The 60,948-nt window shown below is 37.8% G+C and overlaps 4 protein-coding genes across 4 annotated transcripts in view; 2 read left to right on the top strand and 2 right to left on the bottom strand.

Annotated features, from left to right (window-relative positions):
- Positions 1-1,027: 1,027 nt before the first annotated feature.
- Positions 1,028-5,041, bottom strand: LOC137707999 (uncharacterized). The gene is made up of 3 exons (XM_068446959.2): positions 4,476-5,041; positions 2,392-2,629; positions 1,028-1,672 (listed from the first exon to the last, which is right to left on the bottom strand). Exons 1-3 carry the CDS (start codon positions 4,767-4,769, stop codon positions 1,521-1,523), a joined length of 684 nt encoding a protein of 227 aa, XP_068303060.2. The 5' UTR covers positions 4,770-5,041; the 3' UTR covers positions 1,028-1,520.
- A 36,199-nt stretch (positions 5,042-41,240) lies between these two features.
- On the top strand, positions 41,241-43,038 carry LOC148689744 (transcription factor MYB114-like). The gene is made up of 3 exons (XM_088689466.1): positions 41,241-41,515; positions 41,635-41,764; positions 42,565-43,038. Exons 1-3 carry the CDS (start codon positions 41,386-41,388, stop codon positions 42,905-42,907), a joined length of 603 nt encoding a protein of 200 aa, XP_088545592.1. The 5' UTR covers positions 41,241-41,385; the 3' UTR covers positions 42,908-43,038.
- A 6,921-nt stretch (positions 43,039-49,959) lies between these two features.
- On the top strand, positions 49,960-52,563 carry LOC137708300 (transcription factor MYB114-like). Its single transcript, XM_088689696.1, has 3 exons — positions 49,960-50,200; positions 50,320-50,449; positions 51,944-52,563. Exons 1-3 carry the CDS (start codon positions 50,071-50,073, stop codon positions 52,284-52,286), a joined length of 603 nt encoding a protein of 200 aa, XP_088545822.1. The 5' UTR covers positions 49,960-50,070; the 3' UTR covers positions 52,287-52,563.
- Positions 52,564-59,902: 7,339 nt separating this feature from the next.
- Positions 59,903-60,948, bottom strand: part of LOC137709543 (protein C2-DOMAIN ABA-RELATED 4-like) — a 2,560-nt gene continuing 1,514 nt past the window's right edge. Inside the window, exons 1-2 of the mRNA XM_068448626.2 lie at positions 60,687-60,948; positions 59,903-60,424 (exon numbers count right to left, since the gene is read on the bottom strand). The exon at positions 60,687-60,948 is cut by the window's right edge and continues 1,514 nt beyond it. Coding sequence (XP_068304727.1) covers positions 60,038-60,424; positions 60,687-60,797 — 498 coding nt within the window. The 5' untranslated portion in view covers positions 60,798-60,948 and the 3' untranslated portion in view covers positions 59,903-60,037. The remainder of the gene's footprint in view (positions 60,425-60,686) is intronic.

The raw sequence follows: 60,948 nt of genomic DNA, 5'->3' as shown, positions 1-60,948 counted from the left end.
AATAATAGGTACACTTCAAATCATCTTTGTTTTCTCAAGAAAATGTACGAGAATTCAAAGAGGAATTTGAAGGTCCATTGGCAGGAGGATTTGCATTTGGCTGAGACACCATGGCCACGACAAGTCCTCCTCCTTGGCTGCTGCCACTACAGCACTACTTTCACCCATAATGGTGGCTTGGCGTTGTGCTTCACGATGGACAATATAAAACACCAGGGTTGAGTTCGCGGGATATCACTTCGAATTTCATTGAATACATCGTCAAGGCCCGCCAGGAAAGCAGACACATGGTCCAATTGAATCTCCTCCTCCAAAGTCTTCAAATGTTTTGCACATTCCATCTTGATCAGCCTTTGTTGATCCAACTCTTGCCACACAGATTTGATGTCGCATACCAACTGGACGTCCCTCCTGTCAAAGTCTAAAGGACTTAACCTTCTACTCATAAATGTGGGATGCATCAGAGCCGTCACAGTGAGTTCGAGCAACCTCCTCCCACACTTCTTTGGCAGTTCGAAGGTGAATGAAAAAACCCATGAATCACCCATGAGAGTCGGCTTTACAGAGTTAATTAAACATCATTTACAATGGCATTCCCAGTCTCCAATGTCTCGAAATCAACACTTCCTTCACTAGGTTCCTTAACACTCCCCGTCAAAACCCCTTCTTACCATGTCCTGCATATGCATCTCTAATACCTTTGGTCAAAGAGGATAATTTGATCCACTCAATTTCATTGCACTAGGCACGGCGAAGCATCACTCTGGGTCACAACTGAATTCAATACATAACTATTTGTTGAACCAATGATCCCTTCTTTCAACTTTTTCCCCGAACTTAGCTCTGAAAAGTTCACCATCTTGACAAAGGAAAGCAGCAGCAGCAGTCAAGCACAGCCGGGCACTGGTACAGCAGATACAGCATGCACGGCACAGTTTGTACTTTGAAGCAGCAGCAGGATCACAGCCGTGCAGGTAATTAGGGTCAGGGTTAGAATCGCACAAGGCTCATATGCCAAGTAGAAACATACACCAAAAAATACTTACTTTTTATTAAACTTTGGTTACAGCATATATACATATACAATGCCTAATCTCACAAGGAAAGAAATATACAATCTTTTTCTTATCAAAACAAGGGAGTTCTAGAATCTTTACAGATCACCTCAAGCCAACATAAATGACCGCAGCTGCAGATTGCTATATACATGAACAGATCACAACTCCTCGAGGGAAGAGTGGTTGTGTTTAATATATATGGCATTATGCCTATGTTCTGGCAATTTAACATCTGCAACACATATATTATACAAAAGAGGCCGATATATAGTAGTTTTATATGGACAAGAAAATAGACAAACTTGGGAAAACCTATACAATACCCCGCCTACCTTGCCTTAACAATAATCCAACAAATATGCATCAAACTGTAGATAAGAAACGACATTGTCATATATCTCAACAAGGGTCTGGAAACCTGGCATATGCTTCAATCGGACACTTTATTTTTTTTATTATTCTTCAATCTACCTTATCGATTGCTGAATGATGGCGAGCATGCCTAGTATAAGAGTAAGCTGCAAGCGCTGAACCAGTCGCATCGAATGACTTCTTAGCAAGGCCCAGAGATTTCTTTGTTGCCAGCAACACGATCCAAAAGAATCCAATCCAACCTAATTAGGGGAACAAAGAAACATGATAAGAACCTTGACTCAATGGGAAGTGGAATAATAGACAATTCAAAATATAGATTGATCAGCCATCAATGAACTGTATTATACAGGCCATGAATTTGATACAAAGCCCAGAATTTCCGGTAACAAGTGCACATATATTCAAATAATGTAGCATATAGAAAATCAAGTGGCAAAAAGTTAATTGCGGTCAGTAGCTTGGTCTTTCTTAAGTACATAGACTAATTGTTTGTCTCTTGATCAAATGTTACTGTGGTGTATATTTAATCAGAGAGAGTAGCAACTTGATTGCAAGGTCATACAATTAACCATGGGGCATGCAAACACTTCAACAGAACCAATAGAAAGGCAACAACTAGGACCCCTAAATAATCACAAAGAACAGAGACAAAGACCCCTGAAACCTTACACACTATCTTTGCCTTAGGGTCAGTTAATTTTGAATGGAAATTTCTTTTCATAAACTTATTACTTACTTTCTCATCTATATGTATTAGTAGACCTGATAAGTATAATTGTTGCAAATTTAGAAAGCTACCACCACTATAGTGGTAAATGCCTTATACGACACTTTTAGATGATATAGGTTGTTCTTCGATATTGGGGTGGGGGGGGGGGGGGGTGGTTTGTTTGTTGGTAAGTATTAAAAACTAGAGAGAATTAGCAGAAGTAATGGTTAATTTTTAATCCCGTCCTACCTGTAGTTAACAGAACAGCTCCCATTGCAGTTATTGTTGTGGCAGAAATAACAAAAACAGCCACTGATAATGCTCCAATGTATATAGCTGTTACACAGGCAAAGAAAATGGCCAAGAATCCTCCGGCAGCTGCCAAAGACAGTAGGAGAGAAATAACAATGGCATTGAAAGTTGCTGCCACGAAGAAAAGCATGAAGACAAGCAATCCTGTCAAGGCAACAGCAGTAATTGTGCCAACCTGCATCAAAAGAATCAGTTGTTAACTCAAGTGTCTCCTCGAAATGATCTATAATAATATCAATCATCAATAGTCAAACTGTAAAATTAGACTTGTTCGAATCACAGCAATTGAAAATTGGAACAATAAGACAAAAAATTTGAGCAAAAGTGCATTTTCTTTGGTGATTAGTTATTATTCATGAAGACATATTAAACATAATGTCTTAGATCCATGATATAGAAAATTGCATGGAAAAGTAGGCTTAATTAAAAGAAAAATTATCCTTACTCAACATATACCAAACAACTAAGAAGCTAATAAAAGATGAATTTATCTGATGATGGAAACAGATTTATCATTCACAAGAATAGCTGGTCTGTAGCCTATAAAAAGTAAATACAAAAGAGGTAAAAAGGCAGATGCTGCCGGCACAATAATAGACGTTTGCTCTTTACAACGGTACTAAGACTAACACAACTAGTACAATTGAGCTATCATACAGTGAACTCTGTTGTCTATCGTGCCCCCTCAAACTTGGTGTGCGAAAGAAGAAATCTAGCAGAAGCCAAACAACCGGAAAATATCTCAGTACGTTGATCCTGACTGAGCACATATTGAAAAAGGGATATTCTTACAGGTAACTTTTTCCCCAAAAAAGTATTCACTCCTTCGAATTTCCTTGAATTTTTTAACTACAATACATTCTTCTACTTCTATTCTACTTTATGTTTCTTCTTATTCTTCTAAGTCTTCTTCCTCTATTCTACGTGCTGCCCTCGTGGAGCATTTATTTCCTCTCCTTTTTTCTTCAATCATCATCCTATGCAAATGAGATCCAAATCTGGCATCTCTAAGAAAACGGTTATGGTTTCTAATGCACTGTTCATCAATGCAATCATCACCTACTACTGAATCTACCTTTTCTGTGGTTTTTAAATCCCTGAATGGACAGCTGCAGTGGCAGAGGTTTACAGCGCTTCAACAAGAAGGAACTTGATATTTGGTTCCTCTTCCACCCGATAAGGAAACACAAGAAACGGAAGTATCCCTACTGATGTGCTCCCCCATCACCATAATATACATGGTCAATGCAATGGGACAATAAAGCAGCAGATAATCGAGACATAATACATTCATAGGCATTTGTACATATCACAGACCAATGGGGAGAAAGACACTAACAAGACCAACTCCTACCCCTATCCCTAATTCCCTCGTAAGCAAAACTCCATACAATGTGAACCCAATGTAGTGCAGAATGCCCAGCGGGACTCCAAATCCATGAGCTTTTTCTTGTGTCCCATTGATGAATTGACCTGACAAATTTTGATGCAGCTGAATTCCGCCACCATAGTTATGAAACATCATTTCCCCTGTTCCCTTCAACTAACTCAAACTAATTTAATTGACCAAAATCACGAAACCTTTGACAAAGAACGTAATTTGATTCAATCACCAAAATAAACATCAACATCCATAAAACATACCAAACACATTCCAACTAACATCCCATAACTGAAACAATGGATTTTCTAGTATGCACGGGACCATACTAAACACCAAGATCCATGGCCATTGAACCCGTTTGATGCACATCCAACCCTCCACTGGTTTAGTGCATACCATACACCGGAGCATAGTAAAACTTTCGCTGAAACAAAACAAATGTTATTTCGAGAGCTAAACAATCTGTTGTCTTTATAGCACAGTACAAACCCCAGATGCAAAATGTACAACCTTCATAAGCACGCAGAGCTCTGGAAACAAAAAAATCAAACTCTATCTTCTCCTAGATTGCAACGTACAACTAGATAAAGCGCAAGGTACAAGTAGTTCAAGAGCTAAGGTCACCGACAATACTCACAGAGATGACCAGAAGTGCACGGAGAGGACTCCCCCTCCGAGTCCACAGAAGAACGTTCCGCCCACTGTTTCTAGAAGCTTCGCGAAGCAGCGGAACGTTCTTGGCTAGGGAGGTTTTGATCCGGTGAAACAGCGGAGCAGCAGCGCCGGCACTGGTGGAGCCGGGGAAGAGGATCTCAATGATCAGACGGTGGAAAACGCTGTAGAGAGTCTCCTCCCGTTTGCTGTGGACCTCGCCGTCGTTGTCGATGACGGCCACGTGGACTCCGCCGTTGGTTCCGTACGGCTCCGCCATTGGGGGACTGAACGGACAGTTCACTGAGCAAGGAATGATGTAACTCTAATTTGGCGATTAGCGATTTTGGCAGTTGGAGGAATAATGCTGTTTGTGATGATAATAATGTTGCAGGTGGTTGACTTGATGGGTGGCCGCTGGAGGCGCTACGTGCGCGTCTCAAGGCCGAACGATCGGAAATTACCGGGAAGTTTTTGCTTTCTTTTTAAAAGGACAGTTCTGCCCTTACTCGTAAGGGATGAGCCGCTATACTAACCCGAGTAATTTTTGACGTGCTTAATGTGGTCTTTCAAATTAAATGGTAACGAACAGATTTCACACACTGTATCCAATAAGCCTAAGATTCAGCTATAAAGTCATTTCCAACCGAAGGGTCCAGAGAGTCAGAGGGCTAAAAATAGCCCGAAAATCGTCTCCAACCGAAGGCTAGGCCAGAGGACTCGTGGACCCCACGAAATCTGAACGGGTCAGAGGGCCAGAGGGCTGGCCATCTTCAGCCAGCCAGCCCACTTTGATTTTTTTTTTTTCTTTTCACTTGGCCATCCGGTTCCCTTTTTGTGTTTTTGTTATTTCAGCCCACTTTAGGGCCTTCAATTTTTGGTGTCAGCCCAATTTTTTGTTTTTTTCTTAACAGCCCACTTTTTTTTTTTTTTTTTTTTTTTTTTTTTTAAATTTCTAATTTTTCCCTACACCATTTCTCACATATTTTTTTTCACTATTTCATACTGTCTTACCTCATTTTATTTCAATTCTTCACATTTCATAATATAACCCTTTGGCCCTCAGTTGGAGATGGTTTTTTGTGACAGGGCTAAAACAAGTCATCTGACCCTTCGACCCTCGGTTGGAGATGGAGGCAAATATGGTCATGTACTGTTCATTAAAATATTAATATCTTGGAGGGTCAGAGAGTTAAAACGAGCCCTCTAACCAGCCTTCGCTTGGAGATGGCCTAAGTTCAAACTACCAGGCACAGTCAATACCAATCATAGTTAGTCAAATATGAAATTAGTATAATATGTGAAAAATACCGAGGTTTATTGTTAGGCAACTTTGCTAAAAATATACTTTGAAAATTTCGGCAATTTTTTAAAATTTTAATATTTATTTATTTTTACATTAAAATACGAATCGGGGATTTTATAGGTATTATGGAAATTGGGTCAAAACAATATGTATTAAATGTGAAAAGTTTGTATCTGTTATAGGCATAATTTACTGAACAATTATGAAGGTCATAGAGAGAGGGGTGCGGCAATAGTAGAGAGAAAACAGAGATGTGTAATTGTGGGTGTATTCTATTCCACTCCATTATGTCATTATTTATAGTAGTAGGGAAGGTTAATTCCTTACACTTTTAGGATTACAACTCATAATAAGTAATCAACTCCTAATAAGAATATGAGAGATATTCCAAGATATACTAGGATTTACACAATCACATTCCTAATCTAATAGGACTGCAACACTCCCCCTTGAGTGTGTAAATACTCAAGTAAATGGCGCATCAGGTCTTCAGTGATGAAACAAGTACAGTTAATGAAGTCGTTGACATAATGAGCGAATACGAGTCTCAAATCAACGGAAGAATGCATAAAAATTAAAACTCACAAAACCTTGCTTTGGTAAAACTCAAGGTGGGAGAAAAACCCATAGACTAAGGAGAAAAGTGAGAAGTTGCATTAAGTCAAAACTATACGTCTTTTGGACGCAAGTAGAAGAGCTCATAAGGGTATGATTAGCCCAAGATGGGTGCCTCGTTAAAACCTAGTTAGGTAGCAAAAATCCAGTGGGAAAAATGCTCCTAATCGTAGGGAAAAAGAGTCTATTAAGATCAAGTGAGTGTACTTCTGGATACTCCCCCTGAGTTTGACATAGCTTCCAAATAAGAACTACAAGCATTGCATATGATAGTGAGGCATAGCAATTCCTCGGACAAGCTTCTGAAGGTTGACTTCGGTAGTGACGTCTTGTAAAGGTCGGCAAGGTTGTCTGGGATCGGCTTGCATGACTTCAATCTCCTGGTGTTTTGCTGATGTAGATGTAAATGCAATATGTCTTGGAGTTGACTTCGTTGATGTATCATGGCTTGGTCGGGTTGATACATACGACATAATCTTCATGGATCGTCGTTAGGACTCAACAATGGATGAAAACACAACAAGTACTTCGAATATGCTCAACAAGAACTCCTAACCATACCTCACTTGTGGCGTAGTGAAGTGAGGTGAGTCTTGGAATGATTTGAAGATTTCGCAACTAAGGTCATATCATGGACCTCCAAGATATTGTGATATCCTTAACGGTAAAGATATAACCATTTGGGAATTTTTCCTTGTGCAGGTTTGATAAGTAACATGCGTGGTTTGATAAGTAACATGCGTCAGCATAACAAACAAGGCAAGCATCATTTCGAGGATTAGGAGGGTTAGATCCGCTCGAGATGCGATGGGATTTGCCCTTGTAGTACCTTTAGGGTACGTCTTTAATACCAATTCAGTGGATGTGTGTAGACGTGGTGCTGCATCTTTACCAAGATCAACAGCGAATGAGATGTCCTGTCTAAATACAATGAGCTAAGTACAGCGAAGCGCAAAGTTGAACTTAGATATGGAATTTCAAATTCCATAACATCTTCAAGGGTCTCATTTGCATATAACATATGGACGATCAAGGGTATACTCAAATGTGACACCTTCAGGGGGTAGTTTGACTGGTAGACCAAAATACCATCAGAACAATGTTTCAACTTCAGGTCAAGTCATAAACGAGTTTTCCTAAGATCCTTCATCTCAAATTCCATCTTCAGGTGCAAGGCAGTTTTCTCAAGCTCTTCCAGAGTCTTAGTGAGATTTGTGTCAACGATATAAATTGTAACTTTAGCAATTCGGAATAAGACTTCATACTTTAACACACAAGGGCATAATTCATATCCTTGACTAATCAAATAATCACTTAGACAGGTATACCACATCTATCGAATTGTACGTGAAAACTTCAAACAAGTTAAGAGGGTGTTCCGTGGTTTTGGAACTATTTGAACTAGTCCATGTAATTCTTCGGGAACTTACATGTAAATCTCCATATCTATATCCCCATGAAGAAACACTAACCATATTTCATAATGCTACTATCAATCACATGATGTTTTGAGAGAAACCTTGCACCGTAAGGCATGCATCATATCGCAATATTTCATTCATCTCCTAACGCTTCTTTTCCCTCTTGTAACACAATAGGATTACCTTGCGCAGTGTAGAAATGACAGGTCCAAACACACTTTGGTAAGGAATTTGACATGGATTGTAAATTCGGTTGTCCAATCAGTTCTATGTTGTCACTTAATCAATGGAACACGGTTTGATATCGTTGCTTTTCATTTATATCGGTAACTACCATATAAATGAAAACATCATCGATGGTAATCTCATTTCAATTCCATTTAGCTCATCCAAACTAGTATACTGGATCAAGAACTTCAAGTCTCGGGAGTAATCCAGATTAATCTCATGAGATGGAAATGATTTGAGACAACGATCAAGTATGGATTCATTGTTGTGTCGTGTCTTCCTCTTCTAAGTAAGTGAATCCTACGAACTGAGTGATTTGTCATGCTTTAGGCCAAGACAGATTGATTGGCTATCCGCCGGTGTACCGGATCGTCCAACAAGGGCGTCTAAACCGTCTGATAGGGGCGACACACCCTCCAGGGATGTTGACTAGATATCTGTTAAATATGACTATCCTTGCAGGTATATTTGCAGCTGGTATACGATCTCGTCCCTTTAGCTAGATCAAAGGAATGCGTCTGAAGCAACATTCTGAAAGCTAGAATTCATCGCATTTGCTTATCACACTTATGAGGTATGGGGATTGAGATGAGACATAGTGGGCAACGTCCACGTAAATTTGCGTCATTCTCCAGGAGCATTGGCATTTCTATCTCCTCTTAACGAAGGGAAGACTATCTCATTAAAGTGACAACCTGCAAATGAGCGGTAAAGAGATTGCGTGCAAGGGTTCTAAGAGAGCGAAGGTGAAGGAGAATCATAATCGACAAAGATTCACATCTTTCTTTAAGGACCCATATTGGTACGTTGCGGTGACGTAACTTGGCACATGGAATGCACACCCAAATGCGTAAATACGAAAATCGTCAGGTTCGTACCTAGTAACCAACTATAATGTCATATAGGTTGAGTGGCAATGACCCTCAAGGCGAACCAACATAGTTGTGTACAAGATTGCATAACTCTAGGCAGAAACCGAAAACTTGGTACATTTACCAAAATCCGGGTGATCATTTAAATTGCGCTTTATGATCATTAGGCGAGGCTATTTAGGGTGAACATAGGAATTCGATGTTTAATTATAAACCCAAAATACATGCAATACTTTATCGAAAATCGTCGATATAAACTCTTCGGCATTATCCAGTCTCCCGAACCTTAAGGGTTAAGTAGGGTGGTGAAACTTTAATCGGCCAAGGGGTTTAACAGCAATGTGTGTGGACAAACATGTGACCAGTTTGTTGATTCATTAACCAAAATCATAAATATTTATATGGTCCGCATTTTGGTTGGATTAGTCTATATATATTCCCTTGAATCCACTGTGAAAAATGGTGATTTTGTATCTTTGCGAAGGATGATTTAGAAGATCAATTTCTCTAATGAGTAGGCTTAGCAAAGTGTGCTTGTGGGTATAAGATCCTTACTTCGGGCAAAGAGATGTGCCGTAGCATCATTGTTTGACCTAAGTGTCCCAAAAGGTCGTTCCAAAGCAAGTAAACTGCTCAATCACCAGGCTCCAGGCCGGCCACATGTGGTGTGTTCCCAGTTGGGAGACAACCCATTGGCCCTAAATCAAAGATGCATGCTTATTTTTGGAGGTGGTGCAAAGATATTTCACTCTTATTTCTTCAGTGGTTTCATTCATGATCATTGTCATCTCGAATATCCTTAAAAACTCAACCACAGGGAGAATTTAAGGTCCCTTAAATGATAATTCAGTACCATTCATACAACGAGGAGCATGCCAATGCTCTTAATCAGGTTGGAATAGATCCGAAGTCGTTATTAGAGATGTGATTTAGGTGTAAAATTGGTGTGGGTAGTATCACATTCATTCAGACAACTAACTTTCCCACATTCCTACCTAATCACGTGTTTATTTGAATTGGGTCACATGTATTAAGAAACATGATTCAATTAACTCATATTCGAGGACAATATCAATAAGATTATCCATAAGTAAAACAAACACCAAACGTGAATCCAATAACATAGAAAAATGTTCACAAAGTAAATGATTTACTAAGGAGATTCGGCCAACAAGACCATCCATGTCAAAATTCTGCTTTTTCCAACGATGTTTGGTGAAGTAAAATTAATCTCACATATTGACTACTAGAATGGTACTCTTTAACAACATTGGTAAAGGCACAAACATGTGCATAACCAATGATATATTCCATCAAGATGGAAGTATATTTTGTAGGGTTAAGGTTTAGGAATACTATCCCTTATTCTTGAAGTTTTAGGTCTTAGGTGCCAAGGATCACGCTTCGGGTATGATGCCACACCTTGGCAAGCCCTGATTCTACCATATGTTTGTGGTAGTAATCAGATTCGAGAATTTGGTAAACTTCAGCTTTCTACACTACTGCTTCAAGGGCGAGTTAGAAACATGGAAGGATGAGAAAAGTATTCTCCAGTCAAAACTTGATCGGATTTATAAACTTCAGAATTGTACTCATTCATGGACATAATCATGGTGTGCTTCAGGCAATGTCTTTCATGATTAAACAGTCCGCAGAAGCGAGCCAAAGAGCCATGGAATCTTCGTTCAAGAGGTACTTCCGTTTGTAATGCTTTGGGCATAAGTCTTCAAATGAAGATCATGATGAAGGCTTATTCAGCTATTCCTTGCCATTGTTGGCTTCAATGGTGTCTCAGCTTCTTGATAGTCAAGTGGAGATTCACGTCTTGTACCCCACATAAAATGGTTTCTATTAGAAATGTCCAAATAAGGGAAATCGAACTTGTGATGGTTCGACAGTCCACTGAATTTGAGGAACAAGATTGTGATTGGTGTTATGGGAATGAATCGTCTATTAACATCAAAGTTAGAACATTTGAGTTCTAAGACATGGTTTTCATGAAAAACGTTAGGTTTTCATGTGTGTATTGTTTTATGAAAACTTTGGGTTTCAAAGGCACTAAATTTGAAACTACATGTTCAGTTTAGTTTATGAACGTTTAGTTCATAAAAGAAAGGTTCCTACAAGAACACAGAATGCAATATACAACTAAGTGTAGTGGATTTGAGTTTCTTTGGGAACTCAAGTATGAGAGCTATGTTACTACAAAAGTATGTCAACGGTTCAAAGTATAAATATAAATTATTTAATCGTTAATGTCCAAAAGTGATCTTCAGGTCAATAATTTTGGATTCATTATCAGATTAATGGATTGCTGGTCACTTTTAATTAATTCAATAAATCGGGCCATATAGAGTCGATTGTAACAACAAAATAATATTAACATACGAGTTAAAATTATTTAGAATGCTAAAATAATAGCATTTGGGTCAAAAAATATTGCCCCAAAAATAAATGGGCTCGGGTTGGGTGCCTTAAGTAAAAGGCAGGGCCCTAAAGGGCCTAGGGAATGGGCTGTATGCCACGAGGATGTGGGAGAAACCCTAGCCACAACTGGGTTTCAATGTTGGGCCTAGGAGAGGGCATGGGGCAAGGCCCAACGAAAGCTGGCCTTGAGTGCGTGTGGGAAAGCAAGCCCAGCAAAGGCTGGCTTGCGGGTTTGGATCAGACGGGGCCTAGTCAAGGCTGAGGCCAGGTCCATTGGGTTGTGGCACAAACCTAGTAACTAGGAAGGTTGCGGCGTGCAGCCGAGGAAGGGAACCAACCAACATGGTTGGTTTAATGGCTGCTGGCCAAGGTGACCATAAAGCCCAACAAGCTAGCAGTCGGGCCAAGACAGCGAGATTAGGCTCAGGGCTTCAGGCCCTGTCAAGGTTGATTCCAGGCCGAGGCCTGGTTGCTGCATTCACAGTGATGGTGCGGTGGATGTGCCGCACCATGTCCAATTCCTTTTTTTTTTTTTTTCAAAATCCCCTAGGGTTTAGGAACCCTAAATTGCTTCTAATTTAATTTTATACATTGACTCACATATTCCACATAACAATTTAATTGTGCGATGCACAAAACAAATATATATATATATATATATATATATATTAACAAATATATGAACATATACAATATATATATATATATATATATATATATATATCATAAGGAAAATATAAACATAGAGGGGTTCATGCATCATGGGGAATATTTTCATGCTTCGTGTACGTTTCAAATATCTTTCTTTATTTTAAGCGTACCTGATTGGCAGAAAACAATAAGAGCAGTTCTAGCGTGGGAACCCTCCCCCCAGGCAATACACTATGCTATCCACCCAGTGAACAGTGAATACCCTTAATGAACAGTAACTGCCTTTTGCATATTCACCGTTGCACTTCAATAGCCCTGGCAATAGGTAATAAAATATTAGTATTTTTTTATTTATAATTAATATTATATTATTTAATTTGTATAAATTAATATTATATTATTAATTTATCTTTTCTTTTGGTAAGCAAAAAGTAACCAAAATTACAACAAATCAAAAGCTTCAGAGTCCTGGTTCCCCATAAATGCAGAGGGAAAGAAAGAGGATGACAACAAACCCATTTATTAAACCCCTCCTTGATTCGATCTCTCCCACTCCGATTCCTTGTGGGTTTTTTCCTACTTCCCTCATAACCCCGCTGATCGATCTGCTCCCGGAGAAGAATTAGCCATCGTCACCGCCATGTTTCTGTTCAATTGGTTCTACAGCATCCTCACCTCCCTCGGGCCAAGATTATGTTTCTGGGCCTCGACAATGCCTGCAAGACAACCCTCCTCCACATGCTGAAGGACGATGTTTGAATCTCTTCTCTCCCTCCTCGAATCGAACAGTACTCGAAAGAGTTCGAGAAATGCAGAAGAGATGATGGCAGACGTCAGCTTTACGTCACGTGGCCTTCGGGCTCTCAGGCTGGCAACTCTTGCCCGGCCTCTCCCTCGGGCCTGCTCGGGCTCGCTTGCTAGCACACACTGGGCTTCATTACTCGGGCTCTTTGGCCCTGTTCCTGCGCTTGTCCCTCGGGCTGGAGCACACAGTGGAAGTGCTCAAAAAGCCCTTGAATTTTGTAGAAAATCCTTCTCAGAAAGCCGGAATTGCATCTCGAGTGCGTTGTATCATGTTCAACAAAGAAAAATTAAATTGAATCAATAGCATGTAGATTAATTCAATAAAATAATAAATCAATCATAGAAAGAATGATTAAAATGTAATACTCATGTGATTGAAGATCAAACTCTCTTTAGCGCAGCATAAAAAACGTGCTGATAGCGTGTTGTAGGCATAATTTACTGAACAATTATGAAGGCCATAGAGAGAGAGGTGCGGCAATAATACAGAGAAAAGAAAGATGTGTAATTGTCAGTGTGTTCTATTCCACCCCATTATGCCATTATTTATTGTAATAGGGAAGGTTAATTCCTTACGCTTTTAGGATTACAACTCTTAATAGGTAATCAACTCCTAATAGGATATGAGAGATATTTCAAGATATATTGGGATTTACACAATTACATTCCTAATCTAATAGGACTGCAACAGTATCTACATTAATCATAATACATGCAATTTAAAAGTTAATTAAGAAATGTACAAAAAATAGGAGTATGTTAAAAACGTACGTATGTATGTATTTGATACATATATTATAAGTGAATTTTGACACACCCCGATCGAAATCAAGGCGTGCTCGCCGTCACATTAAATTGTCACATCCCGGCCCGGGTCCCCACCACATCCCGGGCCCGCTCCACCATCGTAGCACGATATTGTCCGCTTTGGGCCCCGACCACACCCTCACGGTTTTGTTTTTGGGAACTCACACGAGAACTTCCCGATGGTTCACCCATCCTGTGAATGCTCTCGCGCGCTACTCGCTTAACTTCGGAGTTCCGATGGAACCCGAAATCAGTGAGCTCCTAAAAGGCCTCGTGCTAGGTAAAGATGAGAATATACATATAAGGATCACTCCCCTGGGCGATGTGGGATGTCACACTTGAACTAGGAATGTTTACTTTTAAAGGTGGAAAACTTGAACTTGGAATGTTTATTTTATTGTGATTCTAGTTGGAATTGTTAAGCTTTGAATTTTTTTTAAATACTTAAAATTTGAAATGTTTACTAAAAAAAACCGAACCGAACTAAAAGGGAACAAAGAAAATAGAAAGAAAAACTGAACCGAACTAAACAGTTACTTCAATTTGGTTTTTGGTTTCATCAAAAAACAAAAATGAACCAAACGAAAGCTAACCCATTCGGATATATGATGACATATAAATTTTCTTTGAATATTTTCCATAAAAGTGGTTAGATTTTCATATTTAATATTCAAATTAATAATTTAAGTAAAGATGCATAAATTAAGAAATTTAATAAAAGTTGAAAATTAGAAAAATTGGACTAAATCCAACAACTTAAATTTGCAAGTGGCACTTTATCACAATGGTGAAAAAGTGTTGAGTCCTTGTATAACGGCGTAAGTACAAACCCTATGTGTATAATTGTATTTTCAATGTTTGATGGTGGCCACGATGAGGTACATTTAGAAGTGGGAGATTCTTATGGTGGTGACGGCGATCTGGTACATGAGGGAGTGAAAATGGAGTCATGCCGCCAAGCAAGGGAGGTGGTCGGTGGGAAAGAGTAGGTGGAGGGTTAAGGGTCGGAGGTGGAAGACAATGAAACGACTTTTGAATTGCCTATTAGTCTTGATTTTGATTTCTCATATTTTATTCAATTAATTCATTTAACGGGGATCCATATTACAGCTTGAGCAAGTAGAAATCCAAGTGTATGGCGAGTCTACCTGGTATTTCCCTTTCTTTTTTTTTTTAACCAAAAATATTATCTGCAATAATAGAATGGAAGAGTGAGCTAAACTTCATAATAGGTTAGCAATAATTTAATTCAAATTCGTCTTTGACAAGAATTGAAATTATGACATCTTACTTACATGTAAAGAGGAATAATACTAGATTGTAACACTAAGTGCCAATGTTTTCTAATTTTTAAACCTAAATTAAAGTACCCAACAATGAATGATTAACTATGACACTGGCCCTCCCTAATGATTTTGTGGTGCAGATTCTCATGCTATAAGATAGCATTTTCCACAAAGAAAAATGAGACTTTCTATGAACTCTCCGCTAGTTCATGCTTTTGACACTATGTTTTACAATGTGAGCATAGTTATTATGCCAAAAACATGTGATGGTAGAGAGTCTAGAGAGAATCTCCTTAGCATTTCTCATGCATAAAATGTATGTAGTGAACGTCATAATAGAAGCATATGAGCTGAATTGATTATGGACATCAACAAATACAATAATAAGGACGACGTGGAGTGTCCTTTAGCTAGGATAGGAAATGAGAGAGATGTTTATTTATTAATTAATACCTGTTTCCTAAAAGCTTGTGAAGCCTAATCATAAGATCTACTTCATCCTCTGTGAAGTCCCCTCTCTTGATATTTGGCTTTAGATAGTTCAACCATCTTAATCTGCACCTGTTTAAGCCTGCATATACACAATGCAAAGTTTATGACGTCTTTCTACGTACTGCGAATATGTCTGCAATGTGTTTTCTTGAGGAAGTTTCCGATGTGGGACTGTCCGTCTCCGCGTGGCCACGCATTAGCATGTTCTAAAGCGTTAAATAAGCAGAACATCCGACTCGAAACGAATTGGCAAAGGTCTTAGAATGAAATACTGTGAAATGCTTTACTAGCAATACACATATCCATGTTTCAAAGTTATATATACACGTTGACATACATACCTGCTTTGTAAGGAAGTTGGTGCTGTTATCCATATTGTTTGTATGATCAAAACACAAGATATACATTTATATAAAATTTATAGAAGCACTTACTTGTTGAAGGTGCAGCAGCCATGCAAACAATGCGTGATTGAGAGAACACCAATTCTGTTACGTTTTTCCGTGATCGAGAGAAAACATCAAATCTTCTGCGAACTCCTAGCTTGATGACAATGCTCTATGGGAAGCCTTAGTTGTCGTGTCTAGGGTTAGCAGGGACCGGTGTTTATATTAGCCAAAAAGTCTTAGATTTCGTCCATAAGGGAAAACTAAAACTCTCCTTTCTTGGCTCTCAAGTAAAATATCATAATTATATATTATCAAGGATTCAATCAAAACCTACTTATAATGTAAGACACTTAATGTAGGGTTGATATAAGGAAATCAAATTGCAACTTAACTGATCTCCAACTTATACATTCCTATTACATATAGTAGACAATTTATGGTTGATTTATGTTGAATAAATCCAACATTCTCCCACTTACTCTACTAATTGTAATGATCATGCTTCAAAACATATGTCGGAGGTCATTGTTTCTTTAATGGCCATATCACTGCGATCCAATCCCATCCTTAATTCAAATTTCTGTCAAATGGACTTCTCAATGTAGGATTAACAAGGTTGTAAATATATTTCATCTCAGAACCTTCATAATCACATACACTGAGTCAACCATTCACATGAAAACCATCAGATTATGATCTAGAGATGAACTTTAACTCAAGAACTGTCTTACTCTGTATCATCTCAGGTTTACTTTATCGTATGCTTTTAAACGGTCTACATGTTTACCAATGCAAACTTTTTACCATTCCAAAGTCACTCTTATGCTTTTAAGCAGTCCACATGTTTGCCAATGCAAACCTTTTATCATTCCAAAATGACACGTTATGCTTTTCAAGCATTCTGCATGTTTTCCAACGCAAACTTTTATTATTCCAAAATAAACTTATGTCAAAAGAATTAAATATGCATGCATTATTTGAACACAAATAATTAAAAAACAATCTTTATTCAAACCCAACCTTGGAAACAAACCACATCTCAAAAGTCAAAGCTCAGTGAGTTTAACTCACTTATTTTACTGCAGCCAAAAAACAGTTTTCTACTCCCACTAACTCAACATATCAAAGTTCGAGATCAATCCCATATTTTCTACATGCTTCTTGAAAGACATGACTGAAAGTGGCTTGTTCAAGGGATCTGTAAACATTGATGTAGTATCAATATAGCTGATCTTTATGAACCCTTGCTTAATCTTTTCCCTAATCAACTTGTATTTGATATGCATGTGTTTGGTCCCAGAAGACCTCTTGTTGTTCTTTGAATAGAAAACTGCAGCAGTATTGTCACAAAATATCTGCAACAGATTTGTGATAATATTGACAACTCTCATTCCCTCTATAAACTTTCCAATCCATACTGCCTGGGAAGTAGCTTCAAAACAGGCCATGTATTCTGCCATCATGCTAAATGTAGCTATGTCCTTTTGTTTCATACTTTTCCACGAGATTGCACCTCCCACCATCATGAAAATGTAGCTAGAGGTTGATTTCAATGAGTCTTGACATCCTGCAAAATCTAAATCACAGTAGCCGACCAACTTAAGCTTGTCACTTCTCCTGTGTACAAACTCATAGTCTTTGGTTTTCTGCAAATATCTGAGCACCTTCTTTGTTGCAATCCAATAAACATTTCTAGGATTCAACTGATATTTCCCCAGCAAACTCAATGCAAAAGCAATGTCAGGTCTAGTGCATACTTGTGCATACATTAGGCTCCCTGCGACTGAAGCATATTGTTTATCATTCATCTCAAGCTTTTCAGCTTCAGTTTTGGGACTTTGCAATTTACTCAACTTATCCCCTTTTGTTACTGGTACATCACAGCCACTGCATGTTGACATATTGAACCTTTTGAGTATTTTCTTAATATACCCTTTTTGTGATAGCCCAAGTAGTCCTCTGTTTTTGTCACAAGTGATTTCGATTCCTAAGACATAAGAGGTTTCACCCATGTCCTTCATCTCAAAGTTGTCACTGAGAATTATTTTAGTTTCATGCAACAACGTCAGGGTACTGTTTGCTATGAGAATATCATCCATGTAAAGCACCAATATGGTGAAGTGTCTCCCACTGGATTTAAAATATATACTCATCTTCAGAATTCTCAATAAAACCGTGTGATTGCATGACTTCATCAAACCTCAAGTACCATTGTCGTGAGGCCTGTTTTAGGCCATAAATCGACTTCCTGAGTTTGCAGACCAATTCCTTACCATCTGCATCAATGAATCCCTCAGGTTGTCGCATATAAATTTCTTCCTCCAAAATACCATTGAAGAATGCAGTTTTTACATCCATTTGATGTAAATGAAGGTCATAGTGAGCCACCAAAGCCATTACAAACTTGAATGAATCTTTTGTTGAGATTGGTGAAAATGTCTCAGTGTAATCAATTCCCTCTTGTTGAGTGTATCCCTTGGCTACAAGTCGAGCCTTAAATCTTTCAATTTCTCCCTTGGAGTCCTTCTTGGTCTTATATACCCACTTACTTCTGATCGGTTTTGCTCCCTTTGGTAACACTGCAAGTTCCCACACTTTATTCTTTTTCATGGATTCAAGTTCACTCTCCATGGCTTTCACCCACTCTTCTTGCTGCAATCCACTTATAGCTTCTTTATAAGTTGCAGGTTCACCAATATTAATATCTGCTTCACTTAAATACAGCACAAAATCATTTGAGATGGCTGACTTCCTCAGTCTTGTAGATTTTCGAAGCGCAGGTGCAAGGACTTCAGGAATTGGTTCTGTAACTTGTACCGGTTCATGTAGAGCATCATTAGTGACATTCGGTTCTTCCATGTTGCCTATGGTATCATCAGTGGCATCCATTAAATTATTTTGCACAACATTCTTAGTATCCTCAGTAACTTGTGGCAAGAGAAGATTGTGGCTTATGTTTGAAGTCTGCACACCAGTGTCTTCTACATTTTCTTGTAAATTAGATTCATCTTGTTCTTCAAAAACCAAGCTGTGATTTGAGACTCCCTCTGTCATCTCTTCTATGAACTTCACTTTATTTGTCTCAATGAAATGCATAGAATTTCTAGGACAATAAAATCTATATCCTTTGGTTCTCGGTGGATAACCAATGAAATAGCAACTCATAGTTTTGGGATCTAACTTCTTTTCCTGAGGATGATATGCCCTTGCTTCTGCTTTACATCCTCATATTCTCAAATGTAACAAGCTAGGCTTTCTGTTGTTCCAAAGTTTGATGGGTGTTGAAGTGACAGACTTGCTTAGTGCCCTATTGCAGATATAGTTTGCAGTTTTAATTGCATCACCCCATAGAAACATTGGCAAGTTGATAGAACTCATCATACTTCTTACCATATCCTTCAACGTACGATTCTTTCTCTCAGAGACACCATTCTATTGTGGTGTTCCAGGATTTGTATATTGAGCTACAATTCCTTCACTTTGCAGATAAAGTGCAAAAGGTCCTGGATTTCTTCCATATTCAGTGTATCTTCCATAGTATTCACCACCTCTGTCAGACCTCACAGTTTTGATTTTCTTATCCAACTGTTTTTCAACTTCAACCTTGTAAATTTGAAAAACATTCAGAGCACTGGACTTCTCAGTAAGCAAATATAAGTAACAATATCTCGAATGGTCATCTATGAATGTTATGAAGTACCTATAACCATCATACGTAGGCGTAAGGAAAGGACCACATATGTCAATGTGTATAAGCTCTAGTAATCCATTACTTCTGATTGCATCTTTCTTGTGTGAACTCACCATTTTTCCTTTAATGCATTCAATAAATGTAACTGGATTATCAAACTCAAGTGGTGGAAGTATGCCACTTTTACTTAGGTTCTTTATTCTCTCAATTGAAATATGCCCTAATCTTTTGTGCCGAAGGAAGTCTCATTTTGATTTAATCTCTTTTGTCCGACCATGTGTGCTACATGTTTTGACTCTTTGCAATTCAGTCTAAACATCCCACCAACATTCAAACCATTTCCAACAAGTTGAGAATTTTTATAGATCGAAAAGCCACTGTCATTTATTGAAAATACAAAATTCTTCATAACTAGCTGACTAACTGATACTAGATTCCTTCGAATTAAAGGTACTAGCACACATTCTCAAGGTCTAATGTAAAACCAGACTGTAACTTTATTCTAACTGTCCAATGAACTCAACAGCAGCTCTTCCTCCATTCCCAACGATCACTGTGACTTCATCCCTTTTTGGCACTCTCTTGCTTATGAATCCTTGTAATGAATGTGTCACATGTATTGAAGCACCACTGTCAATCCACCAAGAATCCCTAGCATATTCAATATTATTTGTTTCAAAACAAACTAAAACTTCACCTTTAAAAATCATAACATTACCTTTCCCCTTACCACTGTCAATCCACTTTTTGTATTTCTGGCAATGTCTTTTCATGTGGCCAGGTTTCTTGCAGAAAAAACACTTGCCTTTGACAGCTTTGTAACCCTTATTTGCACCTAGCTTGGAGTGATTCGATGCCCCCTTGTTGTAATCTTGCCTTGCAGTATTATTATGGTGGTCAGTCACTATATTCACTTTCTTTTCAAAAATTTCCTGCCTTATATGTTGCTCCTCATGCACACAGATCGCAATCAGTTCATTCAGACTCCACTTTTCCTTTTGTGCATTGTATGTGCTTTTCAGTTGTGAATATTCATTTGGCAACGAGTTAAGTGCCACATGAACTAAGAAATGATCACTCTTAGGGACCTTGAGAGAATTTAATTTTGCACCAATATCTAGCAGTTCTAATATATGCTCACTTACACAACCTATACCATTATACCTTTTGGACATGAGCTCATTCATGAGATTCCCAGTTTCTGATTCCTTGAATTTTTCATCAATAAATGCCAAGAACTCATTGGCATTCTCGGACTTAGGGATGCCACCTCTCACTATATCAGACATGGACTTCTTGATCACCAAGAGAGCAATTCGATTAACCTTTTGCCACTTTTCATATTTTTCTTTGACATCAACTGTAGCATCTGCAACAGGTTCTAGAGGAGAATCTTCCCTTGTTGCCATGTCTAAATCCATTAATCCCAGACAGATTTCCAAGTCTTGTTTCCATTTTTTTGTAGCTTGTTCCACTTAGGGTTTGAACAGTGTTCACATCATTAATATATACACAACATGCATGCATTGATTAAACCAATCCCAAAACTTTATAAAAACGAAATTGATCCAACACTTGTGAGCAAGATGAATCAATATGTTTACTGACACTGATTTATATGTTATACGAATTACTTGATAAACGAAGTCAATCTGCCGTTTCATTTACCATGCTTTGAGGAGTCAACTCCGAGATTTGAGGAGTTTGTTTAGTTTGAAAGTGTTATCTGATTACCACTCCTTGTTTGTAGGATATGGTTTTCGATATATGTAAACTGGAGCTTTTCTGTTTTGTATTTTGAATTTCAAATCTCCTTGTAATTAGGGTTTTCAAACCCTCTGATGTAATCATGAACAACTTATAAATACAAAGCATCCCATAGTTGAAGGGGTATGCAAACAAGTGGAAAACCTGTGTTCTTAAGTTTTATATGGTCTCTAGAGCCTTTTTTGTCCAACGACAAAGATCCTAGCCTGCTATTCTTTCAATCATCGCTTCCATGGCTGAAAACAATGTCCCTGCTATCAACCCCAACCCCCAAACCACCACCTTTCAACCTTTTTCCATTGTCGTAAATATCAAACTAGATAGAACCAACTACCCACTGTGATTGGCTCAAATTCTCCATATTCTAAAAAGCTGGGACCTGATGGGGTATGTTGATGGCACCTTGGTGTGTCCCCCAAAACATGTTGCTGGTTTGACAACTGTGAATCATGCGTACACAACGTGGGTGCAACAGGATTAAATGATCCTCAGTTGGATTAATGGATCTTTGACTGCATCTGTCTTGTTTGTGGTGGCAAGCAAAAGAACTGCTCGAGCTACTTGGGAAGCTCTAAAGTAAAGGCATGCATCCACGTCCAAAAAATCGTATTTTGTTTCTCAGAAATGAATTGTTGCAGACCAAAAAAGGTGATCTATCTGTGGCGGATTACCTTGATCGCATGAATGCGATTGCTGACAACTTTGCTCTTGCCGGGCAACTTGTGAGTGATGACGAACTGGTCTAAATTGTGTTGAATAATCTTAGACTAACGTACGAGATGACCGTGAGCGCTGCACAAGCTCGTGACAACCCTATCACTGACAGCAGAAATGAGACTAGCGGAACACAATGTCCTGTTGGTTGAAGGAGCCACTGTTAATGCCTTTGTGGCTTCTCGAGGACGTGGGGGTGGTCGTCCTCGTGGTGGTGGACACGGGAACTACTCAAACCGTGGTGGTGCTCAACGAGGTCCCAATCCTCGCCATAACAATGCTTCGCAGAATAACCAAGGTACTAGTGAAAGGTCTGTTTCCTGTGGTGATAGAATTGTTTGTCAAATATATGGCAAACCAGGTCATCCTGCATTGGACTGTTACCAACGCATGAACACTGCCTTTAAAGGACGAATCCCGGCCAAATGACTCTCGGCAATGACCTCTTCCCCTATTACAAACAGCAGAATGGTTCTTGGCTCCTCGACACAAGAGCCAATGCACACATTACTCTTGATATTCAAAATCTGGCCAGTCCCAAAGAGTATCACGGGAATGAAAGTGTAGGAGGTGTAGGTAATAACACGGGTATCTCAATTGCACATTATGGTTCAAGTCAACTTAATACTAAATCTTGCTCATTTGTTTTACGTGACATTCTTCATTGCCCAACTGCCTCCACTAATATCCTTTCTGCTCATCAGTTTACCCTAGATAATGATTGTTACTTACTCATCTTTCCCCATTTTTTCCTTGTTAAGGACCTCAAGACACAAAAGACGCTTTTCTGAGGGAGATGTGAGAATGGGTTGTACCCATTTCCAACTGGCAGTGGCTGTCTCAAGCATTCTGTTACTGCATGTGTGGGAGTTCGAGTGTTGGTTGTACCCATTTCCAACTGGCAGTGGCTGTCTCAAGCATTCTGTTACTGCATGTGTGAGAGTTCGAGTGTTGGTTCAAAGGTGGCATGCAAGTCTTGGCCATCCTGCACAACCAATAATAAAGTTTTTAATTTCAAATAAATTGGTACCAATTCATGGTACCTCTGATGTACGTTTTTGTGAGTCATGTCCTTTAGGTTAAAGTACTAAATTACCTTTCCAATTGTCTAAGTCTAGGTCTCAATTTCCTTTGCAACTTGTTCATTCAGATGTGTGGTGTTCTCCAATTCGTTCTAATGAAGGTTTTCGTTATTATTTGTTGTTTGTGGATGATTATTCGCGATATTCATGGATTTTTCCAATGAAACAAAAATCTGAAGTCTTTGCGACATTTGTGAAATTTAAAGCCAAAGTTGAAAATATGTTTAATCAATCCATAAAAACTCTTCAATGTGATGAAGGTGGTGAATATAAGAATCATTCTTTCCAAAGGTTTCTTGATGTTCATGGTATTTCACAACGTTTTTCTTGCCCTAAACATCCTGAACAAAATGGTTTAGCTGAATGAAAACATCAACATATTGTCGAAACTGTAATGATTATGTTTGCTCAGTCTTTCATGTCAACTACTTTTTGGTTTGATGCATGCTCAACTACCACGTATCTCATAAACCGATTACCTACTCGTGTATTATTTAATACATCTCCGTTTGAGAAATTATTTCAAAGAAAACCAAATTATGAGCTTTTGAAGGTGTTTGGTTGTCGTTGTTTTCCTTGGTTAACATCATACACGCAAAATAAATTACAACCAAAATCAAAGTCATGTGTTTTTCTTGGATATTCATTGAACCATCAAGGATACAGATGCTTGGACATGTCCACAAAATGAGTTTATTTGTCTCGCCATGTTCTATTCAACGATGACTCCTTCCCTTTTAAGGTACTTACATCTCCTTCTGAAAGTGTCGACGTACAAGGTAACAATTTTTTACCTCATTTATTATTTAACTTTCCATTCCCCACTGCCTCTCCAGAGAATCCTACATCCACTACTATTGATCCACCCCAACAAATCCCTTCTGCCCATAGCCTCACAACAGCCATAGAATCCTATCCTGATGTAACTTCTCCTCAACATACACCATCCACTGTTGAAACTGTATCCCAGTTCAATCCACCTTTAGAACCTAACCTGTCTATAGGACCCTCACTACCATCACATGAGCAAGTTTTAGTAAACGAGCATCTTATGCAAGCAATTATGCCGAGTGATACTGGACATTCTATGACTACACGCTCTAAATCAGGGGTTTTAAAACCAAATCCAAAATATGCTATGCATGTTGCACATGATAACTCTCTTGTTGAGCCTACATGTTTCAGTCAGGCAGTCAAACATCAGGCGTGGAGGGAAGCTATGGCGCAGGAGTTTAATGCCCTACAAAGGTATGGAACCTGGAGTTTAGTTCCGTACAATTCTACAATGAATGTGCTACCAAACAAATGGGTTTTTAAAATTAAACGTCGAGCCGATGACACTATTGAGCGTCATAAAGCTCGATTAGTGGCAAATGGATTTCATCAGAAGGCTGGTGTGGATTACACCGAGACTTTCAGTCCTGTGGTAAAGCATAGCACCATTCTACTTGTGTTAAGTCTTGTTGTGTCAAAGAAGTGGCATGTACGCCAACTTGACGTGCAGAATGCGTTTCTGCATAGATACTTGAATGAACATGTTTACATGAAACAACCATGGGGGTTCATTGACAACCAGTTTCCTCATCATGTCTGTAAGCTACAACGATCTCTTTACGGTCTCAAACAAGTGCCCAGGGCTTGGTTTCAACGGTTATCTGATTTCTTGTTTCAACTAGGGTTCGAGGAATCTACATGTGATTACAACCTTTTTGTGTCTGAAAACAGGGTGTATATATGATTTTGTTAATTTATGTCGACGATATTCTTATCACAGGGAACAGTCCATGACAGATGGCTCATTTGATTCAGAAACTTGGTAGTTTGTTTTTAATGAAAGATTTGGGAGTGCTCAGTTATTTCTTAGGTATTGAAGTAAAGTATAATGGTGATGCCATGCATCTTTGTCAGTCTAAATATGCATTGGACCTCCTCACTCGCACAAAATTCACAGATGCCAAACCTATTTCTACTCATGTGTCGTCTGGTCAGAAACTGAGTGCTCATATTGGCGATCCTTACGCCAATCCAGAGATGTATCACAGTGTTGTAGGGGCACTCCAATACCTCATAATTAGACGACCTGATCTGTCCTACGCTGTGAATCAAGTGTGCCAGTTTATGCATTCTCCGAAAAACACCCACTGGATGGCAGTCAAGAGAATTCTTCGGTATTTGAAGGCTACATATAATCATGGCTTACTGTACCAACCAGGAAATGCTACGTTGACAGCTTATTCGGATGCAGATTACGCTGGCAACCCTGATACTCGTCATTCTACGGGTGGTTTCTATGTTTACTTGGGTTCTAACCTTGTTTCCTGGAGTTCAAAGAAACAGAAGACAGTTTCACGATCAAGTGCAGAAGCGGAGTATCGGCAGTTAACTTATACTGCTGCAGAATTATCCTGGTTACAATCTCTATATAAATATCTTCATTTAAATTTGGTTCCACCAACCATTTGGTGTGACAACATTTCTTCGATTGTCTTGGCATCCAATCCAGTCTTCCACTCGCGCACTAAGCATCTGGAGGTCGACTACCATTATGTTCGTGAGAAGGTTGTTCGTAAGCAGCTCTTGGTAAGTTATGTGTGTTTCCAAGACCAGCTTGCTGACATTTTTACTAAAGGACTGTCTTCTTCAAGATTTCAGTTTCTTGTCTCCAAGCTTCCAGTTGTTCCCCCACTTGTTCGCTTGCGGGGGGCTGATAAACGAAGTCAACCTGCCGTTTCATCTACCATGCTTTGAGGAGTCAACTCCAAGATTTGAGGAGTTTGTTTAGTTTGAAAGTGTTATCTGATTACCACTCCTTGTTTGTAGGATATAGTTTTCGATATATGCAAACTGGAGCTTTTCTGTTTTGTATTTTGAATTTCAAATCTCCTTGTAATTAGGGTTTTCAAACCCTCTGATGTAATCATGAACAACTTATAAATTCAAAGCATCCCATAGTTGAAGGGGTATGCAAACAAGTGGAAAACCTGTGTTCTTAAGTTTTATATTACCTTCATGCTAATTCCCAACACTTATGAGCAGGATGAGAACCTTCACTACTGATATAGCACATAAATCATGTCATACCATTCATATATGATCCAGAAAACAATGATCAACACTTGTGAACAAGAAGAACAGTCTCTATATCATATATTGAATGCAATTTTATGAACAGCAACTTTACTACATGATTCAATCTCTCATGACAAACGACTGTAGCTTGAATATATGATTAACTGAATTATGCAGATGATGTCCATATCAACCTTATAAGTACCAAAGTACTAATGATCATGCAGAACAGTTAAAACTAACATGAATTAAAAACTATGCAAACACTGAATGTTTTCGACAATCATCAAATATAGTTATAACTTTATACATGCATGTTGATAAAACATATGAGGTATTGATTCTTTATTGGTTTTAACCATACAAACAATGGTTCTGATACCAATTGTTATCCATATTGTTTGTATGATCAAAACACAAGATATACATTTATATAAAATTTATATGAAGCACTTACTTGTTGAAGGTGCAGTAGCCATGCAAACAATGCACGATTGAGAGAACACCAATTCTAGTGCGTTTTTCCGTGATCGAGAGAAAACACCAACTCTTCTGCGAACTCCTAGCTTGATGACAATGCTCTGTGGGAAGCCTTAGTTGTCGTGTCTAGGGTTAGCAGGGACCAATGTTTATATGCTAGCCAAAAAATCTTAGATTCCGTCCATTAGGGAAAACTAAAACTCTCTTTTCTTGACTCTCAAGTAAAATATCATAATCATATATTAACAAGGATTCAATCAAAACCTACTTATAATGTAAAACACTTAATGTAGGGTCGATATAAGGAAATCAAATCGCAACTTAAATGATCTCCAACTTATACATTTCTATTATATATAGTAGACCATTTATGGTTGATTTATGTTGAATAAATCCAACAGGTGCCACTTTCCTTCTCCATGAATCTCAATGCACTGCCTGAGAAGATCATCTTCCTCTCGTGTCCAGGCACCTTTTCTCATCACACTCATGTTAACGTCATATCCCTCCATCTCTTATCTGCTGCCTGCTAGCCACTTCAAAGCCTCCAGAAAGCCACCGACCTACCATTATATGTAAATAGAGAGTGTTGGACATAACAATAACGTTATGGATAACTCCAATTAACTAAATCAATGCCAGTGACGTGCATGTCTGATATCCACAGAAGCAAAAAGTGACGAGTTTAAAAACATTTCATCGGGGGTCACATATTAGCTATCAGTCTATCCTTTGAAAAATATATGTATAGATTATATTATAATATTACAGAAAAAGCTAACATTTCTGCATGAGAAGGGAAGTCAATTTTCTAGGGCATAAAATTCTCTAGCTATAATATAATATTCAAAAGCACATTCTACGAATGTGAATGCAGAATCGTGTAACTAGTTACAACACACATCTTTCACCAATGAGTATTCCTGCAGCTTCATATTTTCCGAGTGCAAGCTTTCGCTTCTTTTTCAGATGTTTGTTTGCATAGAAATTTTTTAATGTACTGAAAACACGACTTAATATATTAAGTGTCATAATAAAATTAGTTAAAAATTTTTCTTTCAAGTTTTCATTTAATTGTATTATTATTTAATGTATTTGATCATGTGATCGGCACATTAAAAAATATCTCACTTGCTTGTACTTGTCAAAACAAACAGACAAAAAACCCCTAAAAAATATATATGTACAAAGAGGGACGGGCACTATTTTTCTTGGGTCCAAGCTACTGTGTACCTTTTTTTTGGGTCGAAGCTACTGTCCGCCTTAGAGACAAAGAGGCACGGGCACTATTTTTCTGTACGAAACCACAACGAAATTTTGACACCGCACCTAACATTAATTGCTAAATAATTGGACGACTTCCTACAACGAGAGATTTTCATTATACTTAGAACACATGATGGACTGTCATATATTATCATACAAATGAAGTGAACACTTTTTTTAAGTGTTTTCTTACTCGGATAACGATATATTGCATATGTGTCATTTTCATGCACAATAAAAATTCTCTTCTGAGTATGCTCTAACAAGAGTCAGTCTCAGGTAATGTCCACTTAATAAATTTTTTAGGCATATTAAATTTATAGATCAAATTTTGTTAAAAAAAAAAAAAAATTAAGTGAAATGATTTTCTTGATTCATATCTTGGCTTACTATTAAACAAATATATAATTATATTTTTGGTATTCGGAAATTGATATGTCATTAATTAGTAGACAAATACATAATTTTATTACCAGCCACATGTGGATTGTCCTGGGGCTGGGCATGGGCACGGGCACGGGTCGGGTCGGGCCTAAATTTGAAGGAACCTGACCCTACTCGTTTTAAAATGTAATGGGCCGGGTAGAAGGATTTAAAGTTTGGGAATCGGACCTAACCCGGTACGTTTCAAACGGGCCGGTTCAAGACGGGTCCACGAGTCCTATTACCTTTTTTTCTTCGGTTTTGGAATGGCACCGATCTGCTCCTCAACCTTCACGAGCTCGTCGGAATTAGCCTTCGCATTGGCCTATAATTTTCGACCTAAACAAACACCGATCGTCAAAAAACCTAATCAATATCAAATCTCATATACAAACTTCGAATTCATAAACATTTACTCATAACAATGCACCGTTCACCCAGGGAGGAGTGAGAGAAGGCAGAGCAAAAGTAGAACGGAAGGGATCGTCCACTTCCTCATCGTTGCAACTCGAAAACACTTCGAAGAAGAAGTTCTAGTAACTTCACTCATTGAGATTTATTTGTTTCTGGGTTAATTTCCTTATATTCAGAAAACTAAAACCCAAAAATCGAATCCCTTTTCGACTCATGCATGCCTTCGAAATCAATTGAATTTCAAAAACAAGAACACTGAATTGGTAGACATTTCCCATACAGAAGGATATGGAGAGATTTCCCAAACAGAAGGATATGTAGAGATTTCCCAGACAGAAGGATATGCAGAAATTTCCATTTGGTTTAATTATGCAGGCACAACAAGGACATGCAGAAATAGGTATGAAGGCACAACATTCTTGAGCTCATCTTGGACCTCCTGCAACTGCTCGATGGAGATGACGATGAAAGCCTTTACCTCCTCAGCGTCGAGAAGATGACGCTCTCACAGGTTCAGTCCTCACAGTGAAAATGCAGAGAAAATTAGCAAAACCCATATTGGGGTTTTGGGCTAAAAGCTAAAAATGCATGATTTGTGAAAAACCCAGCTAGGATTAAAAACATAAAGAAAAAGAAAAAGAAGGTTCGGGGAGAGAGAAAAGAAAGAGAGAGACAGGGAGATGGAGAGTTGGTTGAGATTGAGAGAGTGAATTATGGAACCTTGGACTCGGGTAGAAACCGACGGTTAATATTGGATGATAGGTTATCATTCAATCTTGACCGTTCATTATAATTAGAAACGGGTCGGTCTGAGTACCCCATTTTTCTAAGTATCTAGACTTGGCCTTCCCTGTAAATAAAAAGGGCCTAGCCAGGCCCGGCCCGGCCCATTTGTTTTCTAAAATATTAGGAACCGGCCCGTACTCGCCCTTAATCGTGATTACCTGCCTCGACTCGCGGTTCCTATACCCGTTTTCCCATCCCTAGATTGTCCCTCTTTCAAACTCAACACTAACCCCAAGAAATCACAACATCGTAATCATGTAACCATATAATATTGTTGAGAGTTAACGATGTAAGGACAAAATTTCCCACATTGATGAAGGATAGGCCAAGGCAAGGGCATATAAGATGTTGGGCTACTCTCTATATTGTCAATTAGTTTTGTGATGCAATTCAAATTTCTTCATAGTATTATAGCGAGTTGTCCCTTGTGTGAAAAGCGTGCTCACACTTCATTCAATTTGTTGTCCACTTGTAAGTTTGAAAATTGGTCACACTTAAAGGAATGTGTCAAGAGTTAACAATGTAGACAAAATATCCCACTTTGGTGAGGGATATACCAATGCAAGGGCTTATAAGATGAGTTACTCCTTATATTGTCAATTGGTATTATGGTCGAACCCCAACCTCTTTCACATATGACTCAAAGATCATCTTCCTCTTTTAGTCCATGCACCTTGTCTTACATGGTTACGCCCGAGTGATGCTCCATATCATATCGATGTTTTATGCAAGTGATGAGTCGATTTTGTATTATATATTTTTAGTATGTTGGCATTTGTTTTGGTGAGATTTTGATAATTTAATTAACATTTCCAATGTAGGACATACAACTCATTTTTTAGCAAAAGGTTATTAAACAGATGAATTTTAGAGTAATTCCAATTGGTGGATGTTCACGTGTCTTTCAACTTGTTTGTAAGTTTTTCTACCAGGCGATTAATTTATGGCAATGAAAAGGACTAGCGCATGAGGATGTCAAAACTGATACTTCGGGCTTATTTGCGCTTTTTGGGGTCCAAGATGGTGTCTTTTGGGTTCGAGCCCTTCTGCAAATATGTTCAGGACATCTCAAGCTATATATATAAAGCATTTTGGGCTTATATTGCAGCTGATTTAGGATCTGAACGTGGTTGATCTTTGAAGGGGCAAATTTCTCATAATTGATTGTAATTATATTTCTAGTTTACTTTAACATATTTTGTTTCCTAGTTTTTAGAAGACCTTTTCTAGAAGGATTTTATTTTTGTAGTAGTATAAATAAGGCTAAGTAGCCATTAGGGTTCTTGACGCCCTATTTTGGAGAATTTAGATTAGAGAGCTTTTTGGCGATTCAAGTTTATTTACAAGGTGTTTTTTTGTCCATGCCTTTAATACTATTTTGCTTTTTAATTATGATTGTACGTAACTATCTTTCTTTTGCTAGGGTTAGGCCACAAGCCTTAGAAAGAATATGTAGTTTCTTTTCAATTTACTTATGCATGCACGTTTTGAACTATTAATCACTGAGTGTAAACTATCTAATTGTTTTAATGCTTGGCTACCATTATAATATTTAGAATAGTAATTTGAAGCAACTTTGGTTGGAGGGTTGTCCTTGAAATTCACGAAGGCTTCTTGTGGTAAATAATTGTAATTTTACTTAGAATGAATACCACACCTTAAGGGTTGCCTAGTTTTTCAAAGGATTTCATAAAACTTAATGAGACTTGCATGTTTAGATTTGATTTGAATACCACAGACGGATTGCATGTTTGATAAACATTTTAGATTGGGGGTCCAAGTAGAGCATACTTTAGGAAAATCTAACCTTCCAAGTATGCATGTATAAGTCATAAGTAATTGGAAGAAGTATGTTGGATTGTTAAGGTGACGACAAAACATCAATGTTTTTACAACTTGATTTTCAAAAACCGTTTTCTTTTGTTTTCTTTACTTTGCCGATTTCTTTAATTGTTTTAATTAAAATTCATTTTTATTATTTAAATTCCAAGATCAACCTTTTCTAACTCTTTTTTTTTTAAATAATTAACTAAGATTTGGTTTTAACATAAATTATTTAAAAAAATCATTGTGGACAATGACCTTGCTTAAGCTATTATACTACGATTACCTTGTACCCTTGCAAGTATTTTTAAGTGTTTTTATACCTACTTTTGCAGGTGGTAAAAATCCTATCAAAAAATTGGCGTTGTTGCCAGAGATTGTTTTTAAATAATTTTGTGTTTGTCATATTCTTAGTTAATTATTTGTGCATATAAATTTTATTTATTTTCATTTTCGTTGTTCTTGCTGAATGCTAAAATTTGGATTCTAATTTTGTGGACAGCAACGATAGCATAGCCTTCGTCATTCCAGAAGTTGGCCGACCCTTAGGAGAGTCATAAGCTGCAATGGATTGGTTTGGATTCTCATAAGGAACACCTACAGTTTGTGTTCTTTGCAATTTGAATACCCACGACATTAAGTATTGTCCCCAAAGTGAATATTTTTCAGAGTTTGTGTAGAATTATATTACTATGAGGAGCAACTTTCAAAGGCCTAGGTGCGATATGTGGAGCCAAAAATAATCAAAAAAAATATGGAAGCGACACGTGGATTCTTGAGTTAAAAAGACAAAATTATCCTCAAGGCGCATCGGAACTCCCACACGCAAGCAGCGGACAATCACAACTCAATCAAGGTCAAAAGTGATTGAAATAGGTATTTATTCAAAAACTATTTCATTCACCCTTATCAAATTCTCCCCATAAGGTAACCTCCAAAATATGTATTCAAAATAGGATTAATTAACTAAATTAATTGATTAATTTCCTAAAATTAATTTACTAATTGATTGCAAGATATTATTTTGACATAATATCTTGCAATTACACCCAAAAACCACCAAATGTGGCTAGTTCCCATCTCTCCAAAGGAGGCCGGCCACACCCTTATAAATACCACCTCATTTCTCCAAAAACCTAAGTCCAACTCTCTTGCTAAATTGTCCAAATTTCTCTAAACAATTTTCCCTCAAATTCTAACTTTGGCATCGGAGGTTCTTCGGCCAAAGCCCCCCCCCCCAAAAAAAATATCGTGGGTGCGTAAGGCTCTTGGCCTTGACCTAAGGTGTTAATTGTTTTGCAGGTGCATTTTCATCCAAGAAGAAGAAGACGGAAATTTGCATCCACAAATTGGTGCTTTCATTGAGAGTTTGAGTCACACGCTCGTAAAAGACTCTTGCATTCAAGGTTTTTCATTTTCTTGTTCATTTATAGATTTTTCGTACATTCTTACTCTTGGAATTTTTGTTTATAAAAATTCCTAGATAAAACATAAAAGAGACGTACAATGATAATAGATTTAGAAACCTCGAAGAATGGAAATTCTAATGTTCAAGAAATGGGACCACGGCAATCCACGAGACTAAATGGGACGACAAGTGGAGTGGCACCACCTCTTAGGGCGCCACCGTAGCAACCACCATGGCCATCTTTGGAAGGCCCACGCCTCACGGGGAGCAGTAAGCCCAGGCACAAAGGGCAACCTAAGTCGCTGCCCTATCAACCCAATTTAGAGCACAATACACTGCCTAAGGTTCGCAGGCCCAAGCCACGTCAACCTAGCGCCCCGCACCCTTCTAAGCTGCATAGGCCCAAGCCCAGGATTTACCAAGCCGAGCCTAGGACCTGCCGAGCCGTGCCCAGGACCAAGGCGTTGCGCAAGCCTAATCTGCACCAAAAGAAGCTCAGTGCCCATGTGCTCTAGTGGCCTGATCCGAGCCTACGACCCAACCCACTCATGTGGTCCAACTCAAAACCTGGCCCACTTCCATGGCCTTCCTTGCAGCCCAAACCAGACCAAGCCCAGTTCAACTGTCCCGACTTCAAATTTATGAGCCAACAATTAAACCGGGGGCATTTTCATCCCATTTCTCTGCGGATTTGACATTTCCCAACTCAAATCTCGCACCCAGAGTCTACCACATTTCCATTACTCAAGGAGACACATTCCTTCCAAGCTCTTCCAACCCAAATGAAGAACATCACTTGAGTCATAGAGTTGACGAACACCCTCGCACAGCAGGCGACCTTGGTGAATCAGCTCTTGTAGCGTACCGAGATGCAACGTGTTATGGACAAGGTGACCCGAAGTAGGACAAGGGCAGACGAAAAACTTCTCCAGCAGTGTCCCAGCAAGCAACCATTCGACCAGCCATGAACCGAGTGTTCCGATGATGTACACTCTTGACTGAGTCCCCAAGATAGCGTATACTTTCGTCTTAGCGCGCGGAGGAGCATGCGCTCTCGGTTAGGCCCATGGATGAGCATACACACTCACGGTTAGAGTCACACTCCAATAATCAACATGAGCAACCATCCAGACAAAGTGTTCATTCGTGGCTAGGCTCGCAAAAAACATCATCCACCTTACATCAGAGTAGGCAGCATGACAAACAAAGAGAAACAGTCACTCAATCCTGCTCAAGTTCAACCGACAGTCTGCGAAGAACTCACTCACTTGCTAAGAACGTACCATATGTACCGCAACCGCGATATAGATAAGTCAAACACATGGAAGAGCAGCCTAGACCAACAGGTCAAGACTGGGGGTAGCTGAGAGCTCCGCTACCTCAACAAAGGCAAATTCAGGAAGAAGTAGAGAGACTTTTGACCAAGCTATTAGGTGATTTCCAACGTAATGAGGTTACCTATGAGGCACTACGATGGGACATGACCAACATAAGCAGTTTACCATTCATAGACGAGATCGAGCAAGCAGAGCCTCCACGCTAGTTTAGCATGCCACATTTCACATCCTTCAAAGGAGATGAAAACCCGGAGAGAACTTGAAGCACTACCGAAGTACAATGATCCTCTGTCGAAACAACGACGATCTCATATGCAAGATATTCACTACTAATTTAGGCGTAAGATTAGTTCTACACCCTACTGCCACAATCTATCCAAAGTTTCAACGAACTTTCTTTGATTTTCACCAAAGAATATTCATCTTATCGCTCGAACAAGAAGAAGTCCGACCACTTGTTCAACTTAAAGAAGAACCCAAAGGAGTCGATTCGTGACTATGTGAAAAGGTTCAAAGAATAGAAAACAAAGATAGTCGGATGCAATGACTCGATAGCTAGAGCAGCCTTCCAAAAATGACTTTCAGCAGATCACCTACTGTTCGGAAAATTAATCATGAAAGAAGATCTAACTCTGGCAGACTCTTTCATTTTAACAAAAAAACATGCACTTTGGGACGAGGCTCGCCGATCCAGATGTAAACACTTGAAAAAGAACTTGACATCACATCTTTATTATCCAAACTGGAAGCAACGGATGACCTATTTGCATGTTAAATGGTATATGAAGCAACAATAAGCTCTACCATCATACGAGAAGAGCTAGGGGGCCGACTACATGTATTTCATAGTTCAAAAGCTCTCGTCGATGCTACCAGAAACTCAAAAGCTAACTTTGGCGATAGTTGTTGCAACTCGGAAGCTCAAGTTATACCTTCAGACGCACACAGTCATCCTCATGACACACTATTTTGCCCAATCTAGACGGGTGACAATAAAAGCGTAGGTACTGGCGGATTCAAAGTTTTATAACGAACGCAACAACTCGGCCCAAATTGCGCACCAAGGGCAAATGAATACTAAAAGGACACACTTGGAAGCAAGTTTTGTCATCTTTATCCCAAAATATTCTACATATGAGCAACATGTACCGGTAGTTGAACACCACCTCCTACTACGCGTCACACGGCACCAGCCGACCCTTGCTCTATAATTCAACTCTAGAGCGACCCAACGACAGCTCAACGATTCCCTACTGCGCCTTCATGCCTAGCCTAGGCGAAGCAACAGAGTGGCCCAACGACGTCCTGGAAATGGCCGACCACACCCTAGCTGCGTCTGCTCTAGCCAATGCAGACTTCTGGCATTTGCATATCTACGGCGCATCCAACTACAAAGGTTCAGGAACAGGCATGGTTCTTGTCACCTCAGACGGTTCGATGCTCGAGCAAGCGATCACTCTAAGCTTCAAAACATTCAACAACGAAGCAGAGTACGAGGACCCACTAGCATCCCGCCGAATGGCAAAAGACTTGGCAGTGAAAAAGCTCGCAATTCATTTTGATTCCCAGCTAATCACTAACCAGACTACTTGAGGCATTTCAGACTTACACCCTCAATCAAGTGGAACAAAGCTCAGAAACAGCATGCTCAAGATCTTGAATCTAAGGTATGTAACATCTGATCTTATTCTCTACATTTTCATACTTCACTTAGATCGCGTCAAGCCTAGTCTTCAAGTCAACGATCTTTCGGCAAGAGGTTTCAAGCTGCAAAGAAGTGGGGTAGAGATATTAGACCCCTTCAAAGCGACGAGCTCAGATTCCAACCTTTTGATCTTTTCTACAGAACAATAAGCTTCGTCTGCCACAACCTTTGCCACCTCTTTGGTAGCCTTGGTGTCCTTTTGGTTAATGAGCATAGACTCAACCATCAAAATAATCGTCTTCTGCATCATGACAAGTATAACAGTCTTTTTATACTCGATCGTATGCTTCGCAAAAGAACTTGGGCAAACAACTCCCCTAACGCTATCAACAAACTTGGCACAAACGTCTATGTCTTCAAGCAGATCTGATTTCAAAAGCACACATATCTCAGCAACCTCCCCAGAAGCAGGCTTAGTGGATTTCTCACAGCTGCCCACGCAAGCAGTCTCATCCTTCCCAACAGGCGAATTAATCTCAGCAACAGGGGAAGTAAGCCTTGGTTTTAGCCAAGCCAAGCAGTGGCCCTAGCCACAATACCTCATCGACCCATGCCGAGCTGACTCTTGGTCCTTGCCAGCCGACGTGCCGCACCACCCCGACGGTTGCCCTGCGACAGCACTATCCAAGAAGAATACAAGGAAAATTAATATTTTTTTCTTACCCCGGTGCGGTGCGGAGAAGACAAAGAAAGCAATGAAAAACGGTTCTTTTCACAGGCAAAAGTAGAAGATTGCTATAGGAGGGGGAACAAATAACCTCTAGGTTTCTCTCTCTTGTAGGGTAGAATAAATTGCTCTCCAAAGAAGATTTAATAATCTAGTTAAGGTAGACTTAAATAGACTTTGGAAGAAATTTATTCCCCTTTCCTAGAATGATCTAATTTCCAATTAAAGAGGGAATATACATCAAAATAGGAAACAATACTATGTTTCCTAAAGCAAGAAGATCTCTACACCTGATGCCCTTTCCTACAAGCAACCCAACAGGTGTGAGGGCATTTGTGGAGCCAAAAATAATTGAGAAAAATATGGAGGCGACACGTGGATTCTTGAGTTAAAAAGACAAAATTACCCTTGAGGCGCACCGAAACTCCCACGCGTGAGCAGCGAAAAATCACAACTTAATCAAGGTCAAAAGTGATCAAAATAGTTATATATTTATTCAAACCCTATTTCATCCATCCTCATCAAATCCTCCCCACAAGGTAACCTCCAAAATATTTATTCAAAATAGGATTAATTACCTAAATTAATTGATTAATTGCCTAATTAATTAATTAATTTTCTAATTAATTCCCTAATTGATTGCAATATATTATTTTGACATAATATCTTGCAATTACATCCAAAAACCACCAAATGTGGCCAGTTCCCATCTCTCCAAAGAAGGCCGGCCACATCCCTATAAATACCACTTCATTTCTCCAAAAACCTAAGTCCACCTCTCTTGCTAAATTCTCCAAATTTCTCTAAACACTTTTCCCTCAAATTCTAACTTAGGCATCGGAGGTTCTTCGGCCAAAGCCCCCCTCCCACCCCCCCCCCCCCCCCCCAAAAAAAAATCATCGTGGGTGCGTAAGGCTCTTGACCTTGACCTAAAGTGTTAATTGTTTTGCAAGTGCATTTTCATCCAAGAAGAAGAAGGCGAAAATTTGCATACACACGATCCCTATACAAATTTCTACAATCAGAGGTGTGCAGAGCATCCTAATTCTAGGTGGGTAGATATTCAGCAGCCTTTTAAGTAGCCTATTATGCCAGCCAAAACATCTTGGGAAATTACAATCGAAAAATCGGCTGAAACTGTTGAAAATAGCAAGTGCCTTTTGAGCAGCCTAATGTGTCAGCCAAAGCATCTTGGGAGATTGCAATCGAAAAATTGGCTGAATCTTCTGTAAATTGTAATTGTCCTTCTTGATCAGGTAAGTTAGTTAACATTATTCATGACGTATATTACCCGCAAGCATGCGTGTGGCCATATATATTGTAAAAGTATGATGCTTGATACAACTGCTTGCTGGGGTAGTGGTAAAGGTTTAGTGTTTGTTTGTTGTCTCTAGTTCGAAACTGAAAAGACCCATTCGTACTTTTAATTGATTTCGTATTTACTAAAAAGGTCACGCTGAAGACTCTGAAATAAGCATATCCAAAATAGACCTAATTTAGTAAGAATTTTATATTTTTATTTTTGGCCTTTCAAATCTCTAATAAAAATTAGGAAAATAAACAATTATAAAAAATTGGTTGAAAAATTAGATCATGTAAACTTAATTTAGTCTGAAATAAGCTTATCCAAATAGGCCTAATCTAATAAGAATTTTATATTTTTATTTTTGGCCTTTCAAATCTCTAATAAAAATTAGGAAAATAAACAATTATAAAAAAATTGGTTGAAAAATTAGATCACGTAAACTTAATTTAGTACATTTGCATGTAAAAACACGGGCGTGTAATATTTTAAGTTCTTTTGATATTAATTTAATAATTTCAATGGTGTGTTGATGTAGAATTATATTCTTTCATGTCACATCCCAGCCCGAGGTTTCGGGGCTCACTCCACCACCGTAGCATGATATTGTCCGCTTTAGGCCCCGACTACGCCATAAAACCTTTATCCACTAATTCCTGCAACTGGACTTTCAATTCTCTCAACTCAGCAGGAGCCATACGATAAGGAGTCAATGATATAGGATTAGTACCTAGAAGCAAATCAATGGTGAACTCTATATCTCAGTCTGGCGGTAAACCAGGTAAATCATCAGGGAAAACATCAGGAAAATGCCTGACTACCCTTTCATCATCCACACTATTAGGAGCAACATCATTCAACACCACATGAGATAAGTATCCCTGGCAAACCTTCGATAACAACCTTTTTGCTCGCACAGCAGAAATAACGTCATGTCTCACCCCACTCTGCTCACCCACAAAAGTAACCACAGGTAGTCCAGGACGATGGAAGGTAACTATTTTCCCGTAACAATCAATACTGGCACGATTGAAATGCAACCAATCCGTGCCCAAAATCACATCAAAGTCAACAATATCTAACGGGATAAGATCAACTGGCATAACAACATCCTCCACCATCACTGGACATCATGGATACACACAATCAACAATACATCTCTCCCCTCTAGGCATAGCAAACTCTAAATCATACCCTAGAGGTGTAGGGTGAGGTTGCGTCACTTGAGCAAATGTATGAGAAATAACAGAATGTGTAGCACCATAGTCAATCAATACTTTAGCAAAATAACCAAGGATATTTAACGTACCCATGATTAAGTCACTGGGAAGTTGCTCGTGAGTTCCCAAAAACAAAACCGTGAAGGCGTAGTCGGGGCCCAAAGCAGACAATATCGTGCTACGGTAGTGGAGCAGGCCCTGGAAGTGGTCCCCCCCTCGGGCTAGGATGTGACAATTCATGTATTTACTATTTAGAAAAATATTTTCTACATACCAATGTACAAAATGTTGGGGGTCAATGAACCATAGGACCCTACTCCAAAAGCTCGTCTAGAACCTCCAAATTCTCAAGATTGGCCCTGATCTCAAACTTGAATTAAAAGTTATAGATTTATTCATTTATTTTTTAAACAAATTATAGAGAGGAGGAATCAAAATTGAAACTTCTTCCAATATAAGAAATGTACTGCTCAATCAAGGGAAAACATAGTAAAAATTTAAAGATATTTGAGTAATTAAAATATGTTTGAGTAAATTTTTGAAGATGTTTGAATAATTAGTATTACAACAAAAAAGTGTACTTAAATTTTTCAGAATATTTTCATAAGAAAAGGCTATCGGTACTATTTATTTGAAAATTAATATTGTAGTGTAATAACGTCTAAGTAGTTCTACCATAAAAGTGTAATCTGATACCACTTAATACTATGTTTTAATAGTATTCCTCTTCACTTGTAAGTGAGAAATCTTAGGTTCGATTGTCATCGAAGGCGAAGTTGAACGACATTATTATGGCAAACTTATTGTAAAGCTTAGCCCACTTTCACTTAGTGCAAATACTATCGTTTGTTAAAAAAAAAAGAGTATAATCTGATATCCAGGTTGGAAAAAACAACTTGCTATTGTAATACCAAACGCCATTATTTGTACTTTATTGTAACATTACGATAATTATATAACCTGAAGTGTAATTTTGAATGATTATGTTGTACCTTAAACGTTGAATGTTGGGTCATGGTGAACAGGATTACGATGTTGTGTAATTTCATAGCATTCCCTAATAATATGTTAATTTAAACGTTGAATGTTATATCCTGTTATAACACGATTACGATGTTGTGTAATTATAGTCCTGATTTATTGGGCAGAATGAGTTTGAGAGAGGGACAATCGATGCGTGGCTGGTAAGAAATAGGAAGATTGTAAACTTGTTCCTTGTTTCCTATTTTTTCAAGTTTTGATGTTCTTGAAATATATTTTTTTGTTTTGTCAATTTCTTTTCTATTTATGTTTAAGCATGTAATTAATATTGAAGTCATCAAATTTATTTACGAATTGATATGACATATCAATTTTTGAATACTGAAATAAAATTATATATTCGCCTCATAGTAAGTTAAAAGCTTATTTAATAAGGCAAGTTTTTGGTTAACAAATTTGGTCACTAAATTCGGTATGCCTACAAAATATATATATATATATGGGGACAAACCTACAAAAAATATTTAGTATAGAAATTAACTGAGAGTGACTCTTGTGAGAGCTTAAGTGAGTTGAAGCACCAAAGTCCAATTATTGGGCAATTAATGTTAGGTGTAGCGTCTAAAAGTTCCGTAGAGGTTTGGTAGAGAGAGAAAAATAGCGACCGGGCCTCGTTGTCTTGGCAGACGGTAGGAACAAATTCGAAGGCAAACACTTTTTTTTTGTTTTATTTGCAAGTACAAGCAAACAAACACTTCAAAAAGCAGCGAAAACATGCATTCAAAAAATCTCAAGCTGCAGGAATATGCTGGTGGTGAAAGATGTGTGTTGTAATTAGTTACACGATTCTACATTCACGCTCGTACAAATGTGCTTTTGAATATTATATTATAGCTAGAGAATTTTGTGCCATAGAAAATGGAACTGGATCCTCTCAAGGCAAACCATCGAGATCCTGCTGAGCGAGAAACACGGGTCATTGAATTTCGATCTAACGGTTACAAACAGAGGGATCCCTCTTAAAGTTATAATAATTGTAACCTTTTGATCGAAATCCAACAGTCTGTATTTGTCACTCAGCAGTATCCCGAGTGTTTGCCTCGGAGAGGATCCGGTTCCATAGAAATTGACTTCCCTTGTCATGCAGAAATGTTAGCTCTTTCAGTAATATACATACATGCATTACATACATACATACATACATATTTCAGAGTTAGACTGGTAGCTAATATATGACTCCAGAAAACTGTCGAAATGTTTTAAATGTGTCACTTTTTGCTTCTGTGGATACCACACATGCACGTCACTGGCCTTTATTTAGTTAGTTCGAGATATCCATATATAGCGTTAATGGTACCGCAAACACTCTCTATTTATGTATAGCCCGGTGGCTTTCTGGAGGCGTTGAAGTGGGCTAGTAGGCAGGAGACAAGCTTAAGGATAGCTGCTAGCAGATAAGAGATGGAGGGATATAACGTTAACTTGAGTGTGATGAGAAAAGGTGCCTGGACTCGAGAGGAAGATGATCTTCTCAGGCAGAGCATTGAGATTCATGGAGAAGGAAAGTGGCACCAAGTTCCTTACAGAGCAGGTATATATGTTAATGTGTATATATAACTGAGAAAGATGGATATGTGTATTGCTAGGAAAGCATTTCATTAGCATATTCAGTACATAAATGTTATAAACTATGCATCTATGTATATTCAGGCTTAAACAGGTGCAGGAAGAGCTGCAGACTAAGATGGTTGAACTATCTGAAGCCAAATATCAAGAGAGGAGACTTTACAGAGGATGCAGTAGATCTTATAATTAGGCTTCACAAGCTTTTGGGAAACAGGTACTAATTAATAAATAAACATCACTTTCAATTCTTATCCTAGCTGAAGGACACTCCACATCGTCCTCATTATTGAACTTGTTGATACCCTTAATTAATCGAGTTTATGCTCTAAAAGACTCTTCAGTCTGCTAGGAACACAGGCACATTCGTCATATGTCATTATACAAGTGAAAAAAAAAAAAAAAAAAAAAAAAAAAAGTTTATCCACTTGTATAATAACATATAATGTGTTGTCATGTGTTTCAGGCACATTAAAAATCTCTCCATGCTTTATTATTACTTTCATTACACAGTTTAATAAAAAAAATTGATGTGGATAATCAGTGAATGGACCTAACCAAACAAAGTAAACCAAAACCAATAATAACTCACAAAAAATGAACTTATAATAAGTTTACTCTTCATTTTTTTTGATATTATAATATTACACCTTAAAGGGGAATAGTTGTTTTTGGGTTAAGCCAAACAATAAGTAATTCGTAATAAATAAATATGAAACTCACTATCTTTGAAAATTGAACCTCAGACCTTATAATTACAAGTGAAAGAAAATATCAAGTGCTAGTAGCAATAAATCACTACTATAAAGCGTCATCTGCTAAATTAATTCTCCCCAACCCATACTGTTATCACGTTATGTATTAAATTAGTTCACTCCATTTAATTCTAAAGAAGAAAAATGTTAATGCAATCTAACATTTTGTTTTCTTCTTTTTTTTTTTTTTTTTTGCTTTGTTCCTCTTATTTTTCATCCGAGGTATTCATGATTTTTTTTTTTTTTTCGTGTATGTACACAGGTGGTTGTTGATTGCTGGAAGACTTCCAGGAAGAACAGGGAATGATGTGAAAAATTATTGGAACACTCGATTACGGATCAATTCTCGCATGAAAACATTGCAAAATAAATCCCAAGAAACGAGAAAGACCATTGTGATCAGACCTCAACCCCGAAGTTTCATAAAAAGTTCAAATTACTTGAGCAGTAAAGAACCAATTATATACCATATTCAATCAGAAGACGATTTAAGTACGTCATCACAAACGTCGTCGTCGACAAACAATGGAAATGATTGGTGGAAGACCTTGTTAGAAGACGAGGATATACTTTTGAAAGAACTGCATGTCCCAGTCTTGAGTTAGAGGAAGAACTCTTCACAAGCTTTTGGATATGATATGCAACAGTCGGCAAGTTCATATGTCAATTTTCCTGACGAAGGACAAAGTAGAAATGATTTCTCCTTTAACATGGACCTTTGGAATAATTCAAAGAAGAATAGCTAAAGAGATGATTCTCAATTCTTCAGTACCATTTTAGTTTGTATGCTATTATTTTCCTTGCTCGTACTATTTTAGTATTGTTGTATGATTGTAAAAAAATAAATAAATAAATAAAAGCTCCCACCTTAATTATTAAACATCTGTAAAATATTGATATCTTTATTTGTAAAAATCACATCAAATAGATAAAATCAGTAACTACCGTTACCAAGTTGTTTCGTGTACAACTGTGGTTGAATCATATAAGCAATGCAAACAACTCAAGGAATTTCTGTACTTGTATCTTCTGCATTTCAAAGCTTCCAAAGGTCCACCACAAAACAGAAGTCACTGCCACTCTTACCTTCTACATCAAAACTGCCACATGATCTTGTTAATTGTACCATATCTTCATCCCAAAAGTCTCTGAATGGATCTTCATCTAACCCAAGACCAGAAAATGTTGTTTTTGTGAAGTATATTATCGGGGATCTCATCCAACAAGGTTTTCCAAAAACCAGTTTAATTCTTTAAAGGATGGGGGCCTCGTAATTTTTTGCTTCAATGGTTTTCTGATTGATTTTGTTTTGCAATCGCCACTTGACCTTTCAAACATAGTGAACTATTACAAAAGGTTTGTGGTCGGGATCTTATGGCGATGGGATTTCTTATCTTATGGAGTTTCTCTTTTATATTTCCCGCATGAGAAGCTATCTACTCCGTATTTGAGTGTTCAAATAGTTTTTATTTTTTATTTTTGGTAGAAATTAGAAATTCATTGTCAGGGCAAAAGTCAATAAAGTACACGGAAAGCCAAAAGCATGGCTAACAGAAAACACAATAAACTACAATAACCATAGGAATGTTGTGGAGATCAAGGGTCCCAGACGCTACACTGGGTGTAAAAACGTCACCTCCCAACATTCCAGGAAAATTAACTAGGAGGACAAGGCAAGCCGTCCTAGTTGAGAACATGCACCAAAGAAGATGGAAGTCTCACAATCTGAGTGCTAGCATCCTATCTCCTGAAAAAATTGTGTCGCCAACCTATCCGCCTCCAAATTTGTTGTTCTTGGGATCCAAGACCAATGACAGCCTTGAAAAACCCTCCCAACATAATGACCCTCGCGATAATCAAGAAAACCTCTCAACTGCCAAGGTGAATAGAACTATTTGAAAAAGAGATTACTTCCTTTTAATCCAACTATTGAAAAGTAAATTGCTTACTAATTTCTTGTTAGTAAATGATTTACCTAGTAGATTTTCTATTTTGTCATTTTGTGAAACTGTTTTCTGTTGAGATAGCTTGAGCTCATATGCCAAGTGTAGGACTTAGATCAGTTTTTATTTTCAATGGCTAACATGCCTTGTAATTGCCATATGTCATAATCACAATGGCTTATGTATTTGAATGGTGATGATAATTGATGTAAGGAATGAATGAATATATGAAAGTGGAGCATCATTCTGCAACGATTAGAATGTTGCAGCTGTGAATCTGGAATCGGGGCATCGGATCTGTGAGTGCTGTGCTCTGAAATCCAGCATGAAATTTCCGACTCAGTTCATCAATACAGGTCTCAAATGTCTGGGTCAGGTAGTAGTGATCTTCGGGCTCCAATATTCAATGGTGACAACTATGAATTTTGGAAGATCCGAATGAGAACTATTTTCAAATCACATGGAATCTGGGACTTAGTCAAAAATGGTCTTGAAATTCCAAAATCGAACGGTAAGAAGGTTGAAGATGAAAGCTCATCAAATTCAGAGAAAGCTTCTCTGAGTGATAAGCTAATGAAGGATGCTAAGGTGCTGGGTATCATCTAAGGAGCTGTTTCGAAGGATATTTTTCCCAGAATCTCGAATGAGGAAACCTTAAAAGGCGCTTGGGATATTTTACACCAGGAATTTCATGGTGATAAACAAGTGAGATCCATCAAACTACAGGGTCTACGCCAAGTTTTCGAGTACACGAGGATGAAGGATGATGAAACCTTGTCTGTGTATCTCACTTGTCTTCTCGAGATGGTGAATCAAATGAAAAGGTGTGGGGAAGATTTACCCAGGGAGCGTTTGGTTTAGAAATTGCTCATAAGCTTGACCAAAGAATTTGATCATGTTTGTTATGTGATCGAACAAACTAAGGACATTGAAACTATTGAGGTACAAAAGGTTATTGCTGCATTGAGAGGATTTGTACAGTGCCTTAACAAGCATGCTGAGAGTACCACTGAGAGAGCTTTCAGTAGTATGAGTGTGAATCCAAAGGGGACTCAGTCAAATGCCTCTTTTGGTAACTCTAAACCAAAGAAGAACTGGAAATCGAATGGAAAGAAATGGGACCCTAAACCTTAGAATCTTGCTAATCAAGGTGGCAAGTATGATCAAGGAGGAAAATCTGATCAGGCTAAGGGAAAATGCAAGCATTGTGATAAGCTACACTATGGTGAGTGTTGGTTTAAAGGGTAGCCAAAATGCCATTGATGCAATCGTTTTGGTCATCTCATCAAGGACTGTGATCAACCAAACAAGGCTGGAAAGCTTGTAAACTTTGCAAATCAGGTAACAAAATCAGCGACTATGTTTTATGCTTGTCATTCTGCTACTATTGGAAAAAATATGAACATATGGTATGTAGACAGTGCATGTAGTAAGCATATAACCTCTCATAAATCCTTGCTTATTGATGTTGATAAAAATGTGAAGTGTAGAGTTAAAATGAGCACTGGAGATTTAGTACAGTCAATAGGCAAAGGTAACTTGGTTATTGAAATGAAGGGTGTGACTAGATATATTAAAGAGGTTATGATTGTACCTGGATTGGATGAGAATTTGTTGAGTGTAGGGCAGAAGGTAGAGCATGGTTATTGGCTTGTGTTTAGTGATTACATGGTTGATATCTATATATGGAGATAGACATATGGAAGATTTGATTGCAAGTGTTCCAATGAAAGGAAACAGATGTTTTCCCTTAAGTTTGGAATATGTCAATCCTCACATGGCTAATAAAGCAACTGTTGAAGAGTCATTTTGGTTATGGCATAGAAAATATGGACATCTAAGCTACATCAGTTTGATGCTCCTGCAAGAAAATGAAATGGTGCAGGGTTTACCTAGACTACAAGTCTCTGAGCATGTTTGCTCTGGATGTGCTACAGGGAAGGGTCACAGGGAACCATTTGACAAGGGAAAGACTTGGAGGGCATCACAACCTCTAGAACTTATTCACGCTGATATGTGTGGTCCAATGCACTCTTGGAGGCAATAGATTCTTTCTCACATTTATTGATGATCACACTAGGATATGTTGGGTATTATTCTTGCAGCACAAGTCTCAGTCTTCAACATTTTCAAACAGTTCAAATGCATGGTTAACCTACAAAGTGGCTACCAAATTAAGAAACTTAGAAGTGATAGGGGTGGAGAATACACATCCCTAGAGTTTCAAAGTTCTGTGAAGATATAGGGTTAGAAAGGCAATTGATTGTTGCCTACTAACTGCAGAAGCTGAGTATGTTAGTGCAGCTAAAGCAACCTCTCAGGCCATTTGGTTTAGGTTTGTGCTCGAGGACTTTGGAGAAGAGCAAGCTGCTGCAACTTCCCTATTCTGTGATAATACATCAGCTATAGCCATGTCTAAGAATCCGGTGTTTCATCAAAGGACCAAGAACATTGGCAGGAAGTTTCATTTCATTAGAGATGCAATTCAAGAAGGAGTGGTCGATTTGATTTACTGCAAGAGTGAAGAACATATTGTAGACATTTTTACCAAGGCTCTTCCCAAGGACAAATTCAACTATTTGAGAAGCTTGCTTGATGTGAAATTAGTTAGCCATTTAGAAAGGAGTGTTGAAAAGTAAATTGCTTACTAATTTCTTGTTAGTAAATGATTTACCTAGTAGATTTTCTATTTTGTCATTTTATGAAACTGTTTTCTATTGAGATAGCTTGAGCTCATATGCCAAGCGTAGGACTTAGATCAGTTTTCATTTTCTACAACCAGAGGTGTGCAAAGCATCCTAATTCTAGGTGGGTAGATATTCAGCAGCCTTTTAAGTAGCCTATTGTGCCAGCCAAAACATCTTGGGAAATTACAATCGAAAAATTGGCTGAAACTGTTGAAAGTAGCAAGTAGCCTTTTAAGCAGCCTAATGTGCCAGCCAAAGCATCTTGGGAGATTGCAATCGAAAAATTGGCTGAATCTTCTATAAATTGTAATTTTCCTTCTTGATCAGGTAAGTTAGTTAACATTATTCATGACGTATATTACCCGCAAGCATGCGTGTAAACCTCAAAGAGAACCGCCTCTGATGATAGCCATATAAATATTATAAAAGTAAGATGTAAGACACAACCGCTTGCTGGTGTAGTGGTAAAGGCTTAGTGTTTGCTTCTTGTCTCTAGTACGAAACTGGAAAGACCCCTTCGGTTTTTAAATTAATTTCGTATTAACTAAAAAGGTCATGCTGAAGACTCTGAAATAAGCAATCCAAAATAGGCCTAATCTAATAAGAATTTTATATTTTTATTTTTGGCCTTTCAAATCTCTAATAAAAATTAAGAAAATAAACAATTATAAAAAATTGGTTGAAAAATTAGATCATGTAAACTTAATTTAGTCTGAAATAAGCATATCCAAATAGGCCAAATCTAATAAGAATTTTATATTTTTATTTTTGGCCTTTCAAATCTCTAATAAAAATTAGGATAATAAACAATTATAAAAAAAATTAGTTGAAAAATTAGATCACGTAAACTTAATTTAGTACATTTGCATCTAAAAACACGAGGCATGTAATATTTTAAGTAATGTTTGTATATATTTCCTCTTTTGATATTAATTTAATAATTTCAATGGTGTTTGATGTAGAATTATATTCTTTCATGTATTTACTATTTAGAAAAATATTTTCTACATACCAATGTACAAAACGTCGGGGGTCAATGAATTATAGGACCCTACTCCAAAAGCTCGCCTAGGACCTCCAAATTCTCAGGATTGGCCCTGACCTCAAACTTGAATTAAAAGTTCTAGATTTATTCATTTATTTTTTAAACAAATTATAGAGAGGAGGAATCAAAATTGAAACTTCTTCCAATATGAGAAATGTACTGCTCAATCAAGGGAAAACATAGTAGAAATTTAAAGATATTTGAGTAATTAAAATATGTTTGAGTAAATTTTTGAAGATGTTTGAATATTTAGTATTACAACAAAAAAGTGTACTTAAATTTTTTAGAATATTTCCATAAGAAAAGGCTATCGGTACTATTTATTTGAAAATTAATATTGTAGTGTAATAATGTCTAAGTAGTTCTACCATAAAAGTGTAATCTAATGCCACTTAATACTATGGTCTAATGGTATTCCTCTTCACTTGTAAGTGAGAAATCTTAGGTTCGATTGTTGTCGAAGGCGAAGTTGAACGACATTATTATGGCAAACTCATTGTAAGGCTTAGCCCACTTTCACTTAGTGCAGATATTATCGTTTGTTAAAAAAAAAAATTGTAATCTGATATCTAGGTTGGAAAAGACAACTTGCTATCTTAATACCAACGCCATTATTTGTACTTTATTGTAACATTACGATAATTATATAACCTTAAGTGTAATTTTGAACGATTATGTTTTACCTTAAACGTTGAATGTTGGGTCATGGTGAACAGGATTACGATGTTGTGTAATTCCATAGCATTCCCTAATAATATGTTAATTTAAACGTTGAATGTTATATCATGTTATAACATGATTACAATGTTGTGTAATTATAGTCCTGATTTATTGGGCAGAATGAGTTTGAGAGAGGGACAATCGATGCGTGGCTGGTAAGAAATAGGAAGACTGTAAACTTGTTCCTTGTTTCCTATTTTTTCAAGTTTTGATGTTCTTGAAATATATTTTTTTGTTTTGTCAATTTCTTTTCTATTTATGTTTAAGCATGTAATTAATATTGAAGTCATCAAATTTATTTACGAATTGATATGACATATCAATTTTCGAATACTGAAATAAAATTATATATTCGCCTCATAGTAAGTTAAAAGTTGATTTAATAAGGCAAGTTTTTGGTTAACAAATTTGGTCACTAAATTCGGTATGCCTACAAAATATATATATTTGGACAAACCTACAAAAAATATTTAGTATAGAAATTAACTGAGAGTGACTCTTGTGAGAGCTTAAGTGAGTTGAAGCACCAAAGTCCAATTATTGGGCAATTAATGTTAGGTGTAGCGTCTAAAAGTTTCGTAGAGGTTTGGTAGAGAGAGAAAAATAGCGACCGGGCCTCGTTGTCTTGGCAGACGGTCGGAACAAATTAGAAGGCAAACACTTTTTTTTTGTTTTATTTGCAAGTACAAGCAAACAAACACTTCAAAAAGCAGCGAAAACATGCATTCAAAAAATCTCAAGCTGCAGGAATATGCTGGTGGTGAAAGATGTGTGTTGTAATTAGTTACACGATTCTACATTCACGTTCGTACAAATGTGCTTTTGAATATTATATTATAGCTAGAGAATTTTGTGCCATAGAAAATGGACCTGGATCCTCTTCGAGGCAAACCATCGGGATCCTGCTGAGCGAGAAACACGGGTTGTTGAATTTCGATCTAACGGTTACAAACAGAGGGATCCCTCTTAAAGTTATAATAATTGTAGCCGTTTGATCGAAATCCAACAGTCCGTATTTGTCGCTCAGCAGTATCCTGAGTGTTTGCCTCGGAGAGGATCCGGTTCCATAGAAATTGACTTCCCTTGTCATGCAGAAATGTTAGCTCTTTCAGTAATATACATACATGCATTACATACATACATACATACATATTTCAGAGGTTAGACTGGTAGCTAATATATGACTCCAGAAAACTGTGGATACCAGACATGCACGTCACTGGCCTTTATTTAGTAAGTTCGAGATATCCATATATAGCGTTAATGGTCCCGCAAACACTCTCTATTTATGTATAGCCCGGTGGCTTTCTGGAGGCGTTGAAGTGGCTAGTAGGCAGGAGACAAGCTTAAGGATAGCTGCTAGCAGATAAGAGATGGAGGGATATAACGTTAACTTGAGTGTGATGAGAAAAGGTGCCTGGACTCGAGAGGAAGATGATCTTCTCAGGCAGAGCATTGAGATTCATGGAGAAGGAAAGTGGCACCAAATTCCTTACAGAGCAGGTATATATGTTAATGTGTATATATAACTGAGAAAGATGGATATGTGTATTGCTAGGAAAGCGTTTCATTAGCATATTCAGTACATAAATGTTATAAACTATGCATCTATGTATATTCAGGCTTAAACAGGTGCAGGAAGAGCTGCAGACTAAGATGGTTGAACTATCTGAAGCCAAATATCAAGAGAGGAGACTTTACAGAGGATGAAGTAGATCTTATAATTAGGCTTCACAAGCTTTTGGGAAACAGGTACTGATTAATAAATAAACATCACTTTCAATTCCTATCCTAGCTGAAGGACACTCCACATCGTCCTCATTATTGAACTTGTTGATACCCTTAATTAATCGAGCTTATGCTCTAAAAGACTATTCGTTCTGGAAACACAAGCATCATATGTCATTATACAAGTGAATGGACATTTAAAAAAAAAAAATTTATCCACTTGTATAATAACATATGATGTGCTGCCATGTGTTTCAGGCACATTAAAAATCTCTCCATGCTTTATTATTACTTTCATTACACAGTTTAATAAAAAAAAATTGATGTGGATAACCGGTGAATGGACCTAACCAAACAAAGTAAACCAAAACCAATAATAACTCACAAAAATGAACTTATAATAAGTCTACTCTTCATTTTTTTGGTATTATAATATTACACCTTAAAGGGGAATAGTTGTTTTTGGGTTAAGCCAAACAATAAATAATTCATAATAAATAAATATTAAACTCATTATCTTTGAAAATTGAACCTCAGACCTCATAATTATAAGTGAAATAAAATATCAAGTGCTAGTAGCAATAAATCATGAACCTTAGGTGACCGAAAAAATTAAATCTTTGCACAAAAGGGCACGAGTAAACTCAAACAATGCATCCTATGGAAGATTAGTATCTCGTAATAAGATTTTTGTACGTAAAGTCACTTTCATGCTTTTAATCCTACCCGGCTTGACAAATCTTCGTGATTTTGTACGTTCGGCCTGGTACAGAGGCTTGGATCAGAATTGGTAAAAACTATAAAAACAAATATGCTAACTCCATTTCTTACTGCTAACCATCAAGTTACTCTTTGATTATCAATGTAAGTTTTCAGTTACATGAAGAAAAAAAATGTTTGTCGTACCAGTATGTGCCGCGAGCCAAACAAAATTGGAAAATCTTGGATGTAAATATCCTTGATATATATATATCAACTGGGGTGTATAAACTCCCCCATTAAACCGATGGCGGGTACTCCTCAAACAATTTTTTTATTACATGTTCTGGGATGAGGGAGAGTTTGAACTCAACATGCCAGTTCAAATAACTATCTTGACATTAATAGATTTTAAAGCCTTAATAAATTCTTTTTTTTTTCTTTTTTTTTTTTTACACAATAATGTTTGTGAATTAAATTGTTTGTTGTGAATTATATTCAGGCTTAAGCAATCATGCATCTATGTATATTCAGGCTTAAACAGGTGCAGCGAATTGAGTGGAAATTGAACCCGCACCAAGGCGCATATATGCATGATTGCTTTCCACCACTACTATAAAGCGCCATCTGCTAAATTAATTCTCCCTAACCTATATTGTTATCACTTTATGTATTAAATTAGTTCACTCCATTTAATTCTAAAGAAGAAAAATGTTAATGCAATCTAACATTTTGTTTTTTTTTTTTTTTTGCTTTGTTCCTCTTATTTTTCATCCGAAGTATTCATGATTTTTTTTTTTTTTTCGTGTATGTACTCAGGTGGTCGTTGATTGCTGGAAGACTTCCAGGAAGAACAGCGAATGATGTGAAAAATTATTGGAACACTCGATTACGGATCAATTCTCGCATGAAAACATTGCAAAATAAATCCCAAGAAACGAGAAAGACCATTGTGATCAGACCTCAACCCCGAAGATTCATAAAAAGTTCAAATTACTTGAGCAGTAAAGAACCAATTATAGACCATATTCAATCAGAAGAGGATTTAAGTACGTCATCACAAATGTCGTCGTTGACAAACGATGGAAATGATTGGTGGAAGACCTTGTTAGAAGACGAGGATATACTTTTGAAAGAACTGCATGTCCCAGTCTTGAGTTAGAGGAAGAACTCTTCACAAGCTTTTGGATTGATGATATGCAACAGTCGGCAAGTTCATATGTCAATTTTCCTGACGAAGGACAAAGTAGAAGTGATTTCTCCTTTAACATGGACCTTTGGAATCATTCAAAGAAGAATAGCTAAAAAGATGATTCTCAATTCTTCAGTACCATTTTAGTTTGTATGCTATTATTTTCCTTGCTCGTACTATTTTAGTATTGTTGTATGATTGTAAAAAAATAAATAAATAAATAAAAGCTCCCACCTTAATTATTAAACATCTGTAAAATATTGATATCTTTATTTGTAAAAATCACATCAAATAGATAAAATCAGTAACTACCGCTACCAAGTTGTTTCGTGTACAACTGTGGTTGAATCATATAAGCAATGCAAACAACTCAAGGAATTTCTGTACTTGTATCGTCTGCATTTCAAAGCTTCCAAAGGTCCACCACAAAACAGAAGTCACTGCCACTCTTACCTTCTACATCAAAACTGCCACTTGATCTTGTTAATTGTACCATATCTTCATCCCAAAAGTCTGTGAATGGATCTTCATCTAACCCAAGACCAGAAATGTTGTTTTTGTGAAGTGTATTATCGGGGATCTCATCCAACAAGGTTTTCCAAAAACCAGTTTAATTCTTTAATGGATGGGGGCCTCGTAATTTTTTGCTTCAATGGTTTTCTGATTGGTTTTGTTTTGCAACCGCCACTTGACCTTTCAAACATAGTGAACTATTACAAAAGGTTTGTGGTCGGGATCTTATGGCGATGGGATTTCTTATCTTATGGAGTTTCTCTTTTATATTTCCCGCATGAGAAGCTATCTACTCCGTATTTGAGTGTTCAAATAGTTTTTATTTTTTATTTTTTGGTAGAAATTAGAAATTCACTGTCAGGGTAAAAGTCAATAAAGTACACGGAAAGCCAAAAGCATGGCTAGCAGAAAACACAATAAACTACAACAACCATAGGAATGTTGTGGAGATCAAGAGTCCCAGATGCTACACTGGGTGTAAAAACGTTACCTCCCAACATTCCAGGAAAATTAACTAGGAGGACAAGGCAAGCCGTCCCAGTTGAGAACATGCACCAAAGAAGATGGAGGTCTCACAATCCGAGTGCCAGCATCCTATATCCTAAAAAAATTGTGTCGCCAACGTATCCGCCTCCAAATTTGTTGTTCTTGGGATCTAAGACCAATGACAGCCTTGAAAAAACTCTCCCAACATAATGACCCTTGCGATAATCAAGAAAACCTCTCAATTGCCAAGGTGAATAGAACTATTCGAAAAAGAGATTACTTCCTTTGAATCCAACTATTGAAATGTAAATTGCTTACAATTTCTTGTTAGTAAATGATTTACCTAGTAGATTTTCTATTTTGTCATTTTGTGAAACTGTTTTCTGTTGAGATAGCTTGAGCTCGTATGCCAAGTGTAGGACTTAGATCAGTTTTTATTTTCAATGGCTAACATGCCTTGTAATTGCCATGTGTCATAATCACAATGGCTTGTGTATTTGAATGGTGATGTAACTGATGTAAGGAATGAATGAATATATGAAAGTGGAGCATCATTCTGCAACGATTAGAATGTTGCAGCTGTGAAATATTCTCTCTGACTCTCTCTTTAGATTATTTTCTTTCATTCTTCTTGCTCCTTTCAAAATCCAAGTGATCAGATCAATGATAAATTACTAAAATCTCAACATGGTATCACGAGCCCAGGTTTAATCTGGAATCGGGGCATCGGATCTGTGAGTGCTGTGCTCTGAAATCCAGGGTGAAATTTCCGACTCAGTTCATCGATCAAGTCTCAAATGGTTGGGTCAGGTAGTAGTGATCTTCGGGCTCCAATATTCAATGGTGACAACTATGAATTTTGGAAGATCCGAATAAGAACTATTTTCAAATCACATGGAATCTGGGACTTAGTCAAAAAGGGTCTTGAAATTCCAAAATCAAACGGTAAGAAGCTTGAAGATGAAAGCTCATCAAATTTAGAGAAAGCTTCTCTGAGTGATAAGCTAATGAAGGATGCTAAGGTGCTGGGTATCATCTAAGGAGCTGTTTCAGAGGATATTTTTCCCAGAATCTCGAATGAGGAGACCTCAAAAGGCGCTTGGGATATTTTACACCAGGAATTTCATGGTGATAAACAAGTAAGCTTAACCAAAGAATTTGATCATGTTTGCTATGTGATCGAACAAACTAAGGACATTGAAACTATTGAGGTGCAAAAGGTTATTGCTGCATTGAGAGGATTTGTACAGCGCCTTGACAAGCATGCTGAGAGTACCACTGAGAGAGCTTTCAATAGTATGAGTGTGAATCCAAATGGGACTCAGTCAAATGCCTCTTTTGGTAACTCTAAACCAAAGAAGAACTGGAAATCGAATGGAAAGATATAGGACCCTAAACCTTAGAATCTTGCTAATCAAGGTGGCAAGTGATAGGAGCATATTTATGCTACTTAGTTATGTTGTTTCCTTGCATTTAGTTACTTAATTACTATCTATTTTAGTCTTTTAAGATATTTTCGTATGTTTTTAGGTCCTAATGGCAAAAGGAGCAAGAAAGTGCATTTTGAGGCTATTTGGAGTAGTTTTGGGCATGGATTGGATAGCTTAACTATGGAGCAATGTGGATGGACGAAATTGAAGTCAAGAGAAGCTAGGAAAGGCTAAAAATCTGGAGAAAGAAGTCCAAATGCAAAGAAGATAAGGAAAGAGCAAGAAATAAGGAACCTTATCCAAATTTCCTTATCTTATCCAAACCTTATCCAACCTTATCTTATCTTATCCTATCCTAATCTTTTCCTACCTTAATTCCAACTTCAAAGAGGACTCCTTTTCACATTAAATCACCTAAATATTAAGTTCTAGAAGCCCTATTTTCGTGCATTAAGTTTATGCCACATGTAACCCTTCTAGAAGTTCTAGAATCTGCCACAAGGATCATTCCTTGTCCTCCTTGGAATCTGATTGAAAGTATCCTTGTTCTTTGGTGATTTGGAGTCCTAATTCCTCTCCTTTTCAGCCCAAATTCGTGCCTCCCCTTCACCCTATAAATACTTGATGCCACAACACTCAAAAACCACCACCCTCTACCACAAATTCACACCACACCATCCACCACACCTTAAGAGCCTAAATTCACACAAATCCCCATTGTTGGCAGCAAGGAAGGAAGAATGAGCCACCTGGAGCGTTTCTAGGTGTATTTAATCTTTGTTTTCAATGTTTAATTTATATTCTCTTTGTTTTGTTGTAAACATGAGGAACTAATTTTGTTTTGGCTAGGGGAGACTTTGAAACCATGATTATATTTGCAATATGAATTGATTAATTCCAGTTGTGATTTCATAAATTGTGAATGCAATTTACTTAACCGTTTGATGGATAACTTGTTCTTGTTTGTTGATTATGGGTGCACACTTAGTTTGCATGCATGAATTTAGGGCTAGAATATAAGGGAGTTTCACATAATCGTTACAAACTTATATTCACAAGTAGTTAAGGTTGTTTTCACAATCATGTTAAGTAAATTCCTAGCATGAATATCATGATGTCATAGTTACAAGTGCTTTGTCAATACTTATGATTTTCATAGAACGTAATGATCTTTGATTGTATCTCTATTATGAGTCATATAGGGGACTTTTGAAGAATGCTTTGGGTTGTCGTATGATGTCATCCAATCCAATAACTTAAGGAAAATCTGAGGGTTAATTAGTGATGTCACGGTTAATCTGGGGTGTTGAGGTTCATGGTTTATCGGAAAAGCAACTGGAAATCAATTTGTATGCAAGTGTGTCATGTGTGGAGAAGAACCCTCTAGCTAGCTAATCACCCATCCATATTCCCCAAATTCATTCATAACTTTGTCTAGTTTAGTTTCTGTTTTGTTTTAATTCAAATTCGTCAAAACCAAAAACCCCCTTTGTTTTAAGTGTCAATTAGGTTAGAATCTGAGCTATTGTGTGTTTTTAAGTGTTTTGAGTCAAAACTAATTCAATTTTCGTCCAAGGTAAGTCCTAGAGTCTAGTTTGAGTCTTTTTCATTGTTTTGTGTTGTTTTGAGTCTTTTGAGTTTGTTTTGAGTCATATAAGTTTAGTTAAGAGTCTTTGAGTTTATTTAAGTGTTTTTAAAGCATATTTTTGTATCTTTGAGTCAGTTTTCATTAGATTAGCAATCCCTCCTAATCCCCGGTCTAGAACGATCCCTACTTATATCTATACTACAATTGTCAAAAAGAGGGTTTTAATTTGAGTGTTAGAATATTTCACATCAGCAAGTATGATCAAGGAGGAGAATCTGATCAGGCTAAGGGAAAATGCAAGCATTGTGATAAGCTACACTATGGTGAGTGTTGGTTTAAAGAGAAGCGAAAATGCCATGGATGCAATCGTTTTGGTCATCTCATCAAGGACTGTGATCAACCAAACAAGGCGGGAAAGCTTGTAAACTTTGCAAATCAGGTAACAAAATCTACAACCATGTTTTATGCCTGTCATTCTGCTACTATTGGAAAAAATATGAACATATGGTATGTAGACAGTGCATGTAGTAATCATATAACCTCTCATAAATCCTTGCTTATTGATGTTGATAAAAATGTGAAGTGTAGAGTTAAAATGAGCACTGGAGATTTAGTACAGTCAATAGGCAAAGGTAACTTGGTTATTGGAATGAAGGGTGTGACTAGATATATTAAAGAGGTTATGATTGTACCTGGATTGGATGAGAATTTGTTGAGTGTAGGGCAGAGGGTAGAGCATGGTTATTGGCTTGTGTTTAGTGATTACATGGTTGATATATATATATATGGAGATAGACATATGGAAGATTTGATTGCAAGTGTTCCAATGAAAGGAAACAGATGTTTTCCCTTAAGTTTGGAATATGTCAATCCTCACATGGCTAATAGAGCAACTGTTGAAGAGTCATCTTGGTTATGGCATAGAAAATATGGACATCTAAACTACATCAGTTTGATGCTCCTGCAAGAGAATAAAATGGTGCAAGGTTTACCTAGACTACAAGTCTCTGAGCATGTTTGCTCTGGATGTGCTACAGGGAAGGGGTCACAGGGAACCATTTGACAAGGGAAAGACTTGGAGGGCATCACAACCTCTAGAACTTATTCACGCTGATATATGTGGTCCAATGCACTCTTGGAGGCAACAGATTCTTTCTCACATTTATTGATGATCACACTAGGATGTGTTGGGTATTATTCTTGCAGCACAAGTCTCAAGTCTTCAACATTTTCAAACAATTCAAATCCATGGTTAACCTACAGAGTGGCTACCAAATTAAGAAACTTAAAAGTGATAGCGGTGGAGAATACACATCCCTAGAGTTTTCAATGTTCTGTGAAGATATGGGTTTAGAAAGGCAATTGATTGTTGCCTAGTAACTGCAGAAGCTGAGTATGTTAGTGCAGCTGAAGCAACCTCTCAGGCCATTTGGCTTAGGTTTGTGCTCGAGGACTTTGGAGAAGAGCAAGCTGCTGCAACTTCCCTATTCTGTGATAATACATTAGCTATAGCCATGTCTAAGAATCCAGTGTTTCATCAAATGACCAAGAACATTGGCAGGAAGTTTCATTTCATTAGAGATGCAATTCAAGAAGGAGTGATCGATTTGATTTACTGCAAGAGTGAAGAACATATTGCAGACATTTTTACCAAGGCTCTTCCCAAGGACAAATTTAACTATTTGAGAAGCTTGCTTGGTGTGAAATTAGTTAGCAATTTAGAAGGGAGTGTTGAAAAGTAAATTGCTTACTAATTTCTTGTTAGTAAATGATTTACCTAGTAGATTTTCTATTTTGTCATTTTATGAAACTGTTTTCTATTGAGATAGCTTGAGCTCATATGCCAAGTGTAGGACTTAGATCAGTTTTCATTTTCAATGGCTCACATGCCTTGTAATTGCCATGTGTCATAATCACAATGGCTTATGTATTTGAATGGTGATGATAACTGATGTAAGGAATGAATGAATATATGAAAGTGGAGCATCATTCTGCAACAGTTAGAATGTTGCAGCTGTGAAATATTCTCTTTGACTCTCTCTCTAGCTTCTTCTCTTTGCAGCCACAAAAGGGTTCACCGCGCAAGATATAAAGTCTGTAACCATATTTGGTAAAAGGGGCTTGAGATTAAAGATTGTTGAGTAGCTAGCCTTCCAAATATGCACAAGCAACATAGTGGAGCCAATTACCAAGGGTAGTGTTACTCCTAGAGATCCTATAGTTTAGGGAACCACCAAACCATATGGGCACAATCCAAGGACACAAAAGAAACATGTGTTCCACAGATTCGTCCTCCTCGTTACATATAGGGCAAATTGGAGATGGGGAGGAATGCGGTTTGTAAAGAGCCAACTTGGTGGCCAGAGTACCCCCAAAAGTCCTCCACATAAAATTTCTAACTTTTGGAGGAGCATGCAATTTCTAAATTTTTTTTCCACCCCACGCCACCAATCTGCCAAGACGAAAAGGGTTGACCCACTCCACCAGTCACCCCACAGTTTCGCTGAGCCGAGTGCACTGTGAACCTTCCCGTTTTATCCCATGGCCAAACCAGATGATCTATACCCGATGGTCACCGATGCCAGTCTCCAGAATCATTTGCATCCAAATCCCAAGAAGAATTTTGGCAGATTAGTGACTCCACCATTTGATTTTGATTGATCAGCCCTCCCTCAGATGGGGTTGGATGCCCATCAGGAAGAGAAGGCAACCAACGGTCAACCCACAACTTGATACATTGTCCATTCATTACCTGCCAATGGGCATCTCCTGAAATAATATCTCGACCTTTTAGAAGGCTAGCCCACGCCCAAGATGCTCTGTGACCTCTCTTGGCCTCAATGAAAGATGTGGTAGGGAAATACTGAGCCTTCAAAAAGGGCACCCAAAAGGACTTCGGTTCGTTAATAATCCGCCGACGCTGCTTAGCAAGGAGAGCTAAATTGAAATCCTGGATAGGTCTTAAACCTAAACCCCCCCTCATCGCACTTCGGAAGGCCCAGCTTATTCCAACCAACCCAATGAATCTTGCGTTCGTCTTTTGACGCCACCAGAACTCAGCAAGCATAGAGTCTAGATCTTTACAAATGGAAACTGGGAATTTAAGTAGGGATTGCTTGAGCCACCGCTATACTAAGTACTCCTTTTCTAGCCGGGGAAAGAAGGTTCTGCTTCCAGCCTTGGGGCTTTCCAAGACCCTACTTTTAACATACGCTAGTGCGTGACGTTTTGGTCTGCCCCAATTAGATGGAATTTCGAGGTATAGGCCCGGATCATTAACCTGCCACATTCCAAGAATATCTGTCAGCTTCTTCCCCAGCCGCAGGGCGTTAGATTAATCTATCCTCTCTTTTTTACCAACTTTGTCAGTTCGACCTCCTGCTTGCATATCTATATTCCTACACTTGGTTCACCGCACCCCTCTCATAACCACAAATTTTCTTCTACGAATAATGGTTGAATCCAATTTTTTGAATCAATAACTTGACACAATTATTTGTTTACATAAGTAAATATTGTATGAAAATAACTCTCGCATCCCAAATAATTGATACCAGTACCTGGGAGGATAAAACACATAAAAATCGATCACTCTATTTTCACATCTTTATGAACAAAAGGATTGAATTAGCCAGAACACCAAATCCAATTATATACATGGAGAGAGAGAGAGAGAGAGAGAGAGAGCAATTGCAATCTACAATCTACAGACCCCTAGAACTAGGAACATCAATCCACTGCAACTGGAGTTCAATCTCCCCACACTCCACATTTCTGAGTCTGAGGATCATGTTTTGGACGAGTTTGCCGTTGGACCAGATGATGCAGCTCTCTTCAGCAAGACAGTTCTCCCTGCTTGGTTGCACTTTTGTAATTACGGTTCCATCTGGGAGGCCTTCCGATCGCATCCTCAAGACTTCGACAAATTGTGCAATATCAAAGTGTGCGTCCCCCATTTTGTCATCAAAACTAAATGTGTCTTTATCGTACACAAAAAGCGTGATCGGAAGATTTGGTTCTGTAACGGAAAGTGTCAATCTTTCATCCCATTCTGGATTCACATTCCGCTTCACCACACGAGTTTTCAGTTTCTGCATCATCAAAAAATAGGTTTAAGCTATCAAGTAATATGAGTTTAGCCAAGTTGACTAATAACGTGATCCACCCTCTCTACACCAAGTCCAAATTCCCCCACCCCGCGTAGTTCTAATATGTCATCTAAAACCTAAATTTCAGAACGTATAACCAAAACCCACAAACCCAAATGGATCAGGAAATGCATCAAAACAAGGAAAAAAATAAACACAAAAGTAGTTAGTAAATTGAAGGAAGCTAGCCAGATTGAAATATTACCTGTTTGCCCATTTTAACAACAACATAAGGATCACTGCTTTTCATGTCTCGAACAGCAAGGTTCACTCCTCTTTGGACGTGAATTCTCAGCAGACCCATCATGTCCTCCATTCGATCAACACCAGATTTTTTATTTAATTTTTTTCCACAAATCCAACTAGTACCAAAAATGGCGGGAGTAGGAAGGTATATGCAGGAGAGGAGGGTGAGAAATTTGGATTTCTTTGTATTCAAGTAGTTGAAGGAATTTTTTATGCCAAAC

Source organism: Pyrus communis, chromosome 17 (genome assembly GCF_041283825.1).
Source record: "Pyrus communis isolate YQ-2024b chromosome 17, ASM4128382v1, whole genome shotgun sequence".
NCBI lineage: Eukaryota > Viridiplantae > Streptophyta > Magnoliopsida > Rosales > Rosaceae > Pyrus > Pyrus communis.
The sequence above is the reverse complement of the archived record's forward strand: the minus strand, read 5'-3'. Positions and strand labels throughout refer to the sequence as shown.

What these genes read in the sequence shown, in the direction of transcription:
- LOC137707999 (XM_068446959.2), bottom strand. Translation starts at nt 4,769, where the DNA reads ATGGCGGAGCCGTACGGAACCAACGGCGGAGTCCACGTGGCCGTCATC. An exon ending in GTGCACTTCTGGTCATCTCT is followed by an intron (nt 2,630 to 4,475) that starts GTGAGTATTGTC and finishes CTTTTGATGCAG; the next exon opens with GTTGGCACAATTACTGCTGT. An exon ending in AGCTGTTCTGTTAACTACAG is followed by an intron (nt 1,673 to 2,391) that starts GTAGGACGGGAT and finishes TCCCCTAATTAG; the next exon opens with GTTGGATTGGATTCTTTTGG.
- LOC148689744 (XM_088689466.1), top strand. Translation starts at nt 41,386, where the DNA reads ATGGAGGGATATAACGTTAACTTGAGTGTGATGAGAAAAGGTGCCTGG. An exon ending in CCAAGTTCCTTACAGAGCAG is followed by an intron (nt 41,516 to 41,634) that starts GTATATATGTTA and finishes ATGTATATTCAG; the next exon opens with GCTTAAACAGGTGCAGGAAG. An exon ending in CACAAGCTTTTGGGAAACAG is followed by an intron (nt 41,765 to 42,564) that starts GTACTAATTAAT and finishes GTATGTACACAG; the next exon opens with GTGGTTGTTGATTGCTGGAA.
- LOC137708300 (XM_088689696.1), top strand. Translation starts at nt 50,071, where the DNA reads ATGGAGGGATATAACGTTAACTTGAGTGTGATGAGAAAAGGTGCCTGG. An exon ending in CCAAATTCCTTACAGAGCAG is followed by an intron (nt 50,201 to 50,319) that starts GTATATATGTTA and finishes ATGTATATTCAG; the next exon opens with GCTTAAACAGGTGCAGGAAG. An exon ending in CACAAGCTTTTGGGAAACAG is followed by an intron (nt 50,450 to 51,943) that starts GTACTGATTAAT and finishes GTATGTACTCAG; the next exon opens with GTGGTCGTTGATTGCTGGAA.